General features: G+C 44.9%; 1 protein-coding gene across 2 annotated transcripts; it reads right to left on the bottom strand.

Annotated features, from left to right (window-relative positions):
- Positions 1-33,776: 33,776 nt before the first annotated feature.
- On the bottom strand, positions 33,777-51,132 carry LOC118616142 (L-threonine 3-dehydrogenase, mitochondrial). 2 transcript variants are annotated; one of them, XM_036241552.1, is made up of 10 exons: positions 51,007-51,132; positions 49,956-50,016; positions 43,437-43,636; positions 41,398-41,440; positions 40,402-40,472; positions 38,574-38,723; positions 38,307-38,479; positions 36,719-36,809; positions 35,043-35,312; positions 33,777-34,433 (listed from the first exon to the last, which is right to left on the bottom strand). In XM_036241552.1, exons 3-10 carry the CDS (start codon positions 43,618-43,620, stop codon positions 34,294-34,296), a joined length of 1,122 nt encoding a protein of 373 aa, XP_036097445.1. In that variant the 5' UTR covers positions 43,621-43,636; positions 49,956-50,016; positions 51,007-51,132; the 3' UTR covers positions 33,777-34,293. The 2 variants fall into 2 exon arrangements, with proteins under 2 accessions (XP_036097445.1, XP_036097444.1); XM_036241551.1 differs by lacking the exon at positions 49,956-50,016.
- Positions 51,133-57,135: the final 6,003 nt, after the last annotated feature.

The following is a 57,135-nucleotide window of genomic DNA, read 5'->3' as shown; positions in this document are numbered from 1 at the left end:
TTCATGTTGTATCTTCTTGTATAATCTAATTGGGGCTCTGTGCACGCACACACATACCAGGACCCACATCGGGAAAAGGTTGCTTTTCTTTTTGTTTTCCCTTTAAATATGTTTCTTTAATTGATTTTTAGAGAGAGGGAGAGAAAGAGAAACATCGATGTGAGAGAGATGATACCTCCCAGACACCCCCACCAGGGATCAAACCACAACTCGGGTATGTGCCCTGACTAGGAATCGAACCAGTGACCTTCCGGTGCACTGACAATGCCGATCAGCGTGGTTGCTTTTGTTTTGTGGTCGGGGGGTAGGAAGATACAAGTGAATGGTCCCCAGTTAGACAGAAAAGATGTTGGTCTCTTCCTTGTGCTTTCTAGGAGCTGGAGGATTTATGCTTCCTTCAAAGAAGCCAGATTCGTTTGGGCCCAACTCTGAGTAGTGACATAAATCCAAGGCCCAGAGGACTCATTTATGGAGACTCGGAGGGAGGCCAGCCCCTCTTAGGCAGGAAAGGAGGGAGAAGGTCTCTACTCTGGAATACGTGCGAACACTGCCAAGTTCCGCAGAGGCCTCCCAGCTAGGCTTCTTCGAGGCATGAGGTGGTGGGGTGTCAGGGCCTGTGCACACTCACCACACACACACATGCACATACTTGCACAGAAAAGCTCATTCCATATTCTGGAGGAAAAAAAAAAAGCCAAACTGATTTGTTTTTTTCCTTCTAGAAATCAGTCATCACAGTAACTAAAAAAGTTGAAATCAACTCAAGTTCAGTGATCTCGCTGAATTTTGTCAACCCAATTGAATTGGAGTCAACTGGGCAATTTAGTTGCTCAGTTAGCCCGATGCATTCTTGCTTTTCTGTCTTGTGAGGGGAAACTGAGCTCAAGGCACATTTTTTTTTTTTTTTTTTTTTTTTTTGATAGATTAGCTATTTCAGCTACTTTGCTCAGTTCATCCCAAGAGAACTTTATTTGGGGATAAGGAAGGAGGGGGGATCAGAGAAGAGAGATGGAGGGGGAAAGACAGGTGTGTTTGCTTGTTGTCCAGTGTCTGTGACTTTCCTTATTTCCAGGGAACACAAATAACTAACCTGGTCACTTCAGACGTCCCTGCCTTGTGTAGGTCAAGAGATGCCAGCTCCTCAGAGCCACCTCCTGGCTTACCTCGTGTATACAACACTGTTTGCAGTTTTACTCATTGTCTACCCATTGCCCTCCTCCAGGAGCCCTGGGTGTGACACTGAAGTCTCCGTTGCCACTTCTGTGTGCGGTAATGTCTGATGCCTTCCCGGGCTCAGCAGTGATCACAGAGGCCTGGAGAGCCTGGGCAGCCCCCAGATGGCCTGACCCAGCCCTAGGCCTCCACCTTGTAGCAATACCAAGTGCTATTACATAATCGATGGACAATTTATAATTTTATTTTTTATGATTATTTGTTTCTATATTGCTGTTAGAAAAAGTGAAATAAAAATATTTCAAAAGAAGATATCTCTATAAAGAGGAGAAATGGGCTTCCTTGTATATTGTTTCTCTTGCAGCATAGGGCCAAGTACTTAATTGGAAGGAAGGAAGGAAGGAAGGAAGGAAGGAAGGAAGGAAGGAAGGAAGGAAGGAAGGAAGGGAGGGAGGGAGGGAGGGAGGGAGGGAAAGAAAATAAAGATTTGAACAGTCAACCACTGAATGGAGAAAAACATTCACCCTAATCACCCTTTTTCCTCTGTGGTTCCTTCTGCCAAGGGGCTGCTTGGTGGTTGCTGCCACCAGGAGCTCCCCATGTGGGCTAAGTGAACTAGCTCAAGGTGTGGAGTGAGAGATGCAGTCATTATGCTGATTTCACCAAGGCAGCTCCATTCTCCTGCAGTGGTCCCTCCAACGGGGACTCTGACTGAACTCAGAGTATTTGGTCAAGCTCATAGCAATGCCTGGACAGTGGAACCACAGGACATGTATTTTAAGTCCCAGTTCCAGCACTGAAGTATGGTGCTTGGCATTACCATGCCCTGAGAACTCGTGCCCTAAACTTTCTCCGCCTCTCCAAGTAGCAGTCCTCAAGTGAAGCCTGCATGAGGATCACCTGGAGTGCCTGTTGCGGAGGCATATTCCCGGGAAAATCCCTGGGCTCCACCCCAAGGATGCCACCGTACAGCCCTGGCATGGGCCTAGCAACCTGTTTTTAATAAATGCCCCAGGAAACTGACACAGGGCTCCACAGGCCCTGATAAACCTTCCCAAGGACAGCGTGGGCAAGGGAAGGCATTGCTTGGATCGCTCCCATCTCAGTGGTCTCAAGAGAGGCCTACATCGGAGGGTCCAAGCAGGCGTTAGCAATCCCATTTTATGGGAAGAACAGTTGAAAAGAAGTTCTCTGCAGTCCCTTGAGATGAGATCACCTGCCTACGACAAGGTCATGAATGACTAGATGCTTCCCACAAAGAGCGGGTTACTAGGTCAGGGGCAGAGTGGGCACTTGGAAACCCACCATCACCATTGGCTGTGTGGTTCCGAGGGCCCTCAAGCCATTGGGCCTTTCCACCCCTCCAGATGGGACCACACATGCACCCTTTTCACCCCAAAGGGAAATTCCTCTAATTTGGCCTCCAAATAAAAAGTCATTTGCAAGTGCCACAGAGAAGATACAATGTGATGACCGCGTCATTGTGTGGGAAGGTTTCTCTGAGAAGGTGCTGTCTCAGCAGCAAAGGGCCACGCAAAGGTGAGGAGAGAGAGGGTTCTGGATGGAAACAGGGAGCCCGAACCTGAGGCAGGAAGGAGCACGGTCTGCACATGGCCAGAGTGCGGAGCCATGCTGGGAGGTGAGCTGCTAAGGCTGGGGCCGCTGCGGCAGCCTCGTGTTCCGAGTGAGCAGTCTGGGTTTTATTTGGGTTGTACGAGAAGTGTCTTGAGATTTTTGAGCAGGGAAGTGTAGTATAATCTGATTTAAATGTTAGCGATATCTACATGGAAAGTAAGGGGGAGGGGGCAGGGGTGGAGTCAAGAAGAATGAAGAGGTGATCACAGTAGACAGGATAGTGATAGGGACTTGGCGGCTGTGAGGGGAGACAAATGGTTTCGTTCAGGATTCCCTTTGGGACAGACTTTGGAGGTAAAGCCACCAGCACACGCTGATAAATAGCTTGATGTGGAATGCGAAGGACACAGCAGCAGCTGGATGGAAAGGGGGCTGCCATTTACTGAGGTGGAGAAAGTTTGAGGGGACCACGACTAGGGGTAGATGGGCGGCATCGGTAGTTCTGTTTCAGACATGTTATATCGAAACGGCAGTTAGACATCCAACCTGGGAGGGAGTAGGTGGTTGAATAATAGGACCTGGACTCCAGGGAAAGGCCAACGTTGGAGACATAAATTTGGGAATACGGATCTGGGTGTTTGGATACTATTAAAAGCACCCTACCTGGATAAACTCTAAGAAGAGAATGTAGACATAAGAAAAGGGGGCTAAGAACAGCATCCTGGAGCCTGTCTAGAGGACTGATGGAGAAAGAGGAGCCATCAGGAGACTTAAAGAACAGCTAGCCAAGTAGAAGGAAATTCAGAAGAAGGGGACGTTGAGGCCTTAAAGAAGACAGTGTTTTATGGAGAGAGTCATCAACATCAGATGCTGCTGAGAAATCGAGGAAGAAGCGGACAGAGATAAACAGGTTTCAACAAGATGGAAATCTTAGTCATTTATTACAGTCGTAACAAGCATTTCAGTTCAGGGCAAGCACGGACGTCCAGTGTGTGGACTGAGAACATGGGAGGGGAAGAAATGGGGGACGCAAAGAGAGACCCATCTTTCAAGGCAGTTAACTATAAAAGGAGCAGAGACTAGGAAATGGACAAGGAAATGATTTTCAGTTTTCTTGCAACAATCTATAATAAGATACATGTCTAAAATAGTAACACTGCTTATTAACAATGTGTAACAATCAGAATGTGTAATGGAAGTGTTGGCATCTGAGATCTGCCAATGGGAATAATCCGTTGGAGAGGGAGAAATTGATGGTGCACCAGAGAGGAGGTAATTATAGCAGTGACATTCTTCTTCTTCTTCTTTTTAATATGTTTTTATTGATTTCTTAGAGAGACAGGAAGGGAGAGAGAGAGAGAGAAACATCGATGTGAGAGCGAAACATCAATTGGCTGCCTCCTGCACGGCCCCCACTGGGGATCAAGCCTGCAACCCAGGCATGTGCCCTGACCAGGAACCAAACCGGGACCTCTCAGTTCTTGGGACAACGCTCAATCCACTGAGCCACACCAGCCGGACTTCTTTTCTTTTTCAATTGCAGTTGACATTTCATGTTATTTTGTTTTTGTTTCAGGTGTACAGCAGCATGGTTAGATAGTCATCATACTTCACAAAGTGATCCCCTTGGTATTTTCAGCACCACACATAATTATTACAATATTATTCACTATATTCCCTATGGTCACATCCCCGTGACTATTCCGTAACTGCCAATTTGTACTTCTCAGTCCCTTCACCCTTTCGCCCATCTCCCAAGCCCCCTCTGCTCTGGAAACCAGCAGTGAGTTTCTTGGGGAGGAGGGAGGCAGGGAGATGGTGTGTGAGGGAGCCCGTTGAGCTGGGAGGGGAGCAAGGACCCGTCTTCCACTGGAGCGTGAGGCAGGGGCGCGGGTGAAGATGCCTGGATTGGGGAGATCTCTGGCTGGAAGAGGAGGAGTGTCCCATTGGATCCTTTTGATTTTCTTCATGAAATAGGAGAGTGACCGGGAGCCCGTGGAATGTCAGATGTTTGAGGAGAAAAAAGTTTGAAGTAATTGTCTTGGAACACGAATATGTTAATTTCTTAGGAAAGGGTCACTGAATCCTCCCCCTCTGGTGTTGGACGTTTATTTGAGGCCTGTGGTCACCTGCGGGAAGCCAATCCCATGAGTGTGGTTGAGTGATTTTTCTCTCCAGCCATGGTGAGCTGTTCCAGGACACATGCAGACCAGGCAGACAGCAGAGGGCGGGGAAGGCCAACATCAAAGTGTTTTGCAAAGGAGCTGTGGTGGTGTCGTCATAGTGTCGGGCCAAGGAATCCAAACTGAGTAAGGAAGGAGGAGGGGACGTGGGGACCAGGACAGGGTGATAGCAGGGCTGGAGTGGTGAAGTCCCTAGTTGGAGGTCACAAGGCCATATGAAAATTGCTGAGGTGAGCCTACTGATGGAGAAAAAGACACTGAATGGTAAGTGATGATCGGAGTGTGGGGGATGGCGGTGACAGTCTGGGAGGGTGTGGCTTGTTATTTCAGAGACACAACCTGATGTCGCACTAGCTGCTGGTGGCCCCAGCCAAGTGTGTGCCTCCCGAACTGGTGACAACTGTGAAGACAGTTGCTCCCAGAGTCTCCCCTCAGCCCCCCCTTAGGTCTTATCTATCTTGTTTTAAAAGGAGGTTTTGAACTCTGTTGGAAACATCCCCCTGGGCTTCTCAGCAGGGGCAGAAGCTTCGCCCCTTCCTGGCTGTGTGTCAGCCGCAGAAGCCTGGGGTCTTGCCGCCCGGGGGGCAGGCTGTGGCTGGTGGACTGCAGGAGAAAGACCTTGTGCAGTGGCCGAGGGACCCTATCTGATGGGAACCGCTCAGGCACACGGAAGCGTTCAGACTTGGCTATTTTTAAATACCCTATTCACCAGCTCAAAGCAAACAGTGATGGAGACAGCTAGGCGGTCTCCAAAGGAAATTGCTTCAGGAAGAGAAACCTCAAATGCTTGAAAGCTCTGGAAAGCAGTCATCCACTGCTCGCTGCGGAGAGATAAGTTCTCTGCAGACATGTCCCGGACCAGCAGGGATGGGCACCAGGAGGGTGTGGATGCTCCCTGGGGACTAATCCTGCAAGGAGTGGGTTCACTTCGCAGGACCGTAGTGGGTTTCCTACACCATTTTGTCAAACAGACAGCCCTAGAGCCTTCTTCGTCCTGCCCCTTCTCCACGCAGGGCCAAAGGGATCTCTAAGAAAGGACAACTTTCCAAAGAGCGTCCAGAGTGCCAAGATTAAATCTGTGCTGGAAAGGACAAGCCAGCCTCCTGTCTCCCTCCAAGAGACTTGCCTCCCCAGTCAGCTGACCAGGCACCGGAGGGCGAGGGGCATTGCACTGGGAGCCTCCCTGGAAGAGATGCCACCTTTGGAGCAGCACAGAGCAAATGTCCTCAACCTCACCCCACCTGCACCCTCAGGTTTGGTCTGGAGAGTGGCTTTCAGCAATTCGAGAGGGGAAGGACCCCGGTAGGAGGTTGGGGGCTTCCAGAACAATGGAAGAGTCGGGGAAGTGGCTGCTAGAAGGGTGGACTCCCATATTCATTCTGAAACCGCCAGGCCTCAGCAAACTCAGCAGGCACCTCTCGGAGCGTCTTGCAGCACGTAAGTGGGCGATTCTCCAGACATCACGATGCCCTCCGTTTGTGCCTCTGCCGGCCACGCCACTGGGAAATGAAGGCACAATATCGTGGACTGAATTGTGTTCCCTTGAAAGGTATATCTTGAAGCCTTAGCTCCCTCATACTCCAGAATGTGACTTTAACGATTGGTCCTTTAAAGAGGTAGTTAAGGTAAAATGAAGTCATGTGGGTGGGTCCTAATCCAATATGACCAATATCCCTCTAAGAAGAGGAGATTAGGACACAGACACACAGAAAAGTCCAAGTGAAGACACAGGGAAAAGACAGACGTCTGGCCCTGGCCAGTGTGCCTCAGTTGGTTGAGCATTGATTGACCCATGCTCCAAAAGGTTGCCGGTTCGATTCTTGGTCAGGTCACATGCCCAGGTTTCAGGCTCAATCCCCAGCAGGGGTGTGCAGGAGGCAGCTGATGGATGTTTCTCTTTCTCTGTCTCCTTTTACCTTTCTCTAAATCAATTAAAACTTATTTTTAAAAAATTTTTTAAAAGACAGTCATCTGCAAGCCAAGGAGGGAGGTCTTGGGAGAAATCAACCCTGCTGACACCTTAATCTCAGACTTCCAGCCTCCAGAACTGTAAGAAAATATATCTGTTACTGAAGCCGCTAGTGTGTGGCACTCTGGCGGCCTGAGCAGACTAATCCTCTGTTCCTCCACCCCGGGCTCTGAAGGCATCGGCCTGGAAGTGACTCATGTCACTTCTGCTCACGTTTCTTTGGTCAAAGCCAGTCACATGGCCAAACCGAACCCCCAAGGGTGAGAAAGTGCAAGCGGACCACATGCCCAGGAACAGAGGAGAACGGGAATGTTTACGAACAGGACACTAATGACCACCCGCCATTCTTCCCCACCTCACCCAGAGCAGCCTGCAAAACCCCATCAGCCTGGAGCACTGGGAACACCTTGGCCAGCAGGCTGAGAGGCCCTGGGAGTGTCCAAGGTGATGCAGTCGCCCGTGACAAGAAAAGAAAACGTCTTTTAATATATTAAATGTTTTTCTTTCTACTTTAAATATGCTTCAAATGTGCGTGATGTATTGGTACAGTAATATATTATATGACGTGCAGATTTTTTGAGAGGATACGCGCAAACCTCTTTGCTAATGGAGAGCAACGCGAAACATGCGGGAGACCCAGCGGCCTTCGCCTGCAGAGCCACGGACTCGATTCGGCCCTGCTGCTGGACCACGGGTTGGACAGGCCAGGAGATGGCCGCTTCTGAGGCCCAGGCACTTCCTAAGCTACATGTCCTGCTGCCCCTCTGTGGTCACCAGAGGTCCCTTACCACACTTCAGTCTTTTAATAAAAGGCCCAGTATTCCCGCCAGCTGCCCTCGCTCAACCATGGAGCAGAAAACAGAAGGTGGGAGAGGAAGAGGGAGGAAGGGGGAGAGGAAGGCAGGAGGAAGCCAAGAAAGAAATAAGGTGCAAGAAAGAGCAAAGGGGGAGGAGTTATTTTAAGTGTGGCGTTGGCACCAAATTGGAGAACATAAAATAGCCTTCCCTCCCTGCACTATGGCCCCACCTTCTTAATAATGTCCTGGTCAGTTCTTAGAACAGGACCCAGAAGTCACAATTTCTGAATTTGAGACTCAGGGAGCAGGACAGGGTCCAAGGCCAGGCAGGCACAGGACTGCCTGTCACCCCACAGCCCGTGTGACCCCACTTCAGCTGGTGCAAAGTCGGTGGGTCTCAGTGCCTGATCATTGATCATTCCTTCTGCCAGTCCCTGGCAGACCACCTCCTACACAGGGGGCCTGCTGGAAATAGCCAGAGCTCCGCCCACAGAGGGAGGGGCACATGGAAACCTGTGGAGAATCTGGGGGCTGGATGAAGGGAGGAAGAAGGTCCCTACTGCTTGCTTCCTGTGGGAGACAAAGGAACACAAAATGTCATCTGTCCCCCACCCAGCTTAAAGTGGCCTCTGAGCTCTCTCTCCTTCTCTCTTGCTCTCTCTCACCGTCTCTCCAAAAGACTGAATGAACCAATATAAAAATGTTGCAGGGCACCCCGGAAGGTAGAATTGAATTTTCTAAGATCAAGTTTTGTTAAAAAGTTTCCAGCCACTTACACTTCTATTTCTAGCAGAGGAGACAGTGAGTCTCTGGGAAAAACTGCCTGAGTGATCTTTTTCACGGAAGCAGATAAAATGCAAGTCAGCAACAATTCCTCTGGGGGTGGACGAGCCAGGACTCCTGGCGTTGACAAAGCCTGCCCTCCCCATTGCTCGGCAGGGGTGGACAAATTGGGGCCAGGCCCTATGGAGTCGAAGCTATTAAAGCATCTCAGAAGCACCTCTAATGCTGGAAGCCTGACTCCTTCACGGGGAGCATGGATGCGACCGCAGAGCTGCGGGACTGTGACACTGGGAGCCCAGGGTTGAGAGGAGGTGACAGCTTCCACTTCAAGGGGCAAAGCAGAGGGCAAAGTGCAGCCTGGGGGAATGATGAGTCTCAGGGAAGAGGGAGAAGAGACAGAGAGGCTTTGCCATGATGAGATGGGGCTCAGAATTACATCAGATAAAATATTAAAGGAGCCATGGCCCTATATTGGCCCCCAGCTGCTGGGGTGGGGCATGTCATATGCTGTCAGAGTCAGAGGGCTTTAGCAATCAGAGGACGATTTTTTCCTATTACAAAGAAGCAGGTCCGAGAGCTGGAGTGGCTGGCCAAGGTCATGGTCCAGTTGGTGCAGAGCTGGGAAAGTACGTGGCCTCCTTACAGCTCATCTCAGCTCTTCCCAACACCCTCTCTTCCTGCTGCCCTTCGACCTTCACGGTCTCCTCTCTCGAACCACACAGAGAAGGAGGACTGAGAAAATAAATCTGTGACGTTCTGTCCCCTGTAAACAAATTGTTTGGCCAGACTTGTTTGAATCCGTTGTGTTTAGGAAATCCTAAAGTGCCCTCTGCTGGAGACATGGAAAAATCTCTTCACCTGTAGGTTTTTGTCAAATACGTAGTTTGGTAACACCAATCATTTACAACTTGATATTCTCGATATTTGCATTTGCTTGGCATTTCCAATGGTCATCATTTCCCATATTTGTTGCAAAATTCAAGATGCAGCTGCTATTTTCAGCACTCAAAACCCAAAATCTCTAGTTGAAATACTCTGTCATAATTTAATTTAATTCTACAAATAGTTTCTACTATTTAGTGTGTGCCAAGCACTGTACCCTAGGAAAACAGCATGACTAGAAACTGAGGATATACACAACGCTTTGGTTTCACTCCTGTTATCTAAACTGAAACTCATGTTTTATGTCAGTTCTGGAATACAATTCTTTATAAAGAAAATAAAATAGCCATTAACCTGAAAGTAATGGGATATTTTTTTTTCTTTATTAACTTGAGAGAGAGAAGAAGAGAGAGGGAGAGAGAGATAGAAACATCGATAAGAGAGAACATCAATTGGCTGCCTCCTGCATGCTCCCTACTGGAAATCTGGCCCAGAACCTGGGCACGTGCCCTGACCAGGAATGGAACCGGCGACCTCTTAGTGCATGGGTCTATGTTCAACCACTGAGCCACATCAGCCAGGCTGGGGTATGTTTAATTTGATGCTTTTCTCCTCATTATTAAAACTACAATTCCTAATTAATGTAGCCATTCCCCCACCCCACCCCCCATTACAAGTGAAAAGCAAGAAACACGTCTTTCTATCACCTGTTCTTTCACATGAAGGTGTCCGGACTACTTCAGAATTCCCCTCATTGGCTTCGCTCAGTTTCAAAACTCTCAGTCTTTCTCAGCTTGCAGCTAAAATCTGGCTTTCTCTTCGAGAAGGACAACTTTCTAAGACGGTGACTCACATAATTCAACTTGCCTCTTTAGTCTCCCCACTGTCCATCTCTGCTTCTGTCGTTCCTCTGGTCCTCTTGCATTTATTGTGACTAAATTTCCTCTTTAAACTCCTAGGACCTAACTCAGTACATGGAGCATTCAGGACCCTCCGTAAATGTGGGGCCCATGGAACTATTTTAAGAGTTTTATCCATGCCTGGCCAGTGAGGCTCAGTGATTGAGTATCGAGCTGTGCACCAAGAGGTCGTCGGTTCGATTCCCAGTCAGAGCACATGCCCAGTTTGTGGGCCAAATGCCCAGTGTGGGGTATGTAGGAGGTGTCTAATTGATGTTCTCTCTCATGGATGTTTCTATCTCTCTCTCCCTCTCCCTTCCTCTTTCTTGAAAATAAATAAAAAATAAAATAAAAAAAGAGTCTTATCCACCTCCAGTGTTTATAGAAAGGGACCCTTTGGAGCTTGGGGAAGAATAGCACTGCTCCACAGCTATGGTTGAGCTGGGCCAGGACTGAGTGTTCTAGAGCTGGACAGTCACTTCCATGGCCTGAGTCTCTGGCCTGCTCTGCTGCTGCTCCTTCCGGTTGTCAATGAGAAAGGAAAGTCACCTGAAAATCAAAACTTGGCCCATCTTGGCACAGTTGACTTCCAAGTGTCTTTAGTAGGAAAATATCACACTGAATCTGAGAGAAAAAAAAAAAATCAGGCATAGGAAAGAAAACATTAGAGACAGGAGATGAAAAGAAAGTCCTGGGCAGCGCTGGCCAGTTTGGATCAGTGGTTGAGCTTCGGTCTGTGGAGCAGAGAGTCCCGGGTTCGGTTCCTACTAGGGGCACGTACCACAAAAAAAATAAAAAAAAAAAGTCCTGGGAATACCAGGTCCTAGAGAGGACCCAGGGCTGTGAGAGGGGACACAAGTGAGTCTATGCAGCTCTCTCCCTTCTCTAGACTTCTCTTCGAAAAACCCCGAATCAGTGGAAATGAAACAATTTACTAAATAACTACAGAATACTACTGAATAGCCCATGAAGCAAAAAAGAAATCAAAAAGGAAATTAGAAAAAAATTTAAGCCAACTAAAGTAGATATATGATGTACCAAAATTTATGCTATTTCAATTAATGCAATGATTAGAGGCATTTTTGCTTTAAATACTTACATTAGATAGGAAGAAATGTCTAAAGTGAATTTTCGAATCTTCTCCCTTAAGGACTTAGTATCTTCTCTGTTGTTACCTGTAAGTTCAGTTGACTTTTTCTCTGTACCAATGGCCAGCTGTGTCTACTACACACAGTTACAGCCCCCACCAGTGAGCCTTTTGTATCCATGTTGCATTGTATGATCTGTGACCAGACGTCTTCACTTGTGTTTCTCATTTAATCCTCACATCCACTACTGACCTAGATATTTTTGACTTATCCATTACTACAGAAAAGGGGCCTGGGCTCAGAGAAATTAGTGAGGTTTTCAAGATCACACAGCAAATGACAGACCTGGGATTCAAGTCCAAGAGCCAAGGAAGATTGTTTCCCAAATTCTTTCACCTCCCATATCCTCTTGTTCCCGGGAAAAGTAACTCAGTTATTACAGAACGAATTAGAATCACTGTGAACAATAACTATCACTAACAGATCTAAGAAGCAGAACTGTATTGTAACATTCCTTTTCTTGCTCGAGCCATTTCATGTTTGTTTCTCAAAGGATGGAGTCACTGTAACTCTGCTTGTCGTAGTTAACTGTGCTTTTCTTATTAGTATTTCAACTCAACAAACATTCTTCAGGAGAGGCACTGTTAGGAGCTAGGTATTTAGAAATAAATAAGGCATAGTCCATGTCTTCCAGGAACTCAAAAACCAATATTAATCTTAAAAGGTCTGAGCCGGCGGGAGATCACATCCACAACGCAAGGCCAATATAGAGCAAAAGGATTTTATTGCATGTGCCTGGGTGCAGGTGGGCTGAGCCCAAAAAGGGGTCAGCCTCAAATAACAGTTGGGGTGTAGGTTATATATTCTGCTTTTAGCTTCTGGCAGTTCCTGCTGATGTACTCTGCCTGGCCCATTGTCCACTTTGCAGTCAGACTGACCTGGTATCGCGTCTGGCATCTGCTGGGTGATTCACTGTCTTGCGGATAATCCAGATAATTCTTACTCAACAGAAGGCCGAGCAAAGGTCATGCAAGCAACACCTTTTTCACAGTTTCCGCCTTTTGCAAGCTCTTACCTTTACCCTTTAAAATGTCACTAACCCTTTCAAAACCCTGTTCAGCTCATGTGTGTGGTCCTAACACCAACTGTGACTTCCTACTGAAATCCCACCCGATCCCTCCCAGTGACTCGCGGAATGGGGTGAGGTAGCAGCACCCGTCTGGACGTTCTGCTTTCTGAGAAGCACAGTGGAGTTTCCCAAAGTCAAACAGACACAGCTCTGACAGGTACAAGGGTGCTGGTGGTCACAGTAAGAAAGAGTAAGTTAATTCAGACCTGGCTTTCAGAAGCCAGGACATAGCGCTGGTCTCTGTAGGCCGTCAATCTCCAGCTTGACATCCCAGCTACTCTGAGAACTGGTCATGTTATTTGAGAGTTTGGGGTTGTTTCAACACAACTGCCAAATCTGATAAGTCAAGCAAGCACAGGCCCGGGTCTCCTTTTGTCTTTCCTTACAAATTGTAAAAGCCCTCTTTCACACATTATCACCTGTACCTCAAATCACAAACAGTTCTCTGGGAGAGGGAGTGGTGCAGGGAGGGGCACTTTTGTGATAAGCTCTGTCCCCTTCGTTTATCCCCAGCCTTTGGAGGGCAGGGGAAGGACAGCAGAGGCTGTTTCCTCTTTTCCGAGACGACAGACTCAGGTACCAAGAGGCAGGAACACGAAGGACGGAATGGCGCCCCTTGGGTTTGTGTGTCTCAATTCTTTCTCCAGTTTTGACACACTCATATATTATTCTCCCACACATTCATTTGAAAATTTAAAGTGAATCACACCTAAACTTTTTTCATGTCATAACATGTAAAGTTAATACTTGATTGTATTTTGTTCATGTGCCACACACATGGAGCAGAAAGGGTGACACAAATCTGATTCTTCACGTGCTCAGACACGCGTGGCTCCCTACAGGTGCACCCTTGCACATAGGGTAATCTTTGCCTGCCATCTTACAGCCAACTTCAGCAAAATGCCTTCTCCAGTGGTGTCAACCTGACGCTGGGGTGCCCCTTGGTGGCAAAGAGTTGTATAACTTTTAAACACGAAAATTGTTCAATTTTTAAAAAATTACTCTGTACCTGACTGTGTCTTCCCCCGTGATGTAAGGTCCATGAAAGACAGGGATTTTATCTCTTTAGTTCTCTGCAGTATCTCTAGCAGTTAAAACAGTGCCTGGCACAAAGTAGGTGTCCTATGAATATTTGTTGAATGAATGACTGAAACAACAAGTAAGCTCTCCCTGCCCGCGCTTGGCAGTCTAATGAGCCGGTTGAATCAGGCTTTTTCGTGTGTCTTTGCTCATGTTCATGTGCAATGTGTAGCTGAGTCCTCTCTCCCAACTTACCAGTTGAAACTCAGCTTCAGCCTCTCTACAAAATGAGCTCCCTGTGCAGCTGTGATCTGAAAATAGTTTAGAGCAGGAGTAGACATGTAAATCAAATCAGCAAAAACAGATTCTGTTTCATGTTTAAGTAAACTGAATTATGTGGCTAGATACCACAGTGGCCTGTCAAGTGATATAAATTATTGCGAAAGTAAATGATCAAGTCATTCTAATAGTTTCCAAGTCATGTACCAATTTTTCATTTGCTTTGGTCTGTTTTTTTTGGCTAGCTCTCACCTGCTGGATGATAGACTAGCCTGAGCCATAGTTTGACTTAGGGAGTCACATCAAACTCTTTCAACAGTTTCTTCATTGTGCTGATGTTTGATAGGTGACTTTTTGTCTTAACAAGTACATTTCTCTTAGCGTCAACAATTGGATTTAGGCTTTTCTGCAGAGGTAGGTTTCCAGCTTGCCCCACCTAGTCTTTTTTTTTTTTTTTTAAAGATCTAAACAGCCCTTGTTTGCCTCAGCAGTTAGAGCGTCGGCCTGCGGTCCAGAGAGAACTGGGTTTGGTCCCCGCTAAGGGCACGTACCTCGGTTGCGGTTTGTCCCCTGCCCTGGTTGGGTTGTGCAGGTGGCAGCCACTCGATGTGTCCCTTTCATGTAGATGTTTCTCTCTCTCTCTCTCTCCCTCCCACTCTATCTGAACAAAATATGGAAAAAAATCCTCGGGTGAGGATTAAAAAAAAAGATCTAAACAGATGAAGACCACAATTTTTTTTCTTTATTGATTTTAGAGAGTGAGGAAGAGAGAGAGAGATAAACATATTTTAAAAATTGTTCTAAATATGAAAAATGGAATGGAAAATGGTACAGCTGCTACATAATTTTCATATTTAGAACAATTTTTAAAATATGTTTATATTGATTTCTTAAAGAGAGGGGAAGGGAGAGAGAGAGAGAAACATTGATTGGCTGCCTCCTGCACGCCCCCTACTAGGGATCGAGCCTGAAATCCAGGCATGTGCCCTGATCGGGAATCAAACCGGGATCTCAGTCCATGGGACAACACTCTATCCACTGAGCCACACCAGCTGGGCTTAATTTTGATATTTTTAAAAGGTTCATTACTTTGCATTTGGCAGTGATGTCTTGGCTATGACACCAAAGCACAGACGACCAACAAAAAATAAATTTAGACTTCACTGAAATTAAAAACTTGGATGCATCAAAAGACAGAGTAAAAAGGCAAGAAAAGCAGGATAAAATATCTGCAAATTAAACATATGTAAGAAATTGATATTCAGACTATATCAAGAGCTTGTTTCTAAACTCGATAACAAAAAAATAATAATTCAATTAAAAAATGAGCCAAGGACTGGAATAGACTTTTTTCCAAAGAGATATATGAAAGTGGACCACAAGCACCGGAAAAGATGTTCCACAGCACTAATGATTAGAGAAAGCAAATAAAAATTACAGTGAGATCCCCCCTCACACCCGTTAAGGTGTTTACCACAGATACACAGAAAATAAACAGAGTTGAAGAGAATGTGGAGAACGGGAATTTGTGTATGGCTGGTAGGAATGGAAAATGGTACAGCTGCTACAAAAAACAGTACAATGATTCCTCAAAAAAAAAAAAAAAAAAAAAATTACAAACAGAACTACCATATGACCCAGAAATTCTGCTTTGGGGTATATAGCCAAAAGAATTGAAAGCAGGGACTCAGATATTTGTACACCCATGTTCCCTGGAGTATTTTTTCCAGTGGCCAAAAGTGGCCCTTGAAAGATATAGGATGAACAAAATGTGGTCCATCCATACAAATGAGTGTTACCCAGCCTTGAAAAGGAAGGACATCCTGACACCTGCTACAACATGGATGAACCTTGAGGACATTATGCTCAGTGAAATAAGCCAGAAAGAAAAAAGACAAATACTGGAGGATTTTCCTTATGAGGTTCCCAGAGTCGTCAGATTCAGAGACAGGAAGCAGAATGGCGGTTGCTGGGACCACAGGGAGCAGGGAATGGAGTGTTGTTTCATGGGTAGAGAGTTTCAGTTTGGGAAGATGATCATGTTCAGATGGATGGTGGTGATGGTTGGACAACATTGTGAAATTCACTTAATGCCACTACACTGGTTCAAATGGTAAAAATCGTATGTTTTATGTTATGTCTATTCTACCACAGTTTTAAAACCACTGCATTAAAATAGTGTGTAAATTTACCTTTACTGCTGAGTCTTTTCTGATACCTCCTCGAATTCTGTGCCTGGGAACAGTTCCTCACCTTGGTCCCAGGCCTGCTCTGGAATGTTCCTCAGGCAAATGTAAACAACTTTTCTGATTCCCTTATCAGTAGAATGACACTTCTCCCCTATAGGAGCATACCAGTGGCTGTTGGTGACCTTCTGCTCTGAGACCAGGACCTGGCCTGCGTGAGTGTGTGGAGGCTGCATATAGCTGATTATCAAGCTAGAAAGCTGAGGTCGCAGGCACCTTCGGGGGCCGAGGGGATTAGGGCTTCAGCATATAAACAACCAAGAGGGAACATGATTCAACCCATCACAGATCTTACTGGATACCAGTATTGCCAAGGAGACCAGACAGTTGTGTTTGGTCACAGAATGTCCCTGCGGCGGGGGTGAGGTACCATGAGGATGCTCCCTCCTGCAATGGGAGGGCCTCTCCCCACCCCAGGGAATGTTGTGAAGATAAGAGCGAATTGTAGCCCTGGCTTGTTTGGTTCAGCAGTTAGAGCGATGGCCAGCAGACTGGAGAGACCCGGGTTCAGTTCCTGCTAAGGGCACGTACCTCAGTTGCAGTTTGTCCCCGGCCCCTGTTGGGGTTGTGTGGGTGGCAACCAGTCAATGTGTCTTTCTCACATCGATGTTTCTCTCTCTCTCTTCCTCCCTCCAGCTCTACCTGAAGATAAATGCAAAAATGTCCTTGGGTAAGAATAAAAAATAAAAGAGCGAACCAGCCCCCACATTGTTGGGGGCAGGGGGAGCAGCTCTAGTGAGTGCAGCTCTGAGGTGGAAACCACATTACAGTTTCCTCATTTTCACTTATTCCTAGAATGGAGTTTTTAGACCCTGAGCGAGGATTTTAAAAAGAATACTGGGAAAATGTAGCATCCTAGAAAAAATACTGGTCTGGGAGTAGGAGGCCTGTCAGTTCTAGTTTCAACAGTTTCCCTCTCTGGGACCCAGTATTTTCATGTATAAATGAGTCTGCTACTGGTCAGGAAATATCATTGTGAAGATACTATTAAGTAAAAATGTGAGGTGCGTATATACCAAAAGAATTAAAAATGGGGACTCACGGATATTTGTACACCCATGTTCACAGCAGCATTATTGTAATAACTGCAATGTGGAAGCCACAAGGTATCCCTGCGGGGATGGGTGGATAAACAGAGTGTGGTCTGTACACACAGCGGAGCATTACTCAGCCCTAAAAACGAAGGCCGTCTTGTCACATGCTATGACATGCATGAACCTGAGGACATTACACGAAGTGAAATAAACCTGTCATAATGGAACCTACATAAGGTTCCCAGAGTAGTCAAATTCATAGAGACAGAAGGAATGGGGGCTGGGAGGAGGGAGAAATGGGGAGTCAGTGTTTCGTGGCTAGGGTTTCTGTTCTGCAACATAAAAAGAGCTGGGAAACGGATGGTGCCAGTGGTTACACAACAAGCTGAATGTACCTAATGCCACTAAACTGTACACTTACAATGGAAAAGATGGTAAGTTTTATGTGTATTTTATTTTATTTTTTTAATGAAGGGAAAAAAGCAAGGTTTGTGTATTAGGAATCTGCTTAAGTGTACATGTTTAAGGCTCTGGAAAGACCCATAGGAAACTAAGACTCAAGTTTACTTAGGAAGGTGTGGGAACTGAGCAGATGGAGGGCAGGGGTATGTGCGACACCTGTCACGTACCCTTTATAAGTTCTAGTTCTATGTGAACAGGTCTCAGAAACTCCCAGCTGCTGATGGGAAAGCAGACATGTCCCGATTCGAAGGTCACATCATGGCCATGTGACATTCTCTGAATAATAATCCTTTCTGGTGAACTTCACCTTGACCTGCCATTGACCAGAGACTTTTTTTTTGTCTTATCTCACTTGAAGCCTAGCATGAGCCCTCATGCCAACCCAGCAGTGTTTCCCTCCGGAACCAGTCCCTCCCCCTCTGAGCAGCAGGCCGAGGGGGCCGAGGGGGAGCTGCATCTTCACGCTTGGCTTTGCTTGGTTCTCCATCGTCTCCATGGGGGTCTTTCCCTCGGCGATCCTGCACTGCCCAGACCCCAGACCTGCTTGCCAAGCCCTTCGTCTGACAGTGAGATTCAGGGGTTTCCTCTCACAAGCTTGCCTGAGGGCCGACCACCCGGCAGTGTCTGGGAGAGGTGAGAAGCAGCCCTGGTGAGGATGAGCGCCTGGGTGTGTGCTCGCTCTTCCCTTCAAAGTAGCTGCTCTTTATCTCTCCTCACATCCTCCCCTGGTCCTGAGTCTGCTCCCTTCCTGCCCACCTTGTCTGGCGCCTGGCCCTCCAGTCCTGCCCTGCCCGCCTCGGAGGAGGCTGCCCCACACCGTCCTGCAGTCAGACATCGTGGGTTTGAATTCTGGCTCTGCTGCAGACAAGCTGTGTGACCCTGGGGGAGGTGGTTAAGCCAGCCGAGTCTGTGCTCCCTCCTAGGTTAGACAGGGACACGATAAAGTAAGTGTACTGCGACCTCCTGCAACGGGTTGGCGCCGCACACTTGTGCTGGGCTGGCACGGTGCTGCCTGGGTGGCTGCTTGTGGCTGTGCGTGGCTTTGTGTCATAATTATTTGTTCAACTACATATTTTTGTTTTATGCATATATATATATATATAGTATTATATAGTTTCCAAAAGAAGTTTTTTGTTTTTAATTTCTTTTTAATCCTCACCAAAGGATGTTTTTCCATTTATCTTCAGATAGAATGGGAGAGAGAGAGAGAGAAAAAAAAAACATGGACATAAGAGAGACACATCAGTTAGTTACCTTCCACACAACCCAAACAGGGCCAGGGACTGAACCACCATGGAGGTACGTGCCCATGACCGGAACCGAGCCCGCGACTCTGTGATTCTCCGGCCAACGTTCTAACCACTGAGCCAAACCAGCCGGGGCCCAAAAGAAGTTTCTTAAAAAAGCAAACTTAGAGATGAAAATGTAACTGCTGAAGAAATGTTCATTTAATTACCATCCTTAATATGGTCTCTTTCTTTTCTTAAAAATCCCTTTGATTCTTCACCATCACAAGTCTCTTCCCTTTCCCAGCCGAGCTCCCGAATCAGCGACGCTAGACCCGCTGCCTCCACTTCTCTCCCCGACCTTTGGATGAGCCCTCGTGGGCGCGGGATGCGGCTTCATGAGGCTGATCTCCCACCACGTTTCTGAGGGGCTGGCCCATTGCTCACTGCCGTGGCCATCGGGAGGGCGTCTCTTCTCACCACGGGGAGTTCACCTTCCAACACTTGGCAGCCTCATCGGGGCACAAGGCTACTCTCCAGGCGCAATTCCGGGTGTTAGGTTCTGCGAATGGCACAGCGTAGTGTGACCTGCCCTGCGTTAGAATGTCCTGGGAGCTGTTAAACACACCCATTCCTCAGCCCCACCCTGGTGAGTTTTCCAGGAAAGACGCTTCAGAAAGAGAATCCTCACCCACCAGCACCCACCGTGCATCGGGCGCTCATGCGTTGGCCTCTTTAATTCTTCCCTAGTCTTAGACATTGGGGCCGTGCTTGTCCTTGTGTCGCAGGCCAGGAAACAGGCTCAGAGGTGAGTAATTTGCGGTGGGTCACGTGCGGGAAGTAATGGAGTCAGGATTTGAAACTACGGTTGTGTGGCCCCCTGGCAGTGTTTTTCCTCCCGAGACCACACGTTTCCAGACATCACTAACTTAGCATCTGGTAGAGCAGCGTTTCTCCAAGTGGTCAAGTGCACACAGAGCACCCTGCCAGTCCCTGGGGTTCCCTCCGTTAAGGGTGGGTCAGCTAAGGTGCTGTGGACTGGGTGTTTGTGTCCCCTTAATTGCATATGCTGAAAACCTACCCTGAAATGTGATGGTATTTAGAGGTGGAACCTCTAAAAGGCGATTAGGTCATGAGAGCGGAGCCATGATGAACGGGATTCCTGTCCTTTTAGAAGAGACCCCAGAGAGCTCCCTCACCCCCACCTGTGAGGACGCAGTGAGTCCATGAATCAGGAAACGAGCTCTTACCAGACAGAATCTGCCGGCACCTTGATCTTGGACTTTTTGCTTCCATAACTGTGAGAAATAAATTGTTGTTTAAGCCACCCAGCCCATCACATTCTGTACCAGCAGCCCAGCTGCACTAAGACTTAAGGGCAGGGACACTGGGTGAGCCCCCTTAGCAGGAGGCCCTCAGCTGTCTCAGTTCCAACGTTGCCAATCAGACACGGAGCTTGGCCCCCTGACTGCCTCACACAAGCGCCCAAGACCTTGGAAAATTCACTGCAGACATGAGGAGATAGTAGGGATCCAGCTCATCTCAGGCCACAGGGCTGCAGCCATCTTGTCAACCCCTCCCCTGGTCCCCGGAGGCAGGTCAAGTCCCTGCTCCAGGGGGTTCTCTCTCATGACATACCTGCCTTGACCAGGCGTCTGGTTCCTGAGGCATAAAATGTTCTTCATCACATCACGTCTTCCTCTGAACAGAATGTTGGCAGCTCTTTGCAAAGGTTTTTTTGTTGCGTTTGCGTATCATATAAATAAATGCTCTTCCTACAGGCCCAAGGAAGAGACCGATCGCAATATTTACTTGGAGCTCCTGGCTTTCTCCAACTGATTGTCCTTCTCCTCAGGATTGGGGTGGGGGTCTTCCTTTGGGGTGTGGCTTCCTGGCTCAGGCTGATAGCAGTTTCTCCCCACCTTTCACAGCTGTGGCATTCAGAGGAGATGATAATATGTGTAGTGCTTGCTGCAGCACAGGAGTGCAGCTGATACTGAGGCAGGGTGTGTGCCCTGGGGGTCCCCAAGGGTGGAGGTCGTCGGTGTCACTGCACACCTGTGCTGCATTCACAGCACCCCAGTGGAGATTTCTAACGTCCCCCCTCCCAGATACTTCTTTCCTACACATTCTAGTGATGCTATCTGACTTAGCGGCAAGGACAGATGACATCAGTAGAAGTCATCAGAATAGCCTGGGGAGACTAAGAACACGCCAGCGTTAGTGGAGGGAGTCCGCATCAATAGGGTTTTAAGGTGACCTGGAGGTAGATTTGAATTCTGAGCTGGGTTCCCAAGCCCACCCCATGTCACCAAGAGGGTGCCCTGCCTGCTTTTGCCCTAGGGTTGTGGCCTCTGACAGGAAATGGTGAGCTCTCTCTCTCTTCCCTCTCTCCCTCTCTCAATCTCTCTCTCTCTCTCTCTCTCTCTCTCTCTCTCTCAGCTGGAATTGTGCAGCCCTGTGGCCCCTCTGTACCTTGACCTGAGGCCCAGGAGAATGCTCCTGTCAGTGAGACTTACCATGAGATGTGACACAGCAGGTGGAAGGTCTGCCTCAGAGTCCCTGCAGCCCCCGTTTCTAAACCCGTCCTAGGCAGACCAGGGCCTGTGTATGCCAGGGGAAGTCCCTGCTCACCTGTTCTGCTCACACGCACATTTTCAGGCAGAGTCATCGACAGAAGCAGCAGACTGGTTCAGGGTTCAGAGGTGGGGACCCACTGATCTCTACTCCCTGGGACTCTGCCTGTTCCATCTGTACCCGGGGAACTGCCCCGATCCAGTCCAAACTGGTGCCACCCACTGCAGCCTGGTCATTTGGTCTCATTTGCCAAGAACAATCAGCAGGGCTTCCTTTTCTCTTCTTATGAAATTAGTTTCACGAAGAATGAGAAGTCAGGGCATCTCAGGTCTCTAAGATCTTTGGGATGGTTTTGCCTTAAATCACTCCTGTGGTAACTTGCCCGTCCACCTGATGTGCTTTCTGGAATGCGTAGTCTACACTTTGGTCAGATGCCTTCCTAGCCTTAGCCGTAGGCAGGGCTGACTTCTTTCCTCTGGCGGTGCATGGTAGGAACCCTGGCACGGAATCCTTACAGCTCTCCCCAGTGTGACATGGAGCTCGCCCAGCACCAGAAGCCTCTGCGGCTCTGATATCACATAGAATTCCTGAGCCTGCAAATGCTCAGCTGATCGCTATCTCGTCTCCACCCCTACAGCCTGCCCTTGTCACAGTCTAGGGATGTTTGTCAACCGCAGGTTCCTTACTTCTTTCCTGGGCGCACAAAGCCCTGCAAGGGTTCCCACTGCTGAGACAAAATGTCCGAGAAGTCATATGAAGAATGATGGATTTTACTCGACAACAGACCTCAGAGAGCCCTAGACAGGGAAGAGATGCTACCTTCAGATCCACTGTCCCAAATTACCACTGCAAGGCCTTGGAGGAGGGGTGATGAGAAGAGTCAAGGGGCCTAAGGAGATGAAGGCCCCAAACACCCACTGCACACATGTGGCACTCAACCCTCTCTCCAGGACCTGCTGCCAGCTTCACAGCCCCCGGAAGTGTTGACTCTGGCAAGAGGGGTGGGTGCTATCAGCTCACAAGGTCTGAGCTTCTGAGCTCCAAGGCAAGGGCAGAGCAGCCGATAAGATAAGTGGGGCCTGGGAACGGCTCCAGGCTCAGCACACCACCCGCCTGCCTTCCTGGCTGATCACAGCTGGGGCCATGGAGCCCTGCCTAGCTCAGGTCTGGCGCCCTGGGCAGAGGGCGGGAGAAGAAGCCAGCCCATGCCCCCAAACATGAGCTGTCTGCATTTTCCTCCAAATGTGTAGGTGAGGATCTTCTAACACCAGGGTTCTTTGTCTTTTGGGGTAGAGGGGACCCTTTGAGAATCTGATAAAAGCCAGAAGCTCCTGCCCTGAAAAATGTACCATCTAGTGTACAGCTGAGGCTTTGGTTTCACACCCATCCGGGACCTGGCTGATGCACAGACAGGACCAGAGGACGGGAAAGCTGCTCAGAGGATTGGGCAAGAAGCTGGCAAAAAAGCCCTCTGGGACCCTACGGAAGGGGAGTGGGGCAGGAAGAGGTGTTCACTATGGTTAAACCCTGAGATGAAAGGGAAGACAGGAAGCACAGTCTCTTTCAGAGATGGCTGATGTAATACAGGAAGAGCACTCGACCTCAGAATGGTGGAGCCAGGTGTTAGCAGAGCATTTTCAGGTGGTCCTGTCCTGACCACCTGGCCAGGGAAGAATCCAGCTGGGGATCCAGAACATAACTCATGAAAGGCTTTGGGAGTAACATGGAAAGTACCCCCTTTCTGTTGGGGCCTTCGGAAACAATTTTAACACATCACGATGAATTTTGTGCATGGCACTTAGAGTGCTGGACAGCTGTCAGACTTGGCCATTGTGACACACTCCAGAGTGGTCCCACAGTCCCTGCCTCCTGATCTTTATTTCTTTGGGGGAGGCCCCTCCCCTTGGTTATAAGCAAGACCTTACCTCTAACAGAATATGATAAAGGTGATGGAATGTCACTTCCTTGATTAGGTTACATTGTATAAGATTCCATCTCGCTAGTAGACTCACTCCGAGATTGTCCTTGCTGGCTGGATGAAATAAGCAGGCATGTTGGGAAAATCTAATGTGGCAAGAAACTTCTAGAAGCCTTGAGGAGTCGAGAGTGGCTTCCAGGAGCTGAAGGCAAACTCCAGCCATCAGCTTGAAAAAAGCAAGGGCCCTCAGTGAGATGAATTCTGCGAGCAACCTGAGGGAACTTGGAAGCAGATTGTTCCCCAGTCAAGCTTCCGAATGAGACCCCAGCCCTGGATGATCCTGATTGCTGCCTGTGAGACCCTAAGCAGAAGACCACATAGGATTGCTTAGGTGCTCTACCTAGACTCTTGATCCACAAAAACTATGAGATAATTAACGTGTGTTGTTTTGAACCCCCTAAGTTTGTTACACATCAGTAGATAACTAATATAGCCATGGGCCAAGAAAGTAGCTAAAGGGCTTTCTATACCTGTGTAGCTGTGGTTAGGGATGTTCATACCCGTCCACAGAAGTAGAGAAGAGCCAGGACATGGGTAAATGTTCTCTCCCTTGTGTCTTAGGTGTTTCTGTGTTTCCTTTGAGTTGAGCATGTATAATAAAGTCCTGGACATTATGCTGGAAGAGGAATTCCTTTTGTCCTGTGAATTCATTCTATATCTAAACCGTATCCCTGGAAATGGTCACTGTGAGCTACCATCTAGATTTCAGAGGACACAGATTTGCTTCATGCTCAGTATGACACAGAGCTTGCCTAGCACTGGAGGCTTCCAAAGAACCCAACATAGAGGCAAGGGATGTACTGTTATCACTGATGGTTGTAAAAGCTGACCTGGCAAAAGCTGTCCTGGTACTTCAGTGATGTCTGAGTTGTTCAGGCTGAGAGACTACTCATTTGGAGAGCTTTAACGTAATTTTGGATTTCTGTGTCAACTGATTTCCGATGGCCACATCTTTCTCTGATTTCGCATGTTTCCTCGTGTGTGGATGTAAGTCTTATGAATTGTTTCACAGTGCTAACATTTGTGTAATTCTCGATGATCTATTTCTACTCTTATACTCAACTACCATTTACTAGAGGGCAACTGTGGTGCCAGGGGTCACGAGAGTTGATAGATGATAAAAAGCAGCTCAGGCTGTTTAAGTGACTTGCTCTATTATGTAGGTCACAAGTGACGGGACTGAGGCTGCCATCCCGTCTTCTGACTGCAGAATGCTTTGGGCCAGAACCTGATGCAGCCCAGGCTGTGTACTGTGCTGGATGCTCTGGACGGGGGAGTGGGTTCCTCCACTTTTCTTAAGGGATCCTGTTATCTTGATTCCTATGGCATTAAGTACAAGTCAGCTGTTCCCAAGCAGTGCGGGTGGATAGAGTGTCAGCACATGGCCAAGGATAAAAGCTCTCAGTGAACTAGTAACCAGATCGACTTGTTCCAGGGAGCTGCACAGATAACAAAGGCAACCTGTTGCTGAGGTCAGGCAGAAACAAATGCCTCTAGTCTCTGCCACCACTGGCCCCCCGGGCTCTGAGTCTGTCCTTGTCATCCTGGCCGTATCAGGTTCCTTGAGAAGCAAAAGTGAAATGCCACTTTTGGATCCTGGGAGACCAGTGAGTATCCAGACTTCTAAAGAACGAACATTTACGGCCTCAGATCTGCTCAAGGCACTGAGCATGCCTAATGCTATTTTGTTTCTATCTCAAAGCAATCCTCAAACAACTACCATGCCACACAATTTTCATATACATGCTTGTTTTCCTGGCACCTGGTTCAGTGATGCATGCAGGTTTTGGGTGGAATGAGCACACTTGGCCATCAGAGAGCTCCTGGTCCAATGGGGAGGTGGATGTGAGGACTGTGACAGTTCTTAGGGAGAAGGGCCCATGGGAGTCTGGGTCCTTTGAGCATCAGATGCCAAGATGGGATTAGATAAGTACATGGGGTAAGTGCCTGTGGAAAATGGGTAGGGGGGTTCCTGCTTTGTGCTGCCAAGCTTCCCAAAAGTCTGAGAATCACTGCTTCAGGGGGGAAATGCTCTTTCCTTGAAAAAACAAAAGCCCAAGCATGGTTGTATTTCTCTGTCACTGTTTCTCCGTGTATAGCTCCAAACATCATATAAATGTTATGACCTTAACTCAAGTGTCTTCTTTCTATTTCACAGAGAAAACTGGGGAAGTGGATAAGGGAGAACAGTCTGTCTTACCCAAGCATTTTAGTGGAACAGCAAAACTCCTGACCACACATAACACAACAGTCTATGGCCACATGCTTTATTTTACATCTTAAAGTGGCAAAAATGAAGACAATCATTAATATGACCCCAAGAGATAGCCTCTCCATAGCATACAAATAAGCAACCTAAAATTATATTAGTAATGATCATTTTGGTATTTTATAGTGTTTAAACATTGTCTTGGTATCCAGTGATTATAATTCACTAACTCAACAATATCAGTCCAAGGGTTTAGATTGTCTTGAAATCTTGGAAGTTATCTCCCAGCTACAAAAACATAGCTACTATTGAAAAAAGAAGTTCTTCAGAATAATGGCTGAATTTAATTGAACACAAATTTACATATTTAATAATACTATAACATTAAGTATTAGCTAATTTTATTACTAAGCCTATCTATTTATTTGGGAAAAATAAAGTAAATTAAAATGTATGCTTGGGGGGTGGGGGGTGGGTGCATGCATTTATCAGATCAAAACCAACCCAGTCAGCCTCCCCATGGACCCGGTCAAAAAAAAAAAAAAAAAAAAAAAAAAAAAAATATATATATATATATATATATATATATATATATATATATATATATATGCTTGGCCTGGCCGGTGTGGCTCAGTGGATGGAACGCTGTCCTATGGACTGAGAGGTCCCAGTTCAATTCTTGGTCAGGGCACATGCCCAGGTTGTAGGCTCGGTCCCCAGTAGGGGGCGTGCAGGAGGCAGCCATTTGATGTTTCTCATATTGATGTTTCTATCTCTCCCTCCCTCTCTCTCTAAAAAAAATTAATAAAACACACACACACTTCACACAATCAGTAGAGAGAGAAAAATAAAGCTAGAGAAATAAAGATTCAGCAAAGTTACAGTTCTATTGCTGCTTGGGTTTCTTTTGGAAATCTGGAAGCCATGTGTCTGGGCGCACTCAGGAGTGAAGCACCCACCCTTCCCTGGCAGCGCAGTTTTCCTTGTTTGTCCCGTGGACCCACTGGCCATCTCAAAGATGACCTCCGATACTCAAAAGATTTTCTCTGAAATAGACTAAATCATGATTCTTATACAAATATAAAATAAACAAAGGTTGTGTTTAACTCATTAATGAATGAGGGAATAAGTAAGATGTTACAGTTGACTCAGTGAATTTGACACAACACATGCCCTCACTCACTCAATGAAGAATACCCACATAAATGTGTTAATTGATGTAAAACTTGCTCCTTAAAAAGGGGATCAATTGTAACTCCACCAAATAAAACCATTTGCATTTCTATGGACAAGAAACATTTAAATTACTTTCAGTTAACTTACAGAGTTGTGAAACAACTCAAAAATAATGAAAGGGCCCTGGCCAGTGTGCTTCAGTTGGTTCAGGTCATCCCGTGCACCGAGTGGTTGTTGGTTCAATTCCAGGTAAGGGCTAAGGGCTCATGCCAGGTTCTGGGCTTGATCCCCAATGGGGTCATGCAGGAGAGAGCTGATTGATGTTTATATCTCTCTCTCCCCCTTCAACTCTCTCTAAAATCAATAAAAACATATTTAAAAAAAAATAGAAATAATGGCCCTTTGGTTCAGCAGGTAGAGCATCAGCCTGCGGACCAGAGAATCCTAGGTTCGGTTCCCATTAAGGGCACATACCTCGGTAGCAGTTTGTCCCCAGCCCCGGCTGGGGTCGTGTGGGTGACAACCACTCAACATGTCTGTCTCACATCAATGTTTCTCTCTCTCTTCCCCCTTCTCTCCTGCTCTATCTGGAGATAAATGCAAAGGTATCCTCGGGTGAAGATTAAATAAATAAATAAATAAATAAATAAATAAATAAATAAATAAATAAAATGGAAGGCACAGCTAACCCAGAAGAGTGTGCTAATAATCTTTTGCCCATTTAAAATTGTTTCACAAATTTTCCTCAAAGTAGCAAGAGATCTATTGTGGATAAGTCAAGTATGAGATGCCTTCTGTATGTCCAATTGGAAATGTTAAAAATTCAGATGGATATACAAGTCTGGAGTACAGAGGATAAGTGCTTAGGGTTCATCTCCTTAGGGAAATACTTCTGACCAAACTCCCCCTGGACTCCACCTCACCACAAGACTATGTGCTGCTCCCCATAAATCACATGCTAACGTTTTGTTGTTGTTGTTCTAGCATCTATCACAGTGTATTGTAAGTGCCTTTCTACATTTTTCTGTTTCTTCCCACTAGATTCTTAGCCACTTAGAAGAGGGACTATTTCTTATGTATAGGATTCCCCAGCACACAGTAGAAACCCTTGCCAAGGGAACAACTAAGATAGATAGGGTTGCAGAAACATTGTTCTACCATTCTGTGATCGACCTGAGTGTTTGATAAAGAACTTGGTAATCGCATACTGGTATCATGGTTCTGGGCATGATATGGTAGAAGCCAGAGAAGCAGGTTGGAATGATCCAAGGCTGTAATTAACTGCATGTACCACCCATCATGAATAAATTAGTTAATAAATAAATTCATTAATTTATTTGAAAATCAATGAAGCATTGACCTAGAAGAATAAGCTGAAACTCATAGAAGTAGGAATGGCAATGCAGGAAAAGATGCTTCAGGAAAAAGAAAAAGTCAATATAAAGATTCGGAGGCAAATGAACAGGAAGTGTTTGGGAACCACAAATTGGTCAATATTACTTAAGCGGAATTCAAGGGAGCTAGTGGGAAGAAATGAGGCTGGGTAGTAGACAGGAGCTGAAACATGGAAGGTCTCATATGCAAATGATATTACATTTTATGCATCAGGCAATGAGAAGTTAACTGAATGATTCTGATCAGGGGTGTGTTTATCAGTGCAAAGCATTTATGAGAGGAAGGTGAATGAAACCAGGAGCAGTGGGATCAAGAAGGCAGCTTGATTAATCTCAGATCCTGCAACCTTGCTAAAATCACTTACTCGTTCTAGTAGCAATTTTGTACATTCTATACAATTTTTTACATAGCCTATCATGTTGTCTGCTAATCTAGATATCATTTATTCTTTTTCTTACTTTTATTGCATTGGCCAGAACCTCCAGTACAGTATGAAATAAGAGATGTCCTTCACCAGGTTGAGGAAGTTCCTATTTCTAATTATTGAGAAGTTTTATGAAGAATGAATGTTGGGTTGAGTCAAATGCTTTTTCTGTATCTATTAAGATGCTGTTGTAGTATAAATTTCATTTTGACATGTTCATTGCCAGTGTATAAAAAAGCAATTGATTCTTGTATCCTGCAACCTTGTTAAATTTCCCTTTTAGTTCTAAGAGGGGTTTTGTGTGTGTGTATCACCCTCTTTCTTTTAACTTATTTGTGCTTTATATTTAAAAAGTTCTTTTTTCTAGACTCAACTGTAGTTGAGTCTTGCCATTCTATAGTATTTTATTATTTTTCTTTTACACTACACATTAATACATGTGATATGGGGGGGTAGATGGAAAGGGATATGTTTTAATTTTTTTAAAGCCATTCAAGACTTCTAGGAAGATGAAATCAATTTACGTTTCCCTAACTCTACGTCTAAATACTAAAAACCCTGGATATTATGTATAAAACAAATTTGAGAAGACGCTAAAAGGTGAAGACAAGAAGGCAGACTGGCTGGCCATCTCAGGACCTAAAGCAAAAACATTGATGAGTCCTCTTGTTTTTTATTTTGTTTTGTTTTTGCCTCATACATCCCAGAATGGGTGCTGGAGAAGCTGGCAATCTGGAATTGCTAATGGGCACAGGAAAAAAAACAAACCAACCCCAAATTCTGCTCTCTCTAGCTAAGTAATCAGGAAAGAAGCAACCTAGCAAGACAAAGTTTTTAGGAAATAATCACTCTACAGCAACCAAACACGACAGAAAAAAACTGTGGGCCCACCACATCCACACCAGCAAATGCCAGGTGGGGAGCCCAGACTCTCACCCTTGCCAGGCTGTAAGGAGGTACCTCAACCACCTTGATGAGTGTTAGGCAGGATATACTAAGCTGGACTTATGCTAGGACCCAGCATATGCTATAGACCCCGGGTCTTTAATCAACAAAAATGCAAACTTATATTCAGCAAAAGACATGTAAAAGAAAGGCCATGGCACCCTATTCATAATAACATCAAACTGGAAACAACCCAAATGTCCACCAAAATTACAATGGATTTTTTTAGATGTTGGTTTTGTCATTCACTGGAATGCTATACAGCAGGAAAATGAACACACTATGTCTACACACAACTACATAGATGTAGCTCACAAATATAATGTTGAACAAAAGAAGCCGGGCACCCAAAAAGGACTCTGTGATTGAATTATATATAACTTCAAAACAACAAAACGTATCTATAGTGTTAGAATTGATGGTGTTGTTTACCTGTAGGATAGGCTAGGTAGTGACAAGGAGGCAGCATGGAGTCCTAGGAGCTGACATTTTCTATATCTGGATCCTTAGGCGGTGGTAACACAGATGTACATATCTGTAAAAATGAATCCATCTGTGCACATAAATTTGTATACCTATTATGTTATACTTGAGTAAAAATGTTTCAGAGTATCAGGATCTATTAAAATATGCATCTACCCTCACTACAGTCAATAGTATCAGACACAAAAGTGAATAGAATGAAGGAAAGGAGACAAGACTGCAAATATGCATACATTTTAAGTGAACAGGGAGAAATGCCAAAACCAGTGTTTTAAATTTTCTGTTGGGTATAGGAGAGGCGTGAGTGATACATTTCTTTAAATTATGAAGTAATTTTGGGTCCCCTGATATTTGCTGTGAAATGATAGCAAAATAGAAGCATTTACTAAAGTGAGTATAAAATAATGAACATTGTCTATTAGTGCAAAGAAGTCTTTCCAGGGAATTGCGAATTGCCTTTACTGAACAGAAGTGTTGAAAACAGTTTCCGTATAATTATATGAACTACCACATGATCAAAATTCAATATTAACAGGGACAGATTGTGAATCTTTTATTAAAACAGAAAGATTCTTAAAAATTGTTCATTTGTCCCCTTCAAATGGAATCCCATCTGTTTCAAGACTGAATAAATATATCAACACAGCAGTTCATTTCTAGAATGTAGTAAACATTGCAGAATTAGTTTCAAAGCATATGGCAAAGTTTCCCCCACAAACAACTGTATGCCTTAAGGAGAAGACTAGGAATTTTCAAACTGCTGCAAAATATATGTTCTACTTATTTCACTGAATGGAAACCCAACATTCAGCCATTATATCCTCCTCAGCAAGACAACCAACAACTGTGCTTTCATATGAATGTGCTGCATACTTTTATGGAAAATATTCTTTAAATGAAGATATTTAGACACTAGTTTGTTTAAAAGAAAAGAAGGAATGGAAATATTGACTCATCTTCCATTGGAACCTTAGTGTCTCACCAGGGAATGGAGAAAATGTGCTTTGATAATGTATGTACATAGATATCATTCTATGTATCTCTTCTTCTATATAGATATCTATTCTATGTATCTCTTTTCACACACAAAAAAAATGGGCAAATATAATAGAACTGTTTTGTTTTAAGTGAGTTCTTTATATCCATTTAGTACATTTCTATTATTATGGTACAAAAAGGAATATTTATTTGTTCCTTTAAGAATTTATTTATTTGTATATAAAAACTCTGACCTTTAAAAATCCCAGAAAGTGACTTTGGTTCTTTCAGCCAATAAAAGTTTACCATATTTTCAGTGACGTCCTTTGTAGCATTATTGGTAACAGTGAAATACTAGAAAGAGTCTAAATGTCCATCATTAGGAAATCAGTTAAATACATTTTTGTACACCCATACAATGAAAAGTGATACAGCTTTTTAAATGAGTGTGGTAGATCCAAATTAATTTGTATTGAAAAGTCTCCTAGGTTGTTAAATAAAAATGTGTTGCTCTCTCTCTCTCTCTACTATATATGTGTGTGTATGTGTGTGTGTGTGTATCTATCTGAATATGCAAAATATGCAACCAGTCATTATTGCCTCTAGAGATGGCAACTGAGAGCATACTTTACACTATATTTACACATTCATGTTGCTTGACGTTTATCATGAGCATAAATTTTTTTAATTGTGGTATAATTGACATATGAAATTCATTATATTAGTTTTGGGTGTACAGCGTATTGATCCAAATTGTATATGTTGTGAAATGATCACCAGAATAAGTCTAGTTAACATCTGAAGATTTTTAATGAATTAAAAACTAAAAAAAAGAGAAAAAACTAGGTAGACAGATATCTAGAGTGGAACCTCAACTTCAATGGTTACTAGCTAATATATAAAAACAACTATACAGTCTGTTTTTCTTTTTTGAAAATTTCTGGTTTCATGTTGATACATAATCTCAGATATTTATTAAAGTATTGGTAGATGACAACAGTATTGTGACCAAATTATTCTAGAAATAACAAACGTTATTTCTCTTATTCCAGCCTCTTGCTTTCCTAATTTGGAAGGTGATAGTATAGTCAAGACACAGGGCAAGCCTCCCACTGCAACCTCCCTTCTACCCATGCCCTCAGAGCAATTCAGCCCTTTGTATAGCCCCTCCACTCCAAATAGCTGCAATTCATTAATGGGAAATTGAGATTTCACCTAAAATTTTATGGAACAAGGGGGATGAATTATATTGGGGATCATGACTCTAATGTGACTTCACCCCCCGCCCCCACTGGACAATCTGTTCTTTCATCAAAACTCTCTTGGTAGCTCAAATCTGATCTTCTCTCCTCCTGCTCCATAGGTTTACACATCCTGACAGTTTGCTGCCATCCTTAGCAACTTCTTTAGTGCCCACCTTATCTGTTAGCCCATCCAGCATTGTAAAAGGCAGGTAGGGAGCCCAACCATGTCCAATTATTGAAAAACTAACTGCTTTATTTCTTCAGCCTTCAAATGGCATCCTGAGCAGGGTAGGGGCTGCCCTTGAACTCCAGCAGGTACAGTGTAACCATATGTAGCTACCTATGCTAAGATCACACATCTCCCACACTTGAACAACTTGGAAATCAGGCTAGCTTATAATCACCGTTGACCAGGTGGTGATCATAATAATGCTGGCATTGCCTACCCGGGCACCATAAAAAGCACAGCACCAAAACCCTGCAGGATGGATGTCAGCTCTTTATTCCCTAGAACCAGAGTTGTAGATTTGGGGTGAATCCAATATATTTAGCCACATTCTTGAAGCAGGTGTCCAAAGTAGACAAACTTGACATGATTATAAAGCTAGTTTATAGGACCAATGATTTTTAGTTTTTATGAATTATTTTAAGAAATGCTCTATTGTCCCAGCTGGTGTGGTTCTGTTGGTTGAACGTCACCCCACGCACTAAAAGGTCAGTGGTTCGATTCCCAGTCAGGGCACATTCCAAGGATGCTGGCTTGATCCCAAGTAGGGGGCATGCAGGAGGCAGCTGATCTCTCTCTCTCTCTCCTCTCTCTCCCCCTCCTTCCTCTCTCTCTCTAAAATCAAAGACATATTTAAAAAAAGAAACAACAACAAAAAAATGCTCCATCACCAACACAATTATTGACACAGAGAATAACACTGGGTGGAACAGAGACAACAACTGGGCAAAAAGGTGGCTCAGAAGTCAGATTTGAAGTTTTATGTCCTATACCAAACAAGCATTTGACGATTTCTCTCTGTATGTATACTAAAGTAATAAAAATCTAGGTCTAATAAAATCTAAGTTCTCCAATAAGATGTAAAATATGCCCTGGCCAGTGTGACTCAGTTGGTTGAGCATTGTCCCGTGCACCAAAATGTCACTGGTTCAATTCCTAGTCAGGGTACATACCTGGGTCACGAATTCGATCCTCATTTGGGGTAGAGAGGGTAGAAAGGCGCTACCCTTCACTAGTTACATCATCTTTGCTATCCTTAATTTCCTACAGATATACTTCTTACAGAAAAATAAATTGACAATTTTTTAAGATTTTTGTTAAAATCTCTTGAACACTATGAACATGGGATTAATAAATATATCAAATGTGTTTTATGTTCTGATGGGATAGAAAAGAGTACTTTTATTTTATTTTATTTATTTATTTATTTATTTTTAAACTGGAAAAATTTTATTATGATCTATGGATTAGATAACAGCATTATATCAATAGTATTTTTTTTAATTAATTTATCTTTGTTACAGATGTTTCTCTTTTTTCCCTGAAGACACCCTCCTCCCTATCCCACCCCCACCTGCATTGTTGTCTATGTCCACTGTTTATGCATACATGCATGTAAGTTCCTTGGTTTATCTCTTCCCTCCCCCCTAATCCCCTCCTCTGACATTTGTCAGTCTGAACCATACTGAAAAGAGTACTTTTAAATGGGAGATCATCTTTGATAATCTCTAAAATGTAATTTTTGGTCTCTAGTCAAAAAAATAATAGAAGCTCAGAAGTGATATTTAAATGAAATTTCATTAAACACAAACATCACATACTTCCACCTTCCCAGAAACAGTCACTTCATCTTAGTTAAGGAAATGGAAATTATTATGACTTAAGTCTTCATTCTGTGATATATGTGTTTGGACAAGTTTAGGCAAAGAGCAAAGATTTAGAAGCTCTACCACCAGACCAACAGCATTTTGAAAATGTTAAAGCCAACTCGATTCCCCATCCAGCAGTTCAATGTGAGCTGCCAAAATGTATCCAATAAGGCCTCGACTCTGGATAATCTAGGTCTCCTTGTGTCTATGACCTTGGGGTCAGTACTGTCTTCCCAGGATATACGAGCTCTTCCTCTGGGTCCTTCAGTTAGCTTGGGCAACTCTACTCTGGGAACCATGGAAGTTCAACATTGTTGTCACCAGTTCTGGAAGGTCAAAAACATGTTTCCATCCCCAGTCCTTCCGAGCATTGCTGTCATCAAAGTTCATTGGCCAACTATCCGCTAGGGAAAGACATGAAAGAGTAGCTTAAGTTTTCAGGCTCTAGGGTTGCAGAAAGGTCTAAAACACTTTATAATAAGGTCTATCATACAAGGTACCACAAAAGAAATCCCCTCTTTGAAACTCTCCCTTTGAGCAGACCAGAGCAGCTGTTATGCACGTACACAGTCGACCTCTTAGATTAGAAGATTGTATTATACATCTACTGTCAGGCACTGTGAATTGTCACACACTATTAAAATCCCATGCAAACTCGTAAGGTAGGAATCTTATACTCAAGGGTGCCCAGGGCCACAGAGTGGCCCAGTCACAGCATTTGAAAACCCAGAGCTGCCTCTATACTGTGTCTGCTTGTTTTATGTTGAAGCTGTAAGGTGGCGAAATGCAGACAAGCTGCTTATTTGGAATGAAACTATTCCACACACTTTAGATATCATTTCCCCAAACTGCAGCCTCTGCGGGCTTCGGCTCAACAGCTCCTTCTCCAGAATGTGTCAGGAGCCTCAGGAGGGCTCCATGCCCTACTATCCTACATGGGGTATGTCCTCAGGAGACTCAGTGCAGAATGAAGCTTAACTTTGGCTTTGAGGGGTTTGCAATGAAGTACCAACCTATGGCCTGTCGAACAGAATCCACGTTGTAGGTGATCTGGAATTGCGGTATGTGCTTGAGCACCTCCTGGGCCAGTTCCTCGGGGGAGAAGCTCATGGCACTGACATTGTAGGTCCTCAAGGAGAGGGACTCTGCCGGGGCCTCCATGACTTCCAGGGTGGCCCTGAGGCAGTCATCAATGTACATCATTGGCAGCCTTGTGCTGGGTTTCAAGTTGCACTCAAATTTGCCATTCTTTACAGCATCGTGGAAAATCTGGACTGCGTAGTCTGAAAGGGAATACTTTCTGTGGGTCTTCTCAGAACAAAATCGTGAATGAACCTCCTGGATTAAGGCAGTGGTTCTCAACCATCTTAGTCTCAGAACCTCGCTACACTCTTAAAAAAACACCAAGGACCTCCAACAAGGGGTTATTAATGGGAATTATATCAATATTTTCTATATCAGAAATTGAGAATTTTTTAATGTTACATTTTAAAATGGCAATAACAAACCATTATATATTCATATGTATATTCATCTTTTCCAAGCAAAAGAAAATGTAGCGAGAAGAATGGCATGTTTTATGCTTTGAAAATCTCTTAATAGGAGACAACTGATGTCCCCCATCTGCTTCTGCATTCAGTCTGCTGTGCGATCCCACATCACGTAGCCTCTGAAAACCTCCACATGCGCTTGGAAAGGAGAATGAAGAAAGCAAATAATGTCTTAGTATTGATATGAAAATAGTTTTGACCTCTTGGGCCCCTTGCAAAGGTCTTCGGGATACCCAGGGGTTCCCTGTACATACTTGGAGAAACATCACACTAAGGCAAAATCTTTTTATTATTTTTATTAATTGTTTTAACACTGAGTTGTTGTTCCACCTAGCTATGCATTCATTGGTTGATCCCTGTATGTGCCCTGACCAGGGATCAAACCCACAACTTTGACCTATTGGGACGACGCTCCAATCAACGGAACTCCCCAGCCAGGGCTAGGCAAAAATTTTTAAAAGCAACAAAAACCAAAGTCGCTTTCAAAATCTCTCGGATTTTGTCAAGTATCTTTTATCTTGTAGCTCAGGACCACTCATATGAGAAGGATTTCTAATGTAGGAGTTAAAAAATATAATGCGTGCCCTGGCCGGTTTGGCTCAGTGGTTGGAGTGTCGGTCTGTGGACCAGAGAGTCCCGGGTTCAGTTCCCGCTAGGAAACTTACTATTTACCAAAAATAAATAAATAAATAAATAAATAAATAAATAAATAAATAAATAAAATGCGTGCTTGAGTCCAAATTAATAATAATGACAATGACAATAATGCTTATGTTCCTATTAAACATGCAATGTGTACAGTCCATTTTAACAGAGCTTTCTGTATTAAGAAATGAAGCCTATATTCAAAGAAAGAGGCTATTTCTTACTTGGTGTCTTCCTACATTGTGGGTAACAAATTTGTTCTCAGATATTATCTGATTCCAGCACTGAATACCCAGTGACCTCCCGAGCTGGGTTTACAACACCAGCATACGCTGCTCTTAGCCAGTGTAAGTCAAGAGGGCTCAACGAGCTTCTCAGATGCACTTCCTGAAGAGGATGCAGAAACTCCAGTCGGCATACGGCTAAAAAGACAGCAGATCCATCACCACTACTCCCTATCTTATAGACAAAAGAAAACAGGAAACAACGCTTACCAGTTGTTCCTCCTCCAGGTTGGGAGTCAGCTGAAATGACGCCAGGATATCTCAGACATCGGAAATCTAACCCGTACCGGTAATGATAATACTACAAAAAAGAGAAAACTTACTTTAGAAAGAATCTTTTAAGTCAAATAGAGCAATGCAAAGAAATAACAGCCTTTTTTTGAACTATCACCCCATGCAGTAATATTAACATTCTCCTTAAGAAAAGGAAGACTCTAGAATTTCTACAAGACACTCATTTTTCTTTAACAAATAACTCTCCAGTTTTTATCTTCAAAGCATCATCATTCTGGGGCTACATCAACACGGTAAATACTAAATCCGCCTGCAGTAGGGATTTCCACACTTTCTTTGGAAGAGTCCCTGCTCATTGTCCTACACCATCTCCACAAGCAGTGCAGCACTAGGAAGAGCAGAGGGAGGACAAGTGGGTGACCAGAGAGCAACGACTGTAACACATCAGCTGGAGGATCAGACACCAACTAAGATCTGCTGTAGAGTCATAAAGACAGAGTATAAAAAATTAAACCAGCCTGGCCGGGTGGCTCAGTTGGTTGGAGCATTGTCCTGTACACCAAAAGGTTGTGGGTTCAATTCCTGGTCAGAACACATACTTAGATTGTGGGTTTGATCCCCAGTCGGGGCATGTATAAGAGGAAACCAATCATTGTTTCTCTCTCACATCAGTGTTTTTCTCTCTTGCTACCTTCATCTTTCTCTCAAAAAGAAAAGTCAATAAAAAACATATCCTCACATGAAGATTAAAAATAAATAAATAATAAATAAAAGCAAAACGATCTTTGAAGTTTTCCATAACACAAAGTTTTGAAGTTACCATCAATGGCCCTGGCCAGGTGGCTCCATTGGTTGGAGTGCTGTCCCGGTACACCAAAAGGCGGCAGGTTTGTTTTCTGCCACCTACGGCAGGCTACCAATGGATGCTTCTAACATCAATGTTTCTTTCTCTCTCTCTTCCTTCCTTGCTCTCTAACATCAATAAAACCATATCCTTGGGAGAGGATTTAAAAAATTAAATTATTTATTTGTTTATTTTATTTTTTAAATCCTCACTTGAGGATATTTTTTCCATTTATTTTCAGATAGAGTGGGATGGAGGGAGAGAGGCATCAATTGGTCGCCTCCCACGTGACTCCGACCAGGGCCAGGGATGGAACCACAACTGAGCTACGTGCCCTTGACCAGAATTGAACCTGCAACTCTTTGGTCCATGGGCCAACGCTCTAACTGCTGAGCCAAACCGGCCAGGGCAAAAAAAAATAAATGTATTTAAAGTTACCACCAATAACTACCAATGATGGGAGATAACTGGAACAAATAAAATGGGCAGCAAATGCCATGTTAGGGTTTTCTAGGAAGCGTTGAGTGGTACCATACGGCTGAGGGTCTGAGGAGTCCCAGAGCTATTGCCACCTGCACTTGGCAAACATAATCCGCATTTCTGGGAGCTGGGATGGGGGAAGGGGAAGTCCCCCACCCCCGCCCCCAAGGATAAATCAGCAGGTTTGAGGCAAAAGAATAGAAAAGGAAATACTGAGGCATCTTGTCAAGCCATGCGTACTTCTCCCATGAGTTCGGCGTGGACCTTGGACACCCCGTAGATCGTCCTGGGTCTCTGAGTGCAGAGATCGGGGGTTGGGTTCCGGGGAGAAGTGGGTCCGAAAGCTCCGATGGTGCTGGGCACAAACAATCGCAAATTGTGTTCCGCGGCAACGTCCAGCACATTATGCAATCCTGAAACAGACAGTGTCACGATCTGAATAACCTCTCAGTGAAGAACCAGAACAACGGACCAGCAGGTCATGCTGGGCAAGAGCCAGAGACTCACCAGTGATATTGACGGCCCTCGCCAAGGAGACGTTTGCTTCTCCCACTGCACTGAGCAAAGCGCTGTAATGAAACAACCAGGTGATGCGGTGGTTGACCACGCTCTCTCGAAGATTCTTGTAATCCAGAATGTCAGAGTAGATAAACGGGCCTACAGGGAACACGGTGAAACCACAGAAGTGAAGAGTTTGGGTTTTGAAAAGTTAAATGGTCTTCCCCACCCGCTGACTGTGAAGTCCATTAACACCAGCCTGGTAACCGAACCACTGGACACTATTCAGCGCTTTCCTTACGGAGGAGTCACCAACTACAGCCGCATCACAGTTGCTATTAGCTAATGCTTATACAGGACTTGGACTTGTTGGCACTGTTCTAAGGGCTTTCTGGATAGTTAGCTCTCACACAGTCATTGAGGCAGACACATTTTACAGACGAGGAAACTGAGGCACAGAGAGGTTAAGAACTTGCCAGGATCGAACAGAGAGAAAGTGAAAGATATTTGTTTACAACCAGGCAGCTGGCTCCAGTCAGCACTGTTCACACCAACTCTACACGGAGAGTGATTTCACTCTGCTTAAAACCTGCATATTTTTAAAGGGAGCGAGAAATGCATTTTAAAAACCAAATCAAAACCCCATGGTAGCCCTGGCCGGTTTGGCTCAGCGGTTAGAGCATCGGCCTGTGGTCCAAAGAGACCTGGGTTTGGTTCCTGCTAAGGGCATATACCTCGGTTGCAGTTTGTCCCCGGCCCTGGTTGGTCGTGCGGGTGGCAGCCACTCGATATGTTCCCTTTCACGTCGATGTTTCTCTCTCTCTCTCTCTCCCCCCCTCCCAGTCTACCTGAACAAAAAATTGAAAAATGTCCTCGGGTGAGGATTAAAAAAAAAACAAAACCCATGGTATAGAACAGTGATTTTCAACGGGTGTGCAGCGGCAGGCACACCGGAGTGCTGCAAGAATTTGTAAAACATGCAATAACTGACTATTTGGTCAGGGGCACTGACCTCTTTCCCTTAGACTGTCAAATTAAAAAATGACAACAGGCAACACAATAGCCATCTGGTGTGAATGAATCAAAATTATACCTAATTTGTTTTTTTTTTTGTTTTGTTTTGTTTTTGTCAGATCGCCAAAATATATATTTTTGATGTGCTAAGGTTGAAAATCACTGATATAGAAGAACCACAATTGGTGAGTTTATCATGCCCAGTTAAGTTATCCAATTTTTTCCACTTATTACCTCTCTTCCCCATTTTTAGCGGCAAAAGGGCAGTACTGAACCAGAAAAGACTAGAAGACATTGTAAAAACATTTCTGAGTTAGTGGAAAACTTGGCTAGAGGAGTTTGAGATTTGTGTCTGTGTGTGTGTGTACACAGTAGTTTAAGAACACGTCTATGTTGAAATATGAGGATTAATTTCCCCAAATTTTTAAAGTTGGTTTTCCTCATTACAGGATTTGGATGTTGCTTGCTCGCTCTCTGAGCCAAGAAGTTCTCAACAAACTCCAAAATAGACAGTGATCAAAGTTTTTACCCCAAAGATATGACTCCACATGATCGCCAAAGGTATTATTCCAAATTTTTACTTTACGCTCAGAACTCCTGTTCTTGTCACACTCGAACAAGGAGTAGTGTTACTATAGACATTTTACAGACCACCAAGGACAAACATGAGAAACATTTCTAGGAGACACACCTGCGCCTCAATAACGTCTCCTTCTCTAATTCACCTGGTTATGAGCTGCTGCTGCACACGCTGATTCCATGAACTGCTCCTCTAACTGCACTTTGGAAATTAAAGATAAAAGCAAAAGCAATGATCTCTTACCACTATGGAACACGCGATCAGAGGGTTTCCTTATGTCAGACAAAATCACATTGTCCTTCCCAAATTGTTTCCTGAAATCAATACACATGAGTTGGTACACCTAGGGTATAATTGTTTCCATGAAAACAATCTTTCCAATAGGAACTGTAATTCCCTGTCAGCCTCCGAATGCCTCCTTTCTTCATGCCTGTTCTCCTTCTTCCCAAATACACCCGCCCTCAGTTCTGACCACACTCAGGCCTCCCGCTCCCCTCTCTCGGCCCCAGCCCGTTCCCACTCTCACCCCGTAGCATCCCTGTATTTGCCACCAGTGTTTCCCTGTAGAGTTTTTACTTCTCCCTCCCCATTCTTCTCTTCTTATCCTTTCATCCCAATCTCTCCAAACCCCACACGATTCCTTGTCAGTTTCTATACATACTTCCCTCTGCCCCCAAACATCTAAAAGCCAAGCAGTTCGTTTGGAATTAAGCGAGAAAGTGAGAAAAGAGAGGGGCAAAGGACCAGTGTGGGAGATGCTGAGCCAAAGGACTGCCACAGCGTATGTGATGTTAAGAGGAAAAATGAAACGTATTCTACACAGCCACTTTAGATACGCCATCTTAAAAACAGGGAAGGAAAAGAGGGGAGAGAAAAGATTAAATGGTTAAAATGGAACCAAAGACAAACTTCCCATCCCGAAGAACTTGGATTTTATTTATTGATTTTTTTAATCCTCACCTGAGGACATTTTTCCATTTTTTGTTCAGGTAGAGAGTGGGAGGAAGAGAGAGGAAGGAAGAGAGAGAGAGAGAGAGAGAGAGAGATCGACGTGAAAGGGACACATCAAGTGTCTGCCACCTGCACGACCAACCAGGGAGGGACAAACCAACCAAGATACGTGCCCTTAGCGGGAACCGAACCCGGGTCTCTCTGGACCACAGGCCGACGCTCTAACTGCTGAGCCAAACCGGCCAGGGCAGAACTCGGATTTTAAATTTTAACTTTTAGGGCTCTTACCTCAACAGGTTAGCAAGCCCCACGCCAAGCTGGCCAAGACCCCCTAGATGAAGGGAAAAAAGGGAAAACTTTAATCCAAATCTAACCAATGCAATCATTCCCAGAATGTGATAATGGAATAAGACTATATTTATAATCTTAATTAAGTAAGGCCCCAGGTTGGCCTGATAGAATTGAACTACCTCCTCCAAGCGAGGACAGAAATCAGTACAGGTAATGTTAGTTTCAGAGACAAAGTTCTCTGCAGCACGAAGTGGCCAAAGGGAAGAAAGGGTGTAGGAAGACAAAAATCACAAGAAAGCCGGACAACCTCTTAGGTCCTTGGGCCAGAAATTTGTCCCCAGCCTTGCCTTTGTTATCTGATGGGCTCTGAAGCTTGTCTGCTACAGGAGCCAACATACTCAGAGAGAAATGTAATAGGTTGTATCGACCTCCAGTGGGACTTTCCAGAACCCCATCCTCCATCAGAACCACAATGGGGTGTGAAAAGGAGAAACGGGGAGAGGGACAAACCAAGAAGTCATCTGAAAAAAGAGGCAGATAACAGAATCGATGAGGAGACATTAAAATTGATAAAATGGCATTAAAAATGCCACAGATGGAAATGGGAGAGCTGGGGGTTGGGCTGAAGCACATTTGGGGGAACACAACCATACATTTCATTTGGGAGTAATGAATGAGGAAGGAAGATACAGAAAGTGGAAATTGTTTTTTTTTTTTTTTTTGAAGTTGATAAATAATGTTTTTATTTTTTTATTTTTGTTACAGATGTTTTTTCTTTTTTCCCTATTGACACCCTCTTCCCAATCCCATCCCCGCCCCCCAGCATTGTTGTCTATGTCCATGGTTACACATACATGCATATAAGTTCTGTGGTTTATCTCTTCACTTCCCCCCCTCCCTGTTCCCCTCTTCTGAGGTTTGTCAGTCTGTACCCTACTTCTATGACTCTGGGTCTATTTTGTTTATCAGCTTGTTTTGTTCATTATATTCCACAAATAGAGTGAGATCATGTGATACTTGTCTTTCTCTGATTGGCTTGTTTCACTTAGTATAATACTCTCTAGGTCCTTCCATGTCACCTCAAAGGATAAGAGATCTCTCTCTTTCTTAGCTGCATAGTATTTTATTGTGTATATGTACCACAGCTTTATCAGAAAGTGGGAATTCTTATAAGCACTGGTTAACTTGGGACTAAAAGCCAGGTCCACTGATGCTCACATGGGCTCTAGAAGATGCTTTGTTCACGGAAGTAGGAGGGAATAAAACAACAGGAAACAAGCTGAGCGAATCAGGGAGGAAAGTGCAGAGGGGACCCACTGCATTTGAAAGCCATTCCCAACGGGAGAAGGAAGTGTCACAAGGATCATGACTGGAAGCCAAGGGAAGAAGAGCTGGCCGGAATGAATTAAAACATGTCAATCAGAGGTGGGCTTGGATTGGCTGCAGATATGTGGGAGTGAAGTTTGGAGGGAGGCAGATACAGAATCAGGCGCTGGGTGTACAAGAGGTAAGGAGGATTGGGGAGCCAGGCTGGTGATGATGAGATCGATGGCAACATGAGATAATGGGGCCGAGTTCCTCCAGGCAGTTCCTGACTTATCGTCTCTGTCTCCAACACACAGATGTGTGTAGCAACTGCTTGGGATGAATGACAACGAGTTTAGTTGAAGAGTTTGGCCAAGAAAAGATGCTCCTGATTCCAGAATCCATGCTCTCGTCCCCACACTCCCCCTCTCCATGAGCCTTTGGTCCCAAGCTGACCCTAATAAGGCAGCGAAACTGAGATCCACAGCAGCTTTGGGGCCCCAGTGTCCTAGGCCCTCCTTCAGACAGTTAAAAACAGGGCAGGGAAACCCAGAGATGGTAACAGTGACAAAATAAAGATTTGAGACTTGCACTATTCTGGGGGACACCAAGAGTACAAAAGGTAGTTTCTGATTAGTAAATGTTAGCTGATAGCATGTCAGACATTCCAAAAACGAATACACAACCACACAGATGCACAGAAAGTAGACTAATCAAACCACACACTCCACCTGTAATTAAGACACGTGGCCGGTCTGTTTCGGAGGAAGAGGCAGAGTGAAAGCTGGCATCTGCTGGACTTTGCCAAGGGGAGGTGCCCAGGGCCCGGCCGGGCAGGGCCGCCATCCCACAGCCACAGGCAGGGCCCTGCCCCATCTGGCCCACAACTCTCCACAGCGTCCTAACAGCCGGCATTGTCTCTTCAAATACCCTGCCAGGAAAAAGGAGCAGGGTTAATTATAGAACCTATATTCTCCAAACCCTCATAATATAAACTCTTTAACCAAAATTAACATGAAGATTGTCAGCTCACAGGCAAAGCCGTGTTTTGGATTCATGAACCGAACTAAAGCGATTGCTGAGTGTGCCAGTCAAGAGCCTGCTGGGAGTCGGCCCCATGGAAAGGGGATAAACCACTCCCCACGCAGAGTGCAGGCAAACAAAGGCTGGACAGAGAGTTAGAATCGGAACTGCACAATGCCGACATCAACCAGGCTCAAATGTCACAGTGGGGGTTACTTTATACAGAGCCACACACCAGAAACACCAAGTCAGTGGGTCCTAGAGAAGGCTTTAACTCGTTTGTGTTTTTTTTTAAATTATTTATTTATTTATTTTTGTTATAGATGGTTATTTTTCCCCCATTGACACCCTCCTCCAATCCTGCACCCCACTACCCCAGCAGTATTGTCTATGTCCTTGTCTATGCATACATGCGTAAAAGTTCTGTGGTTTATCTCTTCCCTCCCCCCACATCCACCTCTTCTGAGGTTTGTCAGTCTGCACCCCACTTCCATGGCTCTGGGTCTATTTTGTTCCTCAGTTTGTTTTGTTCATTATATTCCACAGATAATTGGGATCATGTGATATTTGTCTTTCTCTGACTGGCTTGTTTCACTTAGGATAATACTCTGCAGGTCCCTCCATGTCATCTCAAAGGATAAGAGATCTTTCTTTCTTACAGCTGCATAGTACTCCATTGTGTATATGTACTACAGCTTTTTTATCCACTCATCTACTGATGGACACTTGGGCTGTTTCCAGATCTTAGCAATTGTAAATTGCACTGTTATGAACATCGGGGTACAAATATTCTTTCTGATTGGTGTTTCAGGCTTCTTAGGGTATATTCCTAGAAGTGGGATCACTGGGTCAAATGGCAGTTCAATTTTTAATTTTTTGAGGAAACACCATATTGTTTTCCATAGCGGCTGCACGAGTCTGCATTCCCACCAGCAGTGTACTAGAGTCCCCTTTTCTCCACACCCTCACCAACACTTGTTTGATGATATGTTGATGGCAACGGCATTAACTCTTAACAAGTGTTACCAGTCTGCCTGGGCACCATCAGAGAGCACAGATAAGTCCCAGGTTAAATAACATGGTGCCCTGCAACACTCAGATGTTATCTTGAGAATGAACCGGACTAGAAAAGCAGACGGTTGGGATAAAAAGCCCCCCCACCCCAGCAATATTCAGTAAACTGTGACTAATTTCTGTTTAATGGCATCCTTTTAGAAAGGATCCTTCAGAAAAACCATTTTCTCCTTTCTTCTCAGATCATGTATATTTTATTTCAGTCTGGCTCCTCCTTTTCCTCAGCTTTAGCGTTGACTGACCGTGAAATCAGTTCTAGCCTAAAATCATGGTCCAGCCACACATGGATTAAAACTGGACAATGGGCTCCTATTTTCCCCGCTCCATCCCCAACACCTGGGCATGTTCCAGGAGTACATCAGAGCTGCACAGCTTGCTCTGCTGGTTCTAACAGCAAACTTCTCACCTGCTGGCATCAGGCCTATTGCCCTTCAGGTAGAGCCCTGTGGCCTCTACTTCCCTCAGTTGTGAGACTCCCAACAGAACAGGCAGATGAACCCTCCGAGCCCACTCTGGTGCCTCACCTCAAAAGAGATAACCCAGATCTCAACCATCTTTTACTGTACACCACGAAAGGAGAACAGGTAACCACAGATGAAGATGTTTCCTGTTTACGATCTGAATTTAGCCGACTGACACACTCAACTCGATACCTTGAGTGTATAACAGTAATTTTAAATGAAAATGCCCAAGATAGCAGCTTTCTTGTCATCCCTCAAGTCCACATTATAGAAAACAAAAAATATATAATTTTCTGAAAACATATGCTTTAACATTCTTCTATGAGCCGTGGTGGTTTAGTTCTTCAGGACATTGAAATAAGAGGGTAGAACCCTGGGGACTTCTGCCAGATCAGCGGCTTGGCCCACCAGGTCCCCAGCATCAGATATAGCCCTACAAAGCTCCTGAGGCCCTTCGTCCCAGCTAACTTTCCCAAACAAGCAGAAGAGAACCCTGTGCTGGTGCAGCTCGGGCTCCATGCGCAGGGTCAGGACTGGAAGGGAGGCACCCAGAGTGTGCCATGTTACAGAAAAGGCCCAAGCTTCTCTTCAAGCATCTCTCAGAAAACCTTTGGGGAGATCATCCTTGCAGCCAGGGTTGACACCTGAGACTTGGTAAGAACTCGGATTCTCTACGTCACTTATTTCAGCAAGTTCAGATGATCATGAGGAAGCCAAGAAGTTAGATCTACCAGAACACTTGCAACTCAAAGATGATTTTCAATTCCAAAAGCAAAGTAATAAATGGACACACTTGCAAAGGTATTTTGTTTTTTTCTGAGATTGAGGAGACTGCAGTCAGGGAAAAGGCAAGCTCCAAAAATATGAAATAGGTACAAGGGGAAAGAATGAAGGAGGCACAAATTCCCAGCTGAATAAGCATTTTTGCTTAATAATGTGGACAACTCAGAACTGAGTTTTCTTCCTACTTCACTACTATTAACAGCTAACATTTGATGCTCACTCTGTGTTACAGGAGCGGAGAATGCTTTCCTGCACTATCAAAGTTAACCATGGCAGCCACTACCCTTCTTGAACCCAGCTCTTAACCACCAAGCAGCACTCCTGCCCCTATTATGGGATTGCTTTGATTAACAATGCATGGCCTTGCCAAGCTGGTGTGGCTCAGAGATTGAGCGTTGTCCCATGGACTGAGAGGTTGGGGTTCAATTCCCAGTCAGGGCACATGCAAGCTCGATCTCCAGTAGGGGGCTCCAGTGGAGCAATGGTTCTCTCTCACATCAATGTTTCTCTCTCTCTCCCTCTCTTCCCCTCTTTCTCTAAAAAGAACACACACAATAAAAACATAAAAAAAAAAAAAGAGAGAGAGAGAGTGTGGCCTTTAAAAGCAAAAGTAAAGCCCTGGCCAGTTTGGCTCAGTGGTTGGAGCATCAGCCTGCAGACCAGATAGTTCAGGGTTCGGTTCCTGCTAGGGGCACATACCAAAAATAAAAATAAAATAAAAGCAAAAGTAAAACAAAACACTCCCAACCACCTACAGCACATAGCTTTCCTAAATCAAGAGTATATTGCTACCTCCAAGTTCAAGTAATACTCTTAAGGCAGCTGTTCTCAAGTTCTCTGGTCTTTGGACTCCTTTACCCTCTTGAAAACTGAGGACTACAAAGAGCTTTGTTCATGTGGTTTATATCTAAGAACGTGTGCTGTATTAGAAAGCAAAACGGAGAAATGTTTAACATCTAAATTCATTTAAAACCAAATAACATAAGCATGTTTTTTGTGTGTGTGAAAGCAATTAAAAAAAAAAAAAAAAAGAGTGCCACGGTTTACATTTTGTACATCTCTTTGATGTCTGCCTTAACAGAAACCAGCTGTATTCTCGCATCTGCTTTTACACTTAATCTGTTTGTTGCTTTGACTGAAGTATGTGAAGAAAATCGAAACTCATGCAGCAAATGGGAAAAGGAAGTGGCATTTTAAAAGCCTTTTCAGGTCATTCTAGAAACTCATTTTTAATATCCCAAACTCAACACATGGTAATTTCTTAAAGATTAGTTGCCATGCAGAACCTGAAGCTTTATCAATGAACATTTCAGAATCTGTTACATTAAAACCCACTGGTCTATGTAATGCTTTGAATGGATTTTTTACCCTGCATGGTTTTGTAATTTAATGCATAGGTCTTTTGGAAAATATAGGTTCAGTGATTTATGCAGAGCTTCCAAATGTTAATACACTTCACTCTACAGTATCAAAGTCATACTGGCTATTCCTAAGTACTGGTAAGGTATCAAGCTCACAGTGGTGGATACAAATTAATTAGCAACAAATACCATTAGTTTTTTTCCTTGAAGTCACAGGGTCACTTCATTCATTTGTTTTATGGGGTTAGAAAATGTATTCTAATTATCCAGGTATGAATAACCATAGTTTGTCTGTCATTCTTTGAAGCAAAAATGATTCTCTACTAAAAAAAAAAAAAAAGACCTGGAGAGTATTATCCTAAGCTAAACAAACCAATCAGAGAAAGACAAATATCACATGATCTCATTTATTTGTGGTATATAATGAACAAAACACACTGATGAACAAAATAGACTCAGAGACATTGTAGTAGGGCACAGACTGACAAACCTCAGAAGGGAGTTGGAGGGGAGGGGGAAGAAATAAAACACAGAACTTATATGCAGGTATGCATAACCATGGACATGGACAACCATGCTGGGGACGGGTGCGGGGGTGGGATTGAGAGGAGGGAGTCAATGGGGGAAAAAAGAGAAACATGTGTAACAAAAATAAATTAATTAAAATAAATTAATTAATAAAAAGTAGCCAGCCCTGGCCAGGTAGCTCATTTGGTTAGAGCATCATCCCAATACTCTAAGGTAGCAGGTTCGATCCCCAGTCTGGGCACATATGAGAATCAACCACTGAATGCATAAATAAGTGGAATGACAAATTGATGTTTCCCTCTCTCGCAAATCAATAAATATATATATATATTTTTAAGTGGCCATTTCAGTTCACAGCCCAGTCACAAATGCTTCACCTCAAGACAGCCATCATGCTCCAATATGGAACAAGTGCCTCCATTCACTGCAAGGCACACTAAAAAGGCATGCCCTCAACAGTCAAGATTTAATAAAATTCATAATTTTTACTGTTTCATAAAGGGCATTCTTAAGTAAAGATGACAATTTTTTTCTTTTTCATCAAAAGCACATGAAGAATACCATGTCTACTAGTACAGTTTGATGCCACGGCCTCAATTTGTGCAAAGGCACCAATAGTTTTAACCAGCACTGCTTTTGCACCATCAGCGCCAAGTCAACATAGTTTATTTCAAAATGAACCATGAAATTTAAGTTATTCTACACTGACTACTTTGGCCTTACTTGTGTTTGCTTCCAAGCATGCACTAAGATGATTTTCTTTGATGACTGGTGTGGTGCTAATACCAGATGAATAAAAACAAAATGCCCACCCTGCCAGTGTGGCTCACTGGTTGAGCACTGACCCATGCATCAAGAGGTCATCAGTTTGATTCCCAGCCATGGCACATGTCCAGGTTGTAGGCCTGATCCCCAGTTGGAGGCATGCAGGAGGCGGCCAATCAATGTTCTCTCTCATCGATGTTTCTCTTTCTCTCCCCCTCTCCCTTCCTCTCTCTCTAAAATAAATTTTTAAAAAATATTTTTAAAAAAATTTTTTAAAAAGACCAATCCAGCCATGACTACAAATTCTCCCATTAGCAAAAGTACGCTTCTGCTATTAAAATACTAACTCAGTCTTCATGTTCACAGCACTTTTTTTTATCCTCACTCGGGGATATATTTATTGATTTTCGAGAGAAAAAGAGAAACATCAACAGGAGAGAGAAACATCAGTCAGTTGCCTCTCATACCCACTCGGACCAGGCATCAAGCCCACAACCTTTTGGTGTATGGGACAACACTCCAACCAACTGAGCCACACTGGCCAGGGCTGCCTTTATGTTCTCTTCCAGTCTCAGGGGTCTCTAGGAATGGTCAGCTGCTCCAAGCTTCATTCCTTGTCCTCAACGTGAGGCTTGCTGCTCTGCACTCAATGAAATGGCTTTCACAAAAGGTCAGCCATTGCCTAGTTGATAACTTCTCAGGCCAGCACCCTCTCCCACTTCTAAAGGACACTGCTGACCAGGTTCACCTTCATTTCCCCTGGATTCTCCCCCTTCTTATTCTGTTGTAAAAATCAATAATGCTTATAGCCCTGGTCGGTTTGGCTCAGCAGTTAGAGCATCGGCCTGCGGTCCAGAGACCCTGGTTCGGTTCCCACTAAGGGCACGTACCTCAGTTGCAGTTTGTCCCTCGCCCTGGTTGGGTCATGCGGGAGGCAGCCACTCGATATGTTCCTTTCATGTCGATCTCTCTCTCTCTCTCTCTCTCTCTCTCTCTCTCTTCTCTCTCTCTCTCTCTTCCTCTCTCTTCCTCTCTTTCCCTCCCACTCTACCTGAACAAAAAATGGATAAATGTCCTCGGGTGAGGATAATAATAATAATGCTTATAAAACACATTTGCAAGGCAGTTTCAGCTTTAAATCTTCTGGTTCATTAAACAATAATATATGTTTCTTCTCAACAGTAACAACCCAAGGCAAAATCAGGCACCTCCTAACTGCTAGGGTTGACAAGGACCTGCTTTCCTGAGCTCTTACCTTTTACAATAACCCTGAAGCTGGGTTCTTGACTCCGTTTCACAGGATGAACTGACCCACCCTAGGTCAGGAAGATACTAATTAGCAAGAGAAGGGGGGAGGAAACCAGTTTCGTTGAGTTTCAAACCCTTCTTCCACCACTCCCACTTTTCTCCCTCAAAGAAGAGATGCGATCAGGTAGGTACCTAAGAGAGAAGGCGGCTGGTTGTGCAGGGGGCAACTTCCCGCCCGGGCCCCTCTGGCGTGGCTCTTCCCCACCCCGGAGGAGACCACTGAACCAGCCTGGGGGGTTCACAGCCAGGCACCGCACGCATATGCTTGTGTGAGCCTGCGTACACTACTATGCCAAACCTCAAGTTTCTCCATCCATGGAAAGGGGGACAATAATAGGGCCACCGAGTTAGATAGTTGAAAGAATTGAACCGTTTTGCTCAGTCAATGTAAAGACTCCATTACGAGCTGGTAAAGCCTGGACTTGGTGGGGATGATCCTAAAAAATCCCGGAGCTCTAAGCATGGGCTACATAGAGTCTCAGAAAGAGGTCTGGCTCTGAGGAGCAGGTGTCGCTCTCCTCCCGTGCACACCCGCCTAGAGGAGGGAACCCAAGAGGACGGGTGACTTGAGCCGCACTTGGGTCTCTAGCCTCTGCATGGCTCCCGGTAAAATGGCTGTAGGATCCCACCCTCCCGGGGAGATAACTGGATAAACCGGTTTTATGAGAACAGCGGCGCCCGCCACTATTCAGGGAGAGGGGGGAGAAAGGAGGGGGACAAGGGGCACCTTTCCAAAACGTGGAAGGGGCAGGGTGTCGCGCCCTGCGGACCCTGGCAGAACCGGGGCGCCCCCTCCAGCCCTGGCGCTGACCTCCCTCCCAGCTCCACGGTGACCGCTGGGGATCGGTGCTCAGCACCGGAGCGCAAAGTCAGCTGCGCAGCACCCGAGGCACACCGATTCGGCCAGCCGGGGCTAGGGGGGCCCCGCGACGGCCTCCGCTCCCCAAGGCAGCCACCGAGGGAACCTCCGGTCATCTCCAGTCACTGTCCGCACTGACCTTAGTATGAGGTCGCCCAGAGATGCTGCGCTGAGACGCTGGAACTGGAGCTGAAACTGGAACTGGAGCTGAAACCCCTCGTGTCAAGGAGCCGAAGCACGGCGAAGGGAAAGCCCAAAGGGTGCCCAGCACACCGCACCTTTATTCTCTCGATGCTCAAACCCGCCCCCCGGTGCACCAATCGCTGTCTTCGGCCAGGGCCGCCCGACGTCTGCGCGGAACACCTGAGGGTGGGGCTTGAGGAGGAGGACAGCTCGGTGGAGACGGCAGCCCTCTCCCTGCGGGTCCCCTCCGGTTCCTGGCCTTGCGCCCCTGCCACGCTGCCTCTGCCTGGGACATACCTCGTGGAGAATTCGGGGACCGTGAGGAGCGCGGTAGAGTGCCCTCGCCTGCCCATCTTCGCGTGGGCACCATCAGGGTGAGGGCAGCTTTGAAAGGAAACCAGCCTCTTTGCAACCCCCAGAGAACCCACTGGCGTTGGCATTTCGTCGCTCTGCAGTGGACTTGGGAAGAATGTGGACGCAGAAGAAAAAGTTGAAAAAGGTAGCTGAGAAAAAATCCTGAGACAGAAGGACAGGAGTCAGGAGGTGGGATATGGAGAGACCTTGAGTGAGTCACTTCATCTTTGTTCCCCACGTGGGAAACATCACTGTCAAATTGACCTCCAAAGCCAGGGACCAGCCGAGTTTGCATCACCTGGGAGCTTGTGAGAAATGCAAATTTGAGATCCCCCACCCCAGACCTGTGAGTCAGAAGTGGAGGGGAGCGTGGTGTTTGAACAAAACCTCCAGGTGATGCTGATGCGCGCTGAAGTTTGAGAAGCCCGAGCGAGGGCACTGGTTCTCAGACCTCACTTCCTTTACGTATTTCCAGGGAGTTTCTGAACCTCCCAATGCCCAGGCTGCACTCAAGACCTAGTAAATCAGAATCTTGTTGTAGGGTGGGGAGCCCAGTCATAAATATATTTTAAAGTTCTTGAACGGATTCCAACTTGCTGTCAAAGCTGAGAACCACCCATCTTCCCTAGAGGCTTGGTACACAAGCCTGAACAAAGCAGTCCCCACTCAAATCTACTGAATCAAAATTTGCGTTTTAACAAGACTCCCAGATGATTCTCATGCATGTTAGGCTTTTGGAAAAGAGCTCCAAGTTCTTTAACATTAAGAATCTATAGTTTTATGAAATATGTCTAACTTTATGTTTTTTCGGGCTCTTAGGAGCCCCCATTTCTTCATTTTTCTCATATGACATGATTCTCATTATGGGTCTTCCTTGGGTGCACTTGAATTTTGAAATCTTAATTACAAACTTGTAGCCTCTCAAGAGACCTTAGAGATTATCAAGGCCACTTAGACCCACTTAGCAGTGGAAGAGGTGCCCCACCCAGAGCTATGAAGTATTTGGTCAAGGTCAGGGGGACCAGAATGCTGACCTAGGCACTGGGTCCCTGCCCTTTCTAATACACCACATCATATCATGAGGAGTATTTTTTTGTTTTGTTTTCTTCAAACTTTGTGATGGAGTCAGAGATCACATTGAGTTTACTCTGAATGGGGTTGCAGGCAGGTATTTTGCCAAGTGGAGCAACCCACTGACATTGCTCCTGGTTTGGTTGATTGTGGGGAGGAGAGGAAGTGTGGCTTCAATATATTTATTCCTGAGGACAGGGCAAGGAGAAGGATTGATTTCCAAGGGGCTGACAGGTGGAAGGTTTACAGCTACCTAACATCTATTTCCTCTCTTCCCTGTGGAAATAGTTTGGCATAAATATCATCGGCCCTCTGCCTCTCCCTGCCAAGGGCAGACACTTCCTTCCAGACTTGTATCCTGATTGGAATGAAGCAGAGGCCCTCCAAAATCAGCCCTGCCCAGGGCCACTGCCTTGGGCTTCCTGGCTCCGAGACTGCCTTGGGTTCCTGCCCCTTTCCAGGCTGGTTCTCCCGTCTTCCCCAGCAGTCTGTGTCTTCCTCATATCCTTTGAAAGGCAGCTATGCTCTCCACTATACCACCAATGCCTTTACATTTTTTTCCCCTTTAAAGTAGAGGGAAGAGAAATAGAAACATCGATGAGAGAGAGCATCGTTTGGCTGCCCCTTGCATGCCCCCAACTGGCGATTTGGCCCACAATCCAGACCTGGAATTGAACCAGTGACCTCTTGGTGCATGGGTTGATGCTCAACCACTGAGCTACATCGGCCAGGCCTCATCCTTTGGCTTAAGCCAGCAAAGTAGGTTTCTGTTTAGTGATAATATTCAGACTTTCCCTTCACTTTCAGGATCGAGGTTCTGGAAATAGGAAAATTTTCTGAACATAAATTCCTAAACAGAGCACTTCCAAAGGCAGTGTTTAAGATATCTGTATGGGTAGTTAAGAAAGAATAAACAACACATGCAAATTCCATGCTTTAATTTCAGGATCCCACAGTGATTTTTTATTTTATTTATTTATTTTGTTAATCCTCACACAAGCATAATTTTTTCCATTTATTTTTAGAGAGATTGGAAGGGAGGGAAGGTGGGAGGAAGGGAGAGAGAGAGAGAGACACAGACAGACATCGATGTGAGTTGCCTCCCAAACACATCCCAACAGGGCTGGGGATTGAACCTGAAACCCAGATATGTGCCCTTGACTGGAAATCAAACCTGAGACCCTTTGGTGCGAAAGCTGACACTCTAACCACTGAGCAACACCTACCAGGGCCCACAGTGATTTTATCTAAAATATGAAGAGTGAGGTTTTTTTCTATGTAGAGTAAAATAGGTTTGCCTGGATATGGACTTGTGCCTAGAAGAAATAATGGTTGAGTCTCAGAGAACAAGAAAGTTAATGACATCACCAGCCCACAACTTCTGCTCTAGTTACACAAAAGAGGACCAGGGCTCCCCTTCCAGCTGCAGGAGTATTTGGTTGAGAACTACACTGTCCCATAGCCACTCCCCACATGTGGCTACTGAACACTTGCCATGTGATTAGTCAGAATTGAGATGTGCCGTGAAGGTGGAGTAAGATAAAATATGAAAAAAACTAATGTAAAAGATCTCAATGTATTTTATTGGGTATGGGCTAATAAGATAATATTTTGAATATGTTAGGTTAAATAAAATATATCACAATTAATGTCGCCTGTTTCCTTTTACTCCTTTGATTATAGTTAGTAGAAAAACTTAAATTACACATGTGGCTCATATCTGTGGCTCACAATCTATTTCTATAGCACAGCGCTAGCCCGGAAATTCTCAGAGAAGGCTCTGTGGGCTATAGGCAGCGTCTCCTTCTCCCATTTGTAAAAGGCCAGCTCAAGGCCTCAGGATTCCTTATATCCCTGACATTTTCCACATTCTATTAGATGTGTGGATGAAAAGGGGGTTCTACAGAAATCTCACAGCGTGATCTGATCATAAATTCCTAACTGGGCAGGTCATGGTGGATCATCATGTCCCAGACATATAATTTCTTTACTAAAAGGCTTGTCTTGGTGTTAAGCAAGCCTTGTCCATTGTTTCTGTGCATCTAGGTTAATATACTTTTGAAATGCCACCCTTTCTGACCCCTTCTTCCAATACCTGACCACCCTTTCAGACATCTCCTTCCAAGAGCTGATGCCTCCCTGCCTTGCTTTCTCCCACTTTCATGTAAACTTCCTTACATTCTCTCCTTAAAATACATAAAAGAAACTGCAAACTGTTATTCTCAGAGGCATTTTTATGTCTGTTGAGATCTTGCTTCCAGGCATATCTTCAGTTCGACTCAGATAAATTTTTATAAAACTTCTCTACAGGCTTGGACATTCTTTTTTTTTTTAAAAAAAGAAAGAGAGGAAGGGAGAGGGAGAGAGAGACAGAAACATCAATGAGAGAGAACATCGAATGGCCACCTCCTGCATGCCCCCACTGGGGATCGGGCCCACAACCTGGGCATGTGCCCTGATCAGGAATTGAACCAGCGACCTCTTGGTGCATGGGTCGATGCTCAACCACTGAGCCATACTGGCCGGGCTTGGACATTCTTAGGTCAACAGATGAAAGCAGTGCTGGTGGCATTAAAAAAATAAATCAACTTCCAGGCAAGATGGCGGCATAAGTAAACGCGGTATCGCATCCTCCCACAACCACATCAAAGTCACAACTAAACTACAGAGCAACCATCATTCAAAACCGCCTGAAATCAAGCTGAATGGAAGTCCTACAACTATGGAATTAAAGAAGCAGCCACATAGAGACTGGTAAAAAGGCGGAGGTGGACAGGCTGGTGTGGCGAATAAAAATCAGGAGGACACCTCGGCTGGGAAGGTCCTCCCTGAGGACTGAGGGGTCCCCGTTCCACACTAGGTGCCCCGCTCAGGGTTCCAGTCACAGGAAGAGAAGTCCCTATCACTTCTGGTGGGAAAAACCAGTGGGAACTGAGGCTGAGGGAGGCTGAGGAAGCTGGAGCCCCAGGCAGCGTGTCTTAAAGGGCCCGCACATGGACTTATCGAACTTGCTCCCTCTAAGCTTGGAGGGGAGGCAGCTCGAGGGGCACCAGAGACATACGGGGAAGAACTGAGCTGTTTGGCACTGGAGCGAGGGCTAGAGAGGGGGCTTTCTCCTGGACAGACATGCTCTCAGAGGCCTTTGTTCCTTTGGTGAGCCCTTCCCTGGGGCGGCAGACAGCCGCCATATCTGGGACTCCAGCAACCTGGCTCACACTGGTAGCCCCGCCCTGCTGACTCCCTGAGGCCCCGCCCCACCCAACTTTCAAGCCCACCCAAGCTGTTGCCAGTTGGTTAACTATAGGATTGGCCTGTCTTGGATCCTGCTTCAGGTTTTCCTAAATTCTTTCAAACAAGCAGCCTCTGGTCTCAGCAGGCCCCATACCTCTCGTTAAGAAATACATAGAAACAAACACAGGGAGGCAACCAAAATGAGGAGACAAAGAAACAGGACCCAAATGAAAGAACAGAACAATACCCCAGGAAAAGAACTAAGCAAAATAGAGATAAGCAACCTAACAGATGCTGAGTTCAAAACACTGCTTATAAGGATGCTCAATGAACTTAGTGAGAACCTCAGTGAACTAAGTGAGGGCCTCAAGAGCATAAAAAAGGACCAGTCACAAATGAAAGATGCATAGTCAGAGATGAAGGAGGCACTAACAGAAATAAAGAATAATTTACACAGATTCAATAGTAGAGTAGGTAAAGCCAGGAAGCAAACCATCGATTTGGAATATATGGAAGAAAAAACACCCAATCCGAACAGCAAAAAGAAAAAACAAATCTTAAACAATGAGGATAGTGTAAGGAGCCTCTGGGACAACTTCAAGCGTGCCAACATTTGCATCTTGGGGGTGCCAGAAAGAGAAGAGAGACAACAAGAAATCGAAAACCTATTTGAAACAATAATGGCAAAAAACTTCCCTAACTTGGTGAAGAAAACAGACATACACACCCAGGAAGCACAGAGAGTCCCAAACAAGATGAACCCCAAGAGGCCCACACCAAGACACATCATCAAAATGCAAAAGGTTCAAGACAAAAGAGATTCTTAAAAGCAGTGAGAGAAAGGCAGTTAGTTAACTACAAGGGAGTTCCCATTAGACTGTCAGCTGATTTCTCAAAAGAAACTTTGCAGGCCAGAAGGGAGGGGCAAAAAATATTCAGAGTGATGAAAAGCAAGAACCTACAACCAAGATTACTCTATCCTACAAAGCTGTCATTTAGAATCGATGGCCATATAAAGACTTTCCCAAAGGAAAAGCTAAAGGAGTTCATCATCACCAAACCATTATTATATGAAATGTTGAAGGATCTTTTTGAAGAAAAAGATAAAAAATATGAACAAACAAAATGGCAATGACAAATCTATTGACAATTGAATCTACAAACAAAATGAACAAGCAGAACAGAAACATTCTCATAGTTATAGAGAACATCTTGTTGGTTGCCAGATGGGAGGGGGGATGGGTGAAAAAGGTGAAGGGATTAAGAAATACAAATTGGTTGCTAGACTGACAAATCTCAAAGAGAAGAGGGGTTCGGGGGTGGGAAGAAATAAACCAAAGAACTTATATGCATAACCAATGGACACAGACAACAGTGTAGGAAAAGGCAGGAGGGGGGCGGGAGTGGGGAGGAGGGGGTCAGTGGGGAG

This window comes from Molossus molossus, unplaced genomic scaffold, assembly GCF_014108415.1.
Source record: "Molossus molossus isolate mMolMol1 unplaced genomic scaffold, mMolMol1.p scaffold_m16_p_4, whole genome shotgun sequence".
Taxonomy (NCBI): Eukaryota; Metazoa; Chordata; class Mammalia; order Chiroptera; family Molossidae; genus Molossus; species Molossus molossus.
The sequence above is the reverse complement of the archived record's forward strand: the minus strand, read 5'-3'. Positions and strand labels throughout refer to the sequence as shown.

What these genes read in the sequence shown, in the direction of transcription:
- LOC118616142 (XM_036241552.1), bottom strand. Translation starts at nt 43,620, where the DNA reads ATGCCGGCTGTTAGGACGCTGTGGAGAGTTGTGGGCCAGATGGGGCAG. An exon ending in GCCACGTGTCTTAATTACAG is followed by an intron (nt 41,441 to 43,436) that starts GTGGAGTGTGTG and finishes CCCTTCATCTAG; the next exon opens with GGGGTCTTGGCCAGCTTGGC. An exon ending in TTCTGTTCGACAGGCCATAG is followed by an intron (nt 34,434 to 35,042) that starts GTTGGTACTTCA and finishes GTCTTTCCCTAG; the next exon opens with CGGATAGTTGGCCAATGAAC.